At 44.0% G+C, this 72,089-nt stretch overlaps 2 protein-coding genes across 2 annotated transcripts; one reads left to right on the top strand and one right to left on the bottom strand.

Annotated features, from left to right (window-relative positions):
- Positions 1 to 19,474: 19,474 nt before the first annotated feature.
- Positions 19,475 to 54,832, top strand: TMEM27 (transmembrane protein 27). The gene is made up of 6 exons (XM_006892396.1): positions 19,475 to 19,532; positions 19,835 to 19,893; positions 23,904 to 23,989; positions 35,239 to 35,352; positions 39,613 to 39,807; positions 54,676 to 54,832. The coding sequence occupies exons 1-6, from the start codon at positions 19,475 to 19,477 to the stop codon at positions 54,830 to 54,832; spliced, it is 669 nt and encodes a 222-aa protein (XP_006892458.1).
- On the bottom strand, positions 32,924 to 35,185 carry LOC102843295 (POM121-like protein 12-like). The gene is made up of 2 exons (XM_006892408.1): positions 35,150 to 35,185; positions 32,924 to 33,754 (listed from the first exon to the last, which is right to left on the bottom strand). The coding sequence occupies exons 1-2, from the start codon at positions 35,183 to 35,185 to the stop codon at positions 32,924 to 32,926; spliced, it is 867 nt and encodes a 288-aa protein (XP_006892470.1).
- Positions 54,833 to 72,089: the final 17,257 nt, after the last annotated feature.

Raw genomic sequence — 72,089 nt, 5'->3', positions numbered from 1 at the left:
CTTCTCCAATACCACAATTCAAAGGCATTGATTTTTCTTTTGACATTCTTATTCAGCTCTCTGATGCGTAGCAGGTGACTGAGAGCACCAGCCTGAATCACATATGTAAACAAGTACACATAGCAGTCAGATTTGCTGCTATTTTTTTCAGGTGCCAAAAATGAAGATTTTAGGATCACATGTTAGCTTCCTGCTCTTTCCACTGCCTGTTCCATGTCTGCCTGAACACTGTGAACGTCCACTAGACGGAACACTTTTATGAAGCTTATTCTGACCCTGAAACCCACTGACTCTGAAGACCCTGCCTCATTTATATGAAAGGGTTCAACTATCATTTCTTGCTTGAAAAAACAACAAAAACAACCCCAAAACAACTCACTTGAAGAATGCACACCTGTCACTGGACCCTGAACTTTTTCTTTCCGACTACAGAGGGAACATGACCTGACTGGGGAGGCGGCTGCAGAGATTTGACTCTAAGCTTCAGAAAGGCCACAGGAAAAAGGAATAACAATCATTGTAAGATTTTCCAGTTTTTAAAAGCCAAACAACAAGCAGGGCTTTGCTTACTTATTTTTGAGAAGCACAGATTTTTGTTGAATTTTCATCCCAAGAGAAATCCAGATTCCTCATAAAGATGGTGTGAGCTGAATGTCATAAGGAATTATACACACTGCTCCCCTCAAGGTGAGCTCTGGTACCTATTGGTAAGGAGCTGCACTGCTAACCTGAAGGCACAAAGTTCAAATCCACCAGCTGCTGCGTGTGGGGGGGAAATGGGCAATGTCCTCCCATGCTATTTATTGCCTCTAAAATCCTGTTGTGTACATAACAACAATAACAACCCCTCAATTTAAACTGTAGCTGAAACCACAAAGCATAAAACATTAAATCAGCTGCTTGAACCATCAAAACTTTCCTGTTTAACTGAGTACCCAAGCCCTTGATGTACTTAATTGGCTTAATGCAGAGGAATATTCAAACAACATCATGCTTGGAAAGTTGGCAGGTCAGAAAAGGAGAAGACGACTCTCAACAAGAAGGACTGACACAGTGACTGCGGCAGTGGACTCAAGTATGCCAGAGATGATGAGGATGGCACAGGACAGGATAAAGGTCAGATCTGTTGTTTACAGGGTCGCTATGAGTTGTATTCGACAGCATCTAACAACAGACAATTCAAGCGACTATCCCCGGGAGAACAAGCAGCCTTCAATTTGCATTCCATGTATTATTAGCCCTTTGTCAACTTCTATAAAAAGGTGGAAGAAAGCCAGGTGACACAGCCTCTCAGCAGGAGTAAGATGAGAAAGTCTGATTCCATACAGACTTGGGAGCTCCGAGAGGGAGTCCAACTAGGTCCTTAAAAGTCACTGTGGGTCAGAATCAACTCAACTGCGATGAGTTGGGTTTTTAGAAGAAGGTGAAGGAGTCATTTACCCATATATCTTTGTGGTTAGATGCTCTCATGTCTGAAATAGAACCTTTTTTATAGAGGTTAGCAAAAAGAGTTTGCATGTCCAGGGCCATGGATGATCCCCAACTGGTAATCAAAAGGGCCATCTGGTGCCAAACATCCTACTCCACAGCACATGGCTGCCAACAATTTTAGCCTCAAAATAGCCAAGCATTACCAATCAGAACCATGAGAAAGTTCTCAATACAATATTCAAGCAACAGCAGAAATAAACATACTAAGAAATGTTTGTTAAATCTTGCTTTTACTAGAGGAGACTTCTAACATACTGTTATTCATTCTTAAGACGAAGCACATATATAAACTCTCTTGTATATTTCTACCTCAGGAGTTTAATGTTGCCCAAATTCTACTCACTCATTTTGCCTGAATTAATTTTTATTTTCTGTGCAGTAGTGATTAACTTCCTCAGGTGTTAAAAAAAAAGTTACCCTGCGACGAATAAGACAAAGTTCATAATACTTATAATTAACTTACAAAATGTGATGAGCCTTTCAAATCTCTCAGTTGAATAAGGTTTTCTACTCTCACAACAGAGCATAAGGCATCCAGGTAGAGACAAAAGCCCACGGAATAGACCTCAACAATGCCAGGCGATTGACCATCTTCGAATTTCAATTTCTGAAACAAATCAGTCAATTCTATTTTCATCAACAACCAAATATTCACGAACTATAAGAAATGCAAAAATGAGCCAGCCAAAACTCCCTCCCTCCAGAAAGTAAGCAATGCTGGCAACAAATAAAATACTATGGGGGCCCAGGAGAAGGTGAGAATCAAAACTCAGTGGATTCAGCACGTAAATTATAAAATCAAAACAAAAGCAAAAGAAAAGGAAGTCTCCTCAAAGGAGAGAGAGTAGGAGAAATGTCTAAGATGTTTAAAGGAGACAAAAATGAAAGCTCACTATATTCAAAATAAGAAAATTATGCAAAAACACAAAGGACAGAGAACAGACTTATTAAAAACTCCCTAAAAAAGTGATTATGAGAGCTAATGGGCATAATATTAAGGATTTTTAAAAAATCTCATGAGCAACCATTCTTATTTTCCAATAGGCCTTTTGGAATTGTGCAATACATAGAGAATGATGTCAACTCCAATTGTACAATCAACACCTCATCATCAAGCATCATTCCCAATACTTGTTGAGCACTTGGTACATGGACAGACCTGGCACTAGGTCTAAGCACTAAGGCAATGAGGTAAAAGCCCACAGGTCTTGGTGGTGTTAAAGGTATTTTTCAAATATCCCCAGAGTTATCAACTAGAAGAGAGTGATGAGAAGAGGGGTTTGATGGTCTAGCTACCTCCTTAAACAGCGTGGCTGGGAATCTACTTCCTGCTCCCAACAATGAGTGATGGGAAACATAGAGTCTCTTCTTGTATTTTCAATCTTGTTAAGTCAATGCTTACAGCAAACTCATGGTCATTCAGAGATCTGACACATCGGCAGAGGCCATTTCTATATGTACGTGCTGCAATGCATCGATACATGCATGTATTTAGAGCCTTTGCATTGTGGTGTTAGTGAAGATTATTGAATATACTATGGATTGTAAATGAATAAACAAATAGATTTTAGAAGAAATACATCCAGAGAGCTCCTTAGAGCCAAAGATGGTGAGATTTTGTCCACATGTTTTTGGGCATGTCATCAGCAGGGGCCAGTACTTGGAAAAGGACATCATGCTTAGAAAAAGAGAGGATCAGCAAAAGAGAGGGAGACTCTTAATGGGATGGACTGACTCAGTGAGTGCAACAATGAACTGCAAGTGATTACAACAGAGTATCCAGGATTGAAGAAACTATGTGGAACAAAGCTCAAAATCACACCGGTCTGATAGTGTGGTGTCAGAGTTTATTGTTCAAAATGGGTCTCCTATCCACTGATTGACTTCATCCGTTTACATAAATGGGCAAGGACATGAGAATGCAGAATACAGAAGCAGAGAATCCATGCCTTTTGGGACCAGAGATTTTGGTACTATCCAGCTCTGGAGAGCAGCACTAGCTGCAGCAGAGAACCAGAGACCTCGTATGAGATAGAGCCGACCTGGGACTGCTACCCTGCAGAACCATAACCTGAGGCCTTTGTCTAAGCTTGCTGGAAAACTCAGAGAGAGATGCCATAATTGGCAGGACTAAGAAAGCTTTGTAACACTGGCCTAAACCTGTAAGGCTGAAGGCTGAAGGGCTGTGAGCACATTTCAAAAGTTGTCCTGACTGAAAAATTGTTTCCTGTTAACTCGCCTAATAAATCCCACAATTGTGAATATGGTTCTGTGAGCTACTGCAACAGATTTCAGACCCAGTAGAGCAGAAAGATTGGTGTTGGGATAAGTAGAAAGAGGTGTGGGAGGTTGGGGGCCATGTCTGACCTCATGGGAATTGGTTTTGTGTTGGGAATGAAATTGATGGAGGGAGTTTCCCCTTGTGGAGTTAACTGAAGTAAAAAAATGGCCATCCCCATGTTACCTTTGCCCCTTTTACAGATTGAGACTGGTGGATCTGCTGAGACTATAACCCTTAGACACCTTCTGAGTCTGAAACTGATTGCCCCTGTGGTCTGAATTTCATCCAAACAATCTACAAGGTGAGCAATAACACCAGGGAGGTACCCAGTGCTTAGAACAATCAAGTACACAAGATCAAATGGTCAGCAATTGCCTGGAGACAAAGAGCAGGATAAAAGATTAATGGAAACAAGAATCACAAGAAGGAAGTGGGAAGAGTGCTGTCACACTGTGGGGGCTGTAATCAAGATTACAGAACAAATGTGCACGAATGGTTGAATGGAATACCAATCTGCTCTGTAAACTTTCACTCATATCACAAGAAAGTGGTTTTTTTTAAGAGAACATTCTTTGAGGGGAATAAAATCAAAGTATAAAATTCAGGTTTAAAATGGAAACCAGAACTTTTCAAACAAGCTTTAAATAGGGAACTAAAAGAAAATTTTAATTAGATAAGACAGAGAATGTAGATGAGGGAGGGGAAAGTTGGTTATAGTCACAATACCATTAATTGAGATTTAATTGGAAATAAGGTTATAGGTTTGATAATTTTTCTTGCTCATTAGACACAGTCATCTTAAGAAGATGAAAAATGAGCTCATTTTAATAAATTTAGAATTTAGAAGATGATAAATTATGATCTTATAGTATTCTTTTTTTATATCCCCAATCTCTCATGTTCAGGCGACCCGATGGCACATAACAACAACAAATCTCTCATGTTAACCAATAATCCATAGGTTTATTATACTGCAAACTCTAGAGTAACATTAGTTAGGCCTTTAACGGTCCTTTCTTTCTCCTAGGAGTTGCTAACCAAAAGGCAAACAATGAAGCCACCAGCAGCTTCTTGGGAGAAAAGCTGTGGCAAAATGCTTCTGTAAAGATTTACAGCTTTAGAATCTATGGGCCAGTTCCTCTGTCCTACAGAATGACTGTGAGAATGAACTCTATCTCAGCGTGTTTGTTGTTGGATGGTTGCTTCTTCTCCTTCTTGGGCTAACAGAAACAACCCACAAAAGAATAATAGCTATTTGAATGTACCATGGACTGCCAAGAAAACAAACAGATTCATCCTAGAGAGGGTTAAACCAGGCTGCTCCTTGGAGGCAAGGATTCTGGGGCTTCGTCTGACATACTTTGGACATGTTGTAAGGAGGGACAGGTCTTTAGAGAGGTACATCATGCTGGATAGAGTAGAGGGACAGCGCAGGAGGGGAAGACCCTCTATGAGGTGGATTGATTCAGTGACTGGGGTAATCGGGATGGGTGTGTCAGAGGCAATGAGATTGACACAGGATAGAGCAGGGTTTAGGGCTGTTGTACATAGGGTCGCTATGAGTCGCAAACGACTCGATGGCACATAACAACAAAGAAACTATAAGAAATTCGCAAGAGGCTGCACTGCAATCCCATAGGTGTGTGGTTCAAATCCACCAGCTGCTCTGCTGGAGAAGGAGGCACAATCTCTTCCTGTACCAGTCAGATCCTATTTGACGGCACACACACACAAAATAATAATAAAAAAATTTAAAAAGGGAAGAAATTTATATATTGATGAGGTAGGTTGATCCTGCCAATACAGGCTAAAACCTTCACAAGACTAGAACCTTATGAACAGGCAATACCTTGTGCTAAATGGAGAGGAAAGTGATTTTTTACAAAAAAAAGACTCAAGTCATAGTAGAACTACTTGATGTGCGCAGAAAGTGTAAAAGGTCACACACTCTGCATGCTTTTTCCGTGTAAACACTGACATGCCCAACTCATAGCCCTTCCAACTAGTCCGTGCAACTCTAAGACAAAAAGCTGTTGGTTCCTGAGCAGATGTCGACAAAACTCACTACCTGTGTGTCCAGGAGGTTTGCCTCAAAACAAACATAGGAGTCTTTCATTTCTACTTGTGAATATAAAAATGACTCCAACTTACGCAAGCAAAACCCCACTGCCATTGAAATCAGTTCCTACCCACTGGGTTCCTGTAGGAGAGAGCAGAAATGCCTCACAAAGCGTGCCCGCCTTAATCTTTAGGAAGTCCACTGGCCCATCTTTCTCTTGCAGAGCAGCTGGTAGGTTTGAACTGTGCAACACAGTTTCACCACCCTTGCCTCTGAGGAGCACCCTAGCCTTCAAGGTAGACTGGCTTGTTATTTTTGCAGATCATAGGCTAGTCAGTATTCTTCTCCAACACAATCCCAGGCATCGATTTTTCTGTCATTTTTATTCATAGTCCAACTCTCAGATGTCTAGCTAGTAATTGAAAAGACCATGGCTTATTATGTAGACATATAAACTTCATTTCAACATACGCTATCAGGGGCTCAATCTATTTTAAAGTCTGTAACTTCTAGAAGATCAAGTAGAACTATTTAATTAAGATGCTAAGCACAGTGATTTTTGTCATTATGGAACACTTCCACATTCTCCTTCTTTCACGGTGTCATAGCCAGCTACTTTTTCCAAAACAGAATAAAAGTGGAGCAACAGTATATTTTAGATGCTTTAACGTTGTTGGGTGCCATGGAGTGGGTTCTGATTCACAGCAATTATGCTCAACAAGGACACAGTACCCAGTCCCATGCCATTCTTAAAGATCCCAGCTGTGTGTGAGTCCAATGTCACGACCATTGTGTCAGTCCATCACATTGGGGGTCTTCACCTAATTTTCAGACCCTCTACTTCAGCAAGCATGATGTCTTTCTCCAGGGACTAGCCGTTCCTGATAATATGTTCAAAGTAAGTGAGACAAAGTCTCATCATTCTTGCTTCTAATGAGCTTCACATCTTCCAGGACAGATTTGTTTGTTCTTTTGGCAGTCAATGGGATATTCTCCAGTGCCACAATTCAAAAGCATCTGTTCTTCTTTGGTCTTCCTTAGTCATTGTCCAACCTTCACATGAAGATGAAGGCATTGGACATACCATGGCTTTGGTCAGGCACACCATAGTCTTAAAAGTGACACCCTTGCTCTTCAGCACTTTCAGAAGGTCCTTGGCAGCACATGTGCTCGAGGTAATCAAGAAAACGTCACTTGATTTCTTTACTACTTCCTCCATAAGTATTAATTGGGGATCCAAGTAAAACGAAATGCTTGGCAACTTCAATCTTTTCTCCATTGATCATGATTTGTTTATTGGTCTCAACTTCATTTAGGCTATAAGAAGGAAAACTCAAACCCACTGCTCTCTAGTCAGTTCAGACTCATGGCAGCACTCCTTTGCATTTCTGAGACAAACTCCGAGAGGTGGGTTCAACGGCAGGCTTTTCAGTTAGCTGCCTGGTATGTTATGCACTGGTGGCGCCAATGAGATAGAATAATGAGGGTCAAAATATAAACTCCTCCTTGTTTTCGTGCAGGTAAATGGGCCACACTCATCTCCACATGCTTTTATGATGCTGATGCACTTTCAAAGGCGTCCTGCATGAATCAAAAGAACACTTTCCTTTTCCTGTGATCTCATGTTTTGTTTACCATCAAGAGCAGAAGATCAATAGTTATGTGCTGAGAAATTGCTTTTAAATTGGGTTGTGGACTGTAATGAAACACAGAAAAATCAATTGCTTTTTGCATTGTTGGCGTTGTCACAGGAGACTTGACGTCCCTTTTGTAGTGCTCATGGCAACGGTAATCGGGATTTTTATCCATGCTCCCTAAGCTCTGGGCATTTGGAAGTAAACAGTACCACGTTCAGAATGGTTGAAATTGCTTCATGTTTTTAATTGTCACTGGTCTTGAGCTCCTCTCCGTCTCTGACCCACCATCTTTGCAAGCATGACGTCCCTGTCCAAGGAAAAGCCTCACCCAGCTTGTTGTTGTTAAATGCCGTCAAGTCATAGATGACTCACAGCGACCCTATGAACGAAAGACCTGAACACTTGTATAACTTTCATCGTTTCTCTAAGTTCATAGAATTTCTGGAAGCAAGCTATTTCAGAAGTGGATGCCCCTCCTGCTTCCAAGCTTGTTTGAATTGGGAAGCTCCACCAAACACTGTCCACCATGGGTAACCATTTTCGCACTTTGCCCATCACTGTCACAGTGTTTAGCATCACAGCAACCACAAGTTACCTCTGTACAAAAATACACAGACCAGTGGTATACTGCTTAGAAGAATGTTTGACAAAAAACAATTAAAATCAGGCATGCGGGCCGCAGATTAAAATTACTCCCCTTTGGCTTGGTAGCATAATTTTCTGTCCACTAGGCCAGCTACATGTCCAAAATATGAAAGATGAAATTTCACTATCTTTGCCTCTAAGGAACACTCTGGCTATATTTTCTCCAAGACATAGGTGTTTGTTCTTTTGGTAGTCCACGGGACATTCAGTACTGTTCTCTAACACCAGTGCTCAATGGCCTCAATCCTATGTCAATTTATTGACACCATCTCAGTTTTCTCATTTGTTCTCCTGAAACAGCATTCTGTCTCCCTATTCACTCAACAGGACCTAGAAAAGTTGACATTTTGAATCCTTCCATCTTTGGATGCTATTTGTGTTGCTTTGGCCAAGCTAAACAAATCCAAACATACGGACTCATCAACATGTAGTCAGAAATTTACTGTATCCTGCTATATAAACCTCACTAACTTTATACAGACTTTGTAGTCAAACTAATAAAAAAACAACTAAAAAGATAAAAATCTTACTATCTTGAGAAAGGCTCCAATAAATAGTCCATTAATGTTATGTTGTTGTTGAGTTAGAACTGACCCATAGCTGACCCTGAAGCAGGTTTTCAGAGACTGTAAATCCCTTGTTACTATATTTTAGAGGAACATTCTTTTAAGTCACACAGCACTCCGGTCAATTTGCTGTGCTGAGGTAATCAGGGTTTGAGGTGACCCTGAATCTAATACCATTGGGCTCTCAAATGCCATAATGTGCCATAAGTGTGCCAAACACCAAAATCGCTACCCATCATGGCCAGTGTTTGATGGACCTCCCAGATTGATTCAAGTTCGGAAGCAGGAGAGGCAACCACTTCCTAAACCACATGCCTCTGGAAACTATGAACTTGAAGAAACGACGATGGAGAAAGGCTTCAGGCCTTTTTGTTCGTAGGGTCACTATGAGTCATGCTTGACTCGATGGCAATCAACAACAACAACAACAACAAAGCACAGGGCAGGAGACTACCCATCTTTTTTTCACAGAGCAGCTGGTAGATTTGAACTGCATGCTTTTGGGTTGGCTGTGCAACTGCTTACCCATTAGGCCACCAGAGCTCTCCATGAGTTACTGTTGATGTTGCCAGGTACCTTCAAGTCGACTCTGACTCATATCAAACCTAAAAACAAGTCTGAACCTCGCCTTATCCTGCGCCAGCCTCACCATCTCTGATGTGCTCCAACCTGTTGTTCCAATCACTGTGACAATTCATCTCATTGAGAATCAGCTTTTCTCTTACCCTCTACCTTTTCTAGCATGATAGCTTTTTTCAACAATTGGTGCCTTTTGACAATATGCATAACATAAATGAGATGAAGTTTCACCATCCTTGCTTCTAAGCAGCACCCTGGTTGCACTTCTTTCAAGACGAATTTGGTTGTTCTTTTCACTGTTGTTCTTGTAGGCCATTGAATCAGACTAGACTGGTACAGGAGGAGATTATCCCTTCTTCTCCAGCAGAGCATCTGGTGGATTCAAACCACACACCTTCGGGATTGCAGAGCACCTTTTTTGCCACTATGCCACCAGCACTCCCTTTGGTTGTTCTTCACCAAAGTCACTATTCAAAGTCACTGACCCGCTGTATTAGAAGAGCATTTTTCCACGTAACTCCCTGTGATTCTTGTTTCCATTCACCCTTCTAGTTTTTCCTTTCTTGCCTTTGAGGCTTTATTCCTGAGCAAACTGGGTACGTCTCTACTCTTCCTGTTCACCTTTTAGGCCTGCCCATTGTTGGTTGAAAGTTGTGCCATCGGGATGAGTTCAGTGTAGGCTTAAAGTTTCAGGAGACCCACCAGCCTCTATCAGGCCTTTAAGCCTCAGTATTTTTATGGTTTTGGTTTTTATGTTTGTTTGTTTGTTTTTTAATTTCGTTCTGTATTTTCTTCCCAGACTATCCAGGATGCTCTATCGTGATCCCTTTCAGAGCTGTCAGTAGTGTTAGTCGGGCACCATCTAATTCTTCTGGTTTCAAAGTGGTGGGGGGCTGAGGTTTGCGAAGTTTATTAGTAATTTGGCCCAAGTGCTCCCATGCATCTTTGATTTCCTTTGCAGGAAGAAACCAACAGAATTGCACCTTAGATGGCTACTCACAAGCTTTTGTTGTTGACCTTTCTATTTTTTTCTTTTTCTTTTTTAAAATTTTTATTTTATACTGATTTCTTTACAAATTTCGTATACATTGCTTTTCACACTGGATCTTTCCCATTTCCTTCACACCCCCCCCATCAAATTGTGGAACCCTATGATTGACATACAAGTCCCCCCCCAATCTTCACCCTTCTGCTTCCACCCTATCCCTCTTGGATCCTGATACTCATTCTCTAATAATGGTTTTAATATAGTATTTGTCCTTGTTGGACTGAGTTAGTTCACTCAGCATAATGCTCTCCAGTCCCTCCCAAGTTAGGTAATAATTTACAAAATCATTGCTCCTGCATGTTGCATAGTATTCCATTGTGTGAACATACCATAATTTCTCAATCCATTCGTTTGTGGCTGGACACTTAGGCTATTTCCATGTTCTTGCAATGGTGAATGCTGCTGTCATGAACACTGGTGTACAAGTCTCCATTTGGATCTCAATTCTTATTTTCTCAGGGCTCACACGCTTTTAAGACCCCCACTAGCTACTCACCAAAGTAGGGGTAGAACATTGTCTTTATGTTCTATGTTAAGCTAATTGACCATGATGTCCTGTGAAACTGTGATCCTAAGGCCTTAATACACATGACTCATTGTAGTTATATATAAATGAATGAATTTGTAATCTTAGAGAAAAACACTTTGCTTTATAATTACTGGGTCATAGAAAAAATTAAAGTTGTAATTACAAACTATTTGGAAATTAAGACTAATGAAATCAGTGAACACCTATATTTCTTATGTCATGTAGCCAATGCAGTACTCAGGGGAAAACTCGGCCAGAGATAGTCTCATTATTAACCAGGAAAGATTAAAAGCAAAAGTACATGAATATACTAGCCAACTCAAGAGCCTTCTTAAACCAAATAAAACATGTAACCACAGGAGGAGGGACTCAACAAATATGAATAAATAGTGAATTAGAAATTTTTTTTAAAAAAGAACTAAAAATTAAATTGGAGATCTTGTTCCTTGGTGAAAGCATACAAAAAATAGACCAACCTCTGGCATTTGTAATGGAAAATGAGGGGAGGAAATATAATTTTTATTTGAAAACACAGAGAGAACATAGCTAAGATTCAAATGTTTTGTGGAAAATATCATAAAGTTCATGAGAATATTGGAAACTTTAAAAAAAATGATTGTGATTTGAGTGAAAGCCTGCAGAATAAATTACTGTTTTTCCATTCAGTCAATCATAAATATTTTGTTTTATGCCATTTATTACAAGCCCCACATTGTAACAACACTTTCTCCAGTTCAACCCTGAGATTCTCCTTTTCCTTCATCTTTCTATCTTATCCCTTCTTGCCTTCTGAGTGTTCTGTATGGGAAAATGGTGCCCTTGTGAATTTGCATGATAGATTATAATACTGGAAACACTTAATGAAGTGAATGCTTGTCTTGTAAATTGTAAACCATCAAAATGAACTCAGAGAAAACAATGATGTCTTTAATAAACGACAACAAAAGAAATGTGAACATTTCCTCTAAACTATGGATGGGCCAGATTTTTCTACTGTGAGGGTTTGGTGGGCTTTTTTGTTTGTTTTGTTTTGTTTTACTGCATCTACTTCTTCATCTTCTTTTTTTTAAAGGTTTCCAGTCCTTCACTGTTGGACTTTTCTCCCTGCCCACTCCCTCACTCCCCGCATTTCACTCTTCTTAAAAAGTAAAACTCTTTCATTGTTATGCAATCTTTCCGCCCCTCATCTGTTTCAATGCAGTATACATCATTCCTCCCCCTCCTTCTCTGTCTTCCCTCAACCCCGATGTCAGTCCTGTTTTACAACAGTGGCCCTGTGAAATAGTTGTCCTTTTTTGACTGAGATATTTCACTCAGCATACTGTCCCCCAGGCTCACCCATTTTGAATAATATTGAATGAGTTCCTTGTTTTTCAATGCTGCATAGTATTCCATTGTGTGAATATACCACAGCTTCTCTATCCATTCGTTTGTTGATGGGCACTAGGGGTGTTTCCAGCTCTTTGCTATTGCAAACAAAGCTGCAATAAACATGGATATGTATATATCTGCTTGGATGGTGGTTATGGTTTGTTTAGGGTAAATTCCCAGTAGTGGGATTGCTGGGTCATATGGTATTTCTATTTGCAACTTTTTGGTTAAGTACTATACAGCCTTCCATAGTGGTTACACCATTTTGCACTTCCACCAATTGTGGATAAGGGTTCCAGTTTCTCCGCAACCTTGCCAGCATTTGATGTTTGCTGTTCTGTTAAATTTTGCTAGTCTTACAGGGCTGAGATGATATTGCATAGTTGTTTTGATTTGCATCTCTCTTAGAGCTAGGGATTTTGAACATTTCTTCATGTACTTGTTGGCCATCTGAATGTCTTCTTTGGTGAAGTGTCTGTTCATATCCTGTGCCCATTTTTCAATTGGATTATTTACCTTTATCTTGTTGTGGTGCTCAAGTATATTTTTTCTAGATATAAGTCCCTTGTCTGACATGTCATTACCAAATATTTTTTTCCCAATCTGTGGCTTCCCTTTTTACTCTGTTGGAGAAGTTTTTGGATGTGCACAGGGATTTGATTCTTAGAAGGTCCCACATCTATTTTATCCTCTCCTGGCTGTAGATATTCCAGGATGCTTAGAAGACTGTTTATGTTGTGGATCAGGCCTTCTAGAGTTCTTCCAAGCTTTTCTTTAATGAAGTTTAGAGTCATTGGTTTTAGTCCTAGGTCCCTAATCCACTTTGAATTGGTTTTTGTGTATGGAGTGAGGTGTGTATATTGCTTGAGATTTCTGCAGATAGTTTTCGAACTTTGCCAGGGCCATTTGTTAAAAAGGCTGTTGTTTCCCCACTTAACTGATTTTATCTCCTTGTCAAAAATCAGTTGACCATAGGTAGATGCACTGATTTCAACGTTCTTAATTCTATTCCATTGATCTATGTGTCTGTCATTGTACCAGTGCCATTCTGTCTTGACCATCATGGCAGTGTAGTAGGATTTGAAATCAGGGAGTGAGATGTCTCCTACCTACTTTCTCTTTTTAAGGAGTGCTTTGCTTATTCTGGGCCCCTTTCCATTCCAAATGAAATTGGAGATTGCCTTTTCCATCTCCTTGAAGAATGGAATTGGTATTTGTATTGGGATTGCATTGAATGTATAAATTGCCTTTGGTAGTACTGTCATTTTCACAATATTGAGTCTTCCTATCCATGAGCAAGGATGTTCTTCCTCCTCTCCAGGTCTCTTTTTGTTTCTTGTAATAATGTTTTGTAATTTTTAAAAAATAGATCCTTTGTGCTTCTGGTTAGGTTTACTCCCAAGTATTTAATATTGTGATTAGCTATTGTGAAGTGTAGTGTTTTTCTCAGCTTCAGTTCTGTATTCTCTTTGTCACTGTAGTGAAATCCAACTGATTTTTGTATGTTTATCTTGTATCCTGCCACTTTGCTGAATTGGTCAACTATGTCCAGTAGTTTTCTTGCTGAGTCTATAGAGTTTTCTAAGTATAATATCATACATCTGCATAGAGAGATAATTTTACTTCCTCTTTGCCAATTTGTATACCTCTTATTTCCTTCTCTTCTCTTATTGCTATTGCTTCTCTTATTGCTATTTTTATGCATGTCAAGTATTTGTCAGTATAGAAAATATTTGAAATCTTTCTAGTCCATTTTCAAGATTGCTGCTAAAAGAAGGAAATTACCAAGCATCAACACTTGAAAAGGAGTTTAAATACTCTTCCCCTCCCCTCCTAAAAAGAAGTTTTTAAATTGTAGGGGGAAATCCTAGCAAATTAACCCTCACAATAAATCTGTCTAGTTGTTCTTCTTAGGTGCCTTCGAGTCAAGTACAACCCATAGTGACCCTATGAACAACAGATTTGAATCCTCTCCTATCCTGTGCCATCCTTACACTTCCTGACACACTAGAGCCCATTGTTACAGTCACTGTATCAATCCATCTTGTTAAGGATCTTCCTCTCTTTCACTGACCCTTCATCTTTCCAAGCATGATATTCCTTTCCAAAGAATACTGTCTCCTAACAACATGCTCATAAAGCATGTGACACAAAGCTTCACCATCCTTGTCTCAAAGGAACACTCTGGCTGTACTTTTTCCAAGACATAACTCTTTGTTTTTCTAGCAGTCCATGGGATATTGAGTACTCTTCTCCAACACCATAACATAAAGGCATCAATTCTTCTTCTGTCTTCCTTATTCACTGTCCAGCTCTCAAACATATTGCAAGTGACTGAAAAAACTATAGCCTGAATCAGGCACATCTAAGTCTTTAAACTGACATCATTGTTCCTCAGTAATTTGGAGAGGTCCTAACAGAGGACTTGCCCAATGCAATGCATCTCCTGATCTCCTGACTGCTGGTACCATAGACGATGATTGTGAATCTAAGGAAGATTGAATTATTAACAACTTCAGTATTTTCTACATCTACCATGATGTTGTCTATTGGCCCAGTAGCGAGATTTTCCCCCACCCCTTGATGTGGAGATGCAATCCATATTGAAGATCCTTGATCTTCCACAGCAAGCGTTTCAGGTTTTCCTCAATTTTAGCAAACTGCATAATGCAGATTGTTGATGAGTCTTCCTCCTATCTTGATGCAACACTCTTCTTCATAGAGTCCAGCTTCTCAAATAATTTTCTCAGCATACAGACTGAACGGAATGGAGAAAGAACACAACCCCGATGCATACCTTTCCTAATTTTAAACCATGTACTGTTCCTTGCTCCATTTGGACAATAGCTTCGTGGTCTAGGTATAGGTTTCAAACACAGAATTCACAAAGCATGGACACAGGAAAATAAGTCTAGCAGTATGTTTAAAACAGTAAAACTGAGTTTATCTAAGGGTTGAGTCAATGTGAAGAAATGTTTCATTACAATACACTAGCTGGTAAAAACTAGCACTTGATAAAGTTATACCAATAGTTATTGGTAAAAATCTGGAGCACAACTACCTGCCAAACTTACTGGAAGAGATCCATATATATTCTCATTCTAAAAAAAAATGACCCAAACAGTGTGGAAATTATCAAACAATATCACTAATATCACACACAAGCAAAATCCTGAAGATGATAAAAAAACCCAATAACCGAACAACAAAAAAACTGGGAGCAGTACATTGACAGAGAACTACCAGAAATACAATATGGGTTTAGAAGAGGTAGTGGCAATAGAGACATGATTGCCAATGTCAGATGGATCTTGGCAGAAAGCAGAGAGTACCAGAGGAATGTCCATCTGTGTTTCATTGACTATGGAAAGGCATTTGACTGTGTGGATCACAACAAATTGTGGCTAACCTTGGGGAGAATGAGAATCCCAGAATACTTGATTGTGCTTATGCAAAACCTATACTTGGACCAGGAAAATGTCCTCAGACTAGAGCAAAGAAAAAGTGCATAGTTCAAAATCAGGAAGAGAGTGAATCAGGGATGCATACCTTTTCAATCTATATGCAGAAGAAATCATTTGGAAAGCTAGGCTTTATGAGGAGGAATGTGGCATCAGGATTGGAAGAAGACTCATCAACAACCTCCGTTACACAGATGATACAACTTGCTTGTGGAAACAAAGGATGACCTGAAGCACTTGTTGCAGAAGGTCTAGGACTGTAGTCTTCAATATGGATTGAAGCTCAACATCAAGACGACAAAATTCTCACCATTGAGTCAATTGGCAGCACCATGACAGATGGAGAAGAGATTGAGGTTGTTAGCAATTACAGCTTGCTTGGCTTCACAATCAACACTCTTTGTACCAGCAGTCAGGAAATCAACAGACAAATTGCATTGGGAAAATCTGTTGTCAGAGACCTCTCCAGAGTGCTGAAAAACAATAATGTCAGTCTTGAGACAAAACTGCGCTTAATCCAGGCCATGGTCTTTGCAATTACTTGTTATGTATCAGAGAGATAGAGAATGACTAAGGATGACAGAAGAAGAAATGATGTCTTTGGATTGTGGTGCTAGAGAAGAGTCTTGAACATAACATGGATTGATTGCCAAGAAAACAAATTGGTCTGTCCTGGAGATGGTTTCTCCTTGGAGGCTAGGATTTTGAAGCTCCATCTCATATACTTTGGGCACATGGCCAGGAGGGACCAGTTGTTGAAGAAGAACATCATGCTTGGAAGGGTGGAGGGACAGTGCAGGAGAGGAAGACCCCAGATGAGATGGATTGATACAGTGACTGGGGCAATAGGGGTTGGTGTGTTGGAATCACTGAGACTGGCTCAGGACAGGGCAGGCTTCAGAGCTGCTGTACATACACAGGGTTGCTATGAGTCCCAAGTGATTCGACAGCACATAACAACAACAACATGATCTCATGAAGGGAGCTCTGGTGGCTTATTGGTAAGGAGTTGCACTGCAAAGCCAAAGGCATGTGGTTCCAACCCACCAATTGCTCCATGGGAGAATGAAGGGCATCTCTTCCCACACGGTTCACAGCCTTGGAAACCCAGTGAAGGGCTACCATGAGTCAGAATCCACTCCAGGAAGTGGCTTCAGTATGGAGCAGAGCCCATACCATTGGCTTCCCCAAAGAGTTCTGAAGACTAGGACACGGGATGTTGTTGGTATATGCTGTCGAGTGTGCACCAGACCCATAGCTGACCCTCCAGCAGGTTTTCAGAGCCAGTAAGCAGTACATGAATTAGTATCATCTGTCTGAGAGGAAATGAACATGCATCAAAACCTTACATTTCTGAATACATTTTGATCCTAAATTATAATGTTTAAGACTTTATCTGAAAGATAGCATCAGAAATGCACGGGGGCGGGGGATGGAAATGTTAGGTTCAAGAACCTTTATTGGAGGATTCTTTATAAACACCAGGCAGTAAATTGCAAGTTTAAAAGCTTGTGACAGATTTTAGAAATGAATGCAATGTCAGACAGTCATGAAATGGATGCCATTGAGGAAGAGCTAATGACACAGAAGTATATTCATAAGACAATGTTCAAGTTTTGAGGGAACATCTGAAGCTCTGTGATTGCAATTTTATTTTATTTTCATTAGTTTATTTACAAAATTCTAACACAAATTCTTCCAATTTCCATCACCTCCCCACCCATCAAACTATGCAACCTAGTGATTAATCCCTCCCTTCATCCCGTACACCCACATCTCTCTGCTTCCAGCCTCTCTCACCCCTCCTGGATCCTTATACTCCTTCTACAATAACAGTCTTATACAATATTTATCCTTGTGGGACTGAGTTTGCACAGCATACTGCTCTCCAGTCCCTCCCAAGTTAGGTAATAATTTACAGAGTTATTGCTCCAGCATGCTGCATAGTACTCCATTATGTGAATGTACCATAATTTCTCAATCCATTCATTTGTGGTTGGACATTTGGGCTGTTTCCGTGTTCTTGTGATGGTGAATAATGCTGACTGCAACTTTATTTTTAAGAAGTCCATATCTGTATTCACAGGAACATGCTCATAAGAACATCTGAGACTAAGAAAGTAATTTTCCAGATATCATGAATTATTACCAGTTGTTTGTTTAGCCATGCTGGTGGAATTATGAATAATCCCAGCTTTTCCCTTTTTCTGCTTATCTGCATTATCCACTAAGACTTAAAGAATTTCTACAGAGAAATTTTGTTGGGTTTCCTCTCCCCTCTATTTGATATTTTCTTTTCAATGAGTCAACAAACATTTAGAAATCAGAATTCCAAAGAAACGGGCCCTTCTTGGAATGGTGGCTGACACTGATTGTCCCCACACTGGACTGTCTTTAACTAGACCCATAGATGACTAAGCAAAAGCAAAAAAAGAAACATTTGTCACGTTTACAGAGTGTTTAACCGAACCGGATTTCTATGTCTGGCTTTAAGATCATGACTTTGCCCGTTGAAGTAAATATCCTGTCCTGTGACAGTCTCGGGCTCCACCGGTATTGACTTTTTCCCATGATGGCTTATCTGGTCTATAATTTCACAAGATGATTTCATCAAGGCTGACATTTCGCAGAGATTAGTTGAGTGAGCTCTTCCTTGCTGGAAGTTTCCATATCCTCAAGTGGTGAAATGGCTGGACCCACCAGGCTAGTTTTGGATGCTGCCCTCCTTTTGGGGGAAAGCTCGGCATGGGACAGAGTCTTCTCATCGCTTATCTTAATCCTCAGAGCATCTCTGAGGGCTTCATCCTCTGCCGTCTTGAGGCTCAGCATGGCTGTGTGCTAGAGATAAGCTTCCCGTGGAAGTCAGCATGGCCTGGAGTGACTCAGACACGCCAGCCACAGGGGCTTCACTTTCCTCACGTGGAGGAGGATCCCTGCAATGGCGCCCTTTCTTTCACTGTGCTGAAAATAAGTCCACCAAAGCATCTTCCCATTCCCCAGTTTCTGTCTGTGAAATGGAGTGCCACTGGCTCCATTCTTTGTACCGACAGCCGTTTTCAGGTGTTGGCCTGAGGGTTGGCATAATCTGGTTTGGAATAGGTGTTACTACAACTGCACATGCCAGTGTAGACACCAGCCTCACTTGGGCAGCTTGGATTCAACCGTAGGCAAAGCCCAGGCTCTTGGCACAGCCACACGGCCAGCACTCAGCTGTCACCAGGCCGAGGGCCACCCTCCTGGACAGCACGGCCGTACATTCCCTTTGGGCAGCATTGCTGTGTATCATTAACTGAAGTTTAGGCAGCTACAGACCCAGGTCTTCAGGGCGAAGCTCCTGGGATGTTTACCTGCAGAGGTGAGGGGGGGGCCCTCCTAGAAGGGCATCCTTTGTTCCCCAGGACAGGAGGGGGTGAGGTTTGCTTCCCAGATTGCAATAGCCAATCTCTGAGGTGCTACTTTAAGCCTCAAAAGACTGAAAGCTTTTCACCTCAAGGGACTGCTCCTGGTGGGCAGTAGGCAGTGTGGGCAGTGAGAGGAGGAGAAGGACGCGGAGCCCTTCCTGGGAGGCAGGCTGAGGGGAGAGGACCAGGAATCCTCTGAGGGGCCCACAGACTTTCAGCCTCTGACAGAGGCCGGGCTGTCCTGGCAGAGCCAGGACCCAAATGATGGCGGTTAATGAGTAACCTGCGAGGTGCCTGCTGGCCGGCTTCTCGGGTTATTCTAATCCGGCCGCACAACAGCTAAGACCGTTCTGCGTGAAGGGTGGATTTCTGTTCTCCGGTTGGCCCTGCTTTCCATCCTGGAAGAATGCTTTGGCCTCTCTTTGTCCTGGTGGCTGGTGCCCATGCTCAGCTTTGTAAACCAGGTATGTTACCTTGCAGGAAAACAAATGCATCACTTTTTCAGTGAGTTATAGGCCTTGTGACTTCCAGAACTCTTTGTGTCCCTAAAGCTGCAGGCTTGAGATTTAGTCTGGGATTGGTCTAAGGGATTCGTGGGGGGAAAAGGTTTAACCATCCAAGACAATGGGGATGAATTGGGCAGGTGGATCTGGGCTCTTAAATCACCCTTCGATGTGGGTTTGATTTCAGTAACATCAAGTATTACGATGTAGCAGGTCTCCCCTGCAGATTTTGTGACTGCCTTGCCTTTTCGTCTTTCTGGCAGATGCAGAGAACGCTTTTAAAGTGAGACTTAGTATTAAAACCGCCCTGGGAGAAAAATCAGTAAGTAGAACTCTGGGGGGTCATTTTCAATTGTATTGTCGGCTCACACTGCATAGTGGCTGGAAACTTGGACATGTTAAACCTAGAGACCTTACATCTGACGTTCCCTTTCCGGGGAAATGTTGTTATGTACCATCTAGTCGTTCTGCCCTGTAGTGACCCTGTGGGACCTAGCACGGTGCCGTCTCCCGGGGTCTCTGAGGCTGTAATCTTCGCAGGAGCAAACAGCCTCCTCTTATTCCCACAGAAGAGCTGGTGGACAGCAGCCAGAACTTCCTGGGGACTCGGGTTACTTGCTAGGTGGGATCTTTCCAAGCCTGCTGCCCCCTGTCAGTTCCTGGAGACAAATGAGGAAAAGGGAGGTACAAAGAAATTAAGCGACTTGTTCAGGGTCCCAAGTCAGCAAGTGGCGAAAGGAGTACTTGAACCTGGGCAGTCTGGTTGCAGAAACCACTCTCTCTAGCAGCGGGGAAGGTTTCTCTGCCCAGGATGCTCTCATGGCAGGGACTACCCTACACACTCCAAATGCAGAGACAGACAAGATTGGGCTTGTCCCCACCCTTATGGAGCTCATAGGCCAGTGAGGGGAGGTGGCTGTCAATGATATAGTCAGAAAACCAAATGCAAAGGTGTAGGCCTGGGGAGGGGGGCTTAGGACACACTACTTGCTATGGAGTGAGGGGATACCAGAAGGACGGTTTGGGGGTATAATGTGAGAAAGGGTGTATTACAGAGGGAACATGTGGGGAGGGAGCACCAGAGAGAAGACAGAAGTATCTGGAACTGGGGTTTGAGGAGGCGGATAGCTTAGAGAGGAAGGATTATGCGGGTTAGATTAGGGGGTTTTGATGGTATCTGTGAAGTAACTGGTAATTTTTATAGAAGGAAAAGGTCACTGTAGATTTAGCGTTTGACAGACTCTTTCACCACAGTGTGAGAGAGACAGAGTGCAGGGACTCGGGAGCAGGAATCAATGAGGAGGCCGTGGGAAGAGTGGAGGGAGAGCTGATGGGCCTTTGCGACAGTGGTGTTGGTGGAGAGAGAGAAGTGAGAGAGAGGAAGGGATTCTCGGGTCACAGGGACAATGTGACAAGGAAGGAGAGGGAGGTGGTATCAAGGGGGGGAAGCCCTTTTTCTACAGATACAGCTGAGCTGATGGCCCATACATGAGCCAGGGAACAGGATGCAGACAAGAAAATCATGGCTGTGCTTTGGGGTATAAGGAGTTTGAGGTATCACTGGACACACAGGCAGAGAACAGAGTTGGCCTGAGACATACATCTGTGATTCATTCTCATGAATCTGATTAACAATCCATGGACAAGTGACAGTGCCAAGCAAGAAAGTACACAATGACCACAGGCTCTCTGAAACGTGAAGTCCAGTCCCTGAAGGTGAAACAGTAAGGAGCACGGAAGAGCAGGCATGTCGTACCACAAAAGGGAAGAGTTTCCAGATGGAGGGACAAAACTCACCTCCCCATTCCTGTGACTCAACTCTCAGGCAAATGATAGGTAGGACAATAAGGTGACTAGTTGCAGCAGGGAGGCTTACTCCTTGGAATAACCAGCCATATAAGGTCAAAGGGCAATATCTGTCCAGTGATAATGCACAGAAAACAAGAAGAGGTAGGATAGAAGGTTTCATGGAAATGAGAACTCCAGAGAGGGAGTGGGACGGGATGGTGACATTGTGGGGATTGGAGTTAATGTTATAAAACAAACTGCACATGAGTGGTTGAATGAAAAGCCAGTCTGCTACACAAACTTTCCCTCAAGTCACAAAACAAAAATGATGGCGACTTCAAGGTCATCAAATGCTGCCGAGAGGCCAAACAAGATGAAGGCTGAGAAGTGTGCATCGTGTTAAGCATACACAGGTGACTTTAGAATGAGCCGTTTCTGAAGAGCAGTGGGGCTGGAAGCTGATGAAGGATTGGGTTGAGATTAAGTGAGCAATAAATGGCTTGATTGCCTCTAAGTGCCCTAACAGACATTCTCTCCCAGTCTGGAAGCTTCTTTGGAAGCTAAGCCCTCCCGTGCTGCTTTTTCTGGTGATGCCAAGCATTCCTTGACTTACAGACAAAGTACTCCAATTCCCACTTCCATCCTCACTTCACGGCCTGCCTTCTGGCTCTGCATCTGTGTCTTTTCTCTTTTTATAAGGACACGAGTAATACTGGGTTAAGCGCCCATTCTCCAGTGCAACCTAACACTGCCTGAACTAATGACATCCAAAGAAAAGATGTTTCCCAAGGAGGTCACACTCACAGGTCCTCGGGGATAAGACTTTAATCCTTTTGGGGGCCACAACTGAGCCCCTATCTGTAAACATGTGAAAACAGGGAAGCTCTTCTGGGAATTTAGGCTGAGAAGAGCAGACGAGAACCAACATGTATGGTAGAAAGGGGGATTGAGTTAAGTAGGTCCTTCGTGTTTTGTTGAGGTGTTTTTGTTTTTGTTTTTGTTTTTAAAACAAGGCCAGCTTGCGTGTGTTTGGAAGTACATGGACAAGCCCTAGTTTTGTGGTGTTGGGTGCCATCGAGTCAGCACTGAGACGTAACCATGCCTGGTCCTGTCCCGTCTTGGCAGTCTCTGCTGCCCTTAAGTCCACTGTTGGGTCAGTTTGTCTCCATGGAGGGGGTGGTTTTCCTCTCCTTCACTGACCCTCTGCATCTCCTAGCATGTCTCCTCCTGGCCCCTCCTGACAGCATGCCCGAAGTATGTGAGGTAGTCTCCCCATCCTGGCTTCTAAAGAGCACTCTGGCTTCATTTCTCTCAAGATAGATTTGTGTTTGTTTTTCTGGCAAGTCCAGGGAATATTCAATATCCTTCACCTCCACCACAGTGCAAAGGCAACTCTTAGTGGGGAGTTGACTAGGTAGGTCCTAAGATGGGCAGTGAAGAAACACTTGAGGTAGAGCAATAAGCAGGGTGAGAAAATGTCCTGTTTAACACTTCAAGGGAGGAGGTGGATAGACGGCGTGTCTGTGGAAGAACTGTTCTATCTCGGCATCTGGAGGATGGGAGACTTTCAACTGTTGTCTTTAAATGATTTCTCCATAAAACATACAGGAAGAGTCTCTAGTAACAGTGAGGTGTGATTTAAAGTTCTGGACTTTGGGGGCTCTGAGAAAGCATGGCCTAGTAAGAAGTTATGCTGCCAATCCAAAGGCAAGTGGTTCAAATCCACCAACTGCTCTAAGGGAGAAAGAGGGGTCTTCTGCCCTCCTTCAATTTATAGCCTTTGAAAATCAGCTGGAGGGTCAGTTATGGGTCCATTAAGGACTCCACAGCAATAAGGTTTGAGTAAGTTTTACATAGTCACGAGAAAGAAAGAGAGAGAGAGAGAGAGAGAGAGAGAGAGAGAGAGAGAGAGAGAATATGAATGAGAGAGATGCTTGCTCACTACCTGATGGTTAAGCCAAGAATGAGCTGATAGTTAAACCCAGAGCCCCGTCTTATAACTTTCTCGAGTTACACTTGATTACTCATCTAAAACGTGGAGTCAGTCCTGGTTTAAATGTTCTAGGATGTTTGGACAAAAGAGGAGGAGAACCAGGACATTTAAATCCTTAACACACATAATACTGAAGTGACAAGCCAAGGAATCATCTGACGTGATGGATAAATAAGCTAATTAATTGGTGCCATTTGTTCTCCAAAGTCCTGTCCGGGCAGTGAATATCTGTGAAATTCAAGTCCACACACTTACCTGATGTCAGAATTGACTTAGTGTTTGGGGGTTTTGTGTGTCTGTTGTTGGTTTTCATTGAGCATATGTCAAAGGAATAGTGCGTGACTAACTCAAAGGTCAGCGGGTCCACAGGAGAAAGACGGGCAGGTCCCCCCACCCCCGGAAACACCCCGCAGAGTCACCCAGAGCTGGAATTGACTCAGTGGTGGCAGGTGTATATATGTCAGGTACACACACAGAAGGTAGCTAACCTCCATTCTCATTCCATTTCCTCTGCCTCTTCCCTTTCGTCATCTGGTTTTCTTCTCTTCCAGTATACCTGGGACACAAGTGAAGAATATCTCTTCAAGGCGATGGTGGCTTTCTCCATGAAGAAAATGCCCAACAGAGAATCCACAGAGTAAGCAAACAGCGAACAAATCTCACTGTCACGTGTCATTCCGCATCACACACTAGTCCAAAATTTGGTCTGGAAACTCATTCTTCAGTCTAAAATATTGAAGAGGCACTTTTTTTTTTAAGTGAACATGAGAAAAACTTCAAGTAATCTAGCTCTTCTTACCCTTTAAAGAACACTAGCTGTGTTCTTTGAAAAATGGGCATTTTGAAGAGAAATAATCCAAAGCATTGCAGCTCTGTCACCTGAGCATTCTGCACTTCGAGCTTGCTACAAGCCTAGGTTCCAGAGAACTAACTCCATTGTCATTCTGGAAAGAATGTGAGTGCATATAGATTCTTCCCACTGTTTGCATCACATTGTAGCACCTGCTTCATTAAGTCCACGCACTTAGCACAATTCTTAATAGTTTGACAGTGATGTCTGTTCTTCAAAAGGAGAGTTCCTTCTCAGTTGATGCCGTTTGCTTTCCTAAAACAGATCATCCATTAAAGGTAAGTCTCGGGATCACTCTCTGTGATTTCCGACTTGCTCCTCTCTTAAGAGGTTATCAGGTTTGGGAGTTCACAGGAGCTGATGAGTGTGCATCCATTCCTCTCTGGGAGCCAGCCAGCCCTCAGACAGCGGCCTCGCTCCCTGCTAATCCTTGGTGCCCGAGTGGTAGAAGCTGTGCTGCAATACAGAAGGCACGTGGTTCAAATCCCCCAGCTGCTCCGCGGGAGAAGGATGGGCAATCTCCTCCTGTGCGATTAAACTACCTCTGAAAACCTGCCAGAGAGTCAGTTATGGGTCGGTTCTGACTCAACGGTCAGAATCAGGCTCTGCAGGGGTGCACACAGCATATCAACTGGGATATAAAATAGCAACCTGGTTCATTACAGATCTTTTTCTTTCCATTTCAGTGTCCTTGACTTGGAACCGATACATAGCTGACCTTTCACTGGGTTTCCAAGGGTGTAAATAGCACAGAAGGAGATTGTCTAGCTTTCCTCTCTTGGAGCCTCTGGTGAATTTGAAATGTCAATGAGGCTCTGTCTTTGTTTATCAGGGTGCCCTTTTTGGGTTCATTTCAGGACGGGAAAGGGAGATGGAGGAGAGGATGAGACTGAGAAGAAGGGAGTAAGGAGAGTGAATGATCACCGTTCCTAGGCCTGCTCAAGCCACAGTCTGTGGGAGCAGAGAGCTGGGCCTGCAAGACATGGCCCATGCTTTGGCCAGAATCCTGATTAAACTGGGCCAGACACTGTAATAGCTGGAAGTGACTGGAAAGCTCCAAGGACTTCCCTAGATACCACCAAGGGGTGGGTAGGGTGGCCAAAGGAATGATGGGAGAAGCACAAGCCTCCATTCCTGATCTTTGTCTACCTGGGCCAGCCCACTCATTGGACAGCACCTCTGTTGTGGTTCCATGGGACTCAGGAACCTTCTCTGAAAGTCTACAGTGTACCCAACACTGATGAAGAGTGACAGATAAGCTCAGGCTCCACGTGCCACAGACCCTTCAGCCAGAAAGCTGGCAGGGATAGAGATTTTAGCAAGACAGTCTAAAAGTGACTGACACAGTACAACTCTTCTGAAAACATTTTTTAGAAAACTTGGTATCGAGTGGGTCGATGATTGTGCTAATTTGTGGAGTTTTCTTAGAAACAAAAGGGTAGATGGATTACTGCATGCTACTGGAGTCCTTAGAACTCCCAGCGTGGTTCAGTTAACTTGGAAAGGTTGGAAGTTCGAGTCTATCCAGAGGTACCTCAGAAGAAAGGCCTGGTGATCTACTTCTAAATAAGAACAACGTTGGAAAGGCCTGTGGGGTATAGTTCTACTGTGACACAGATGACTATTCCCATGAGTCGGAGTTGGCTTAACTCCAGCTGATGGTGACTGAATACTTGGGACTCAAGTCACATTCTTAACAGCTTTAGGACTTAGATTAAAGATGGCAAACAGGTATTTTCAACTATTTCCTATATGATTTTGGTCAGATATACGAAATAAACGCCACGGGTATTTTAAAATATAAACAGTTGTTTCCAAGAAACTGTAATCTGATAGACTGGGAGATTTATCTGCCTAGTTGCCACAAATAACAACCTTTAGGATATTTTTTTTAAATTATTTTTAACAAGGTAGCTGGAAGTCTAATTTAGGCATACAATTGTCTCAGCGTGGTAAGTGATTCAGGACAGGCTATGGATTTCTTCCTTTGCCTATTTTTTCAAGGATAAATCTCGTGATCTAGAATGGAACAACATGCTGTTGTTATGAACGCTAAGGGGATTAAAGGTCTTGTGCTTGTAAAACAGCGGCCCAGCTCCTAGTGGGACCTTTGGATTTCCCAAAACAAGAGCCTGATTCTTAGTACTCTGCAGTGATCGGCTCATGTCTGGCCCCACTGATGAGAAATGGCCTTGGAGTCAGTCCCGAAGGGATTACATCAGACCAGGGCTCTCCACACTCTATGAAAGGGAGTGGGTATGATGGCCTCTTTAGTGACTGGCTTAGAGAAGTCAGTGGTGTGTGTGTTCATATCACGACTTGGTCAAAGGCAATGGTTTCAAATTATTATTGCAGTGAATAAAACAAAAGGGAAACACAAAAACTCCACCAGAACCATTTATCCTGAGAATGTAGTAGGCTTTCCATTAGTTTTACAAATGACATTTCAGCTTACTTAGAACACCAAAGCACATATTGCTCCAAGACATCTTTTTTTGCTTCATAAGGCATCTCTTGGCTGATTAGTTTTTAATTTTGTGTGAATCTTTGAGAATCTGCTGAGGGTTTTTTTTTAAGCTGGTGGCATATAGACTGAAATTGGAAGAAACATATTTTTTGGTTGTTATTTAAATTACTTGCCCGATGACCACTGTTCTTTCTTCTACCTCCTGTTTAGTCCCAAGTTTATCTTCTTGCATTTATATTTTCCTCTTGGTCTCTGACCTACACAATACTCAGGAGTTGGAAAAATGGCTTCCTCTAACTTATGAGGGGGAGAGAAAATCATCATGCCTCCAACTTCCAAGCCTTCTACTAATTCAGACACCAACTTCTCTGTTGGGTTTGATAATCTGCTGTAATGGCCACACAGAGCTCACAGACCATACTCATGACATTTATTAGAGGAGTAATCTATGAACTTTGATAAATGTCTATAGTTGCAGAGGGGCTTCAGGCCTTTTGTTCATAGGGTCACTATGAGTCCTGCTCAACTTGAAGGCAATCATCAACAACAACAACAATAGGTTGTAGTTCAGGTACAATTCAGGCTCATGATAAAGCTCTCAGGTCAGTACAACTTCTCAGCTGTGCTTGCAGGCACACCTCTCTCTTGGCCCAGGTTTCATGGCCTAAGCTCTGCCCTACTAAATATTGCAAAGCTCTTCACCTTAGCTAGTAAGTACTGAGAGGCGCCTCACTCCACCACCAAGCATCCTTCCGGAAGGTGCTCAGCTCTCTGGCTCTATGGGCCAGGAGCCCACCACTCCATCTCCTGGTTCTGTTGCCTCCACCATGGCCATGCTTCTGTCACTGCTTCTTGAAATCACTGTTGTTACAGTGTGCACTCTCTTTCCCTTTCTCTCCTTGTTCTCAGTGTAGAAGAGTCTCTGCACAGGAATCAAAAGTCCAAAGGATACACTCAACTTCCTCCTGACTTTTCTTTTTCTGTGGTCACATAGTTCTCCTTTCTGCCTTTGGGCAGGCTGTTTTTTAAGAATGGAACAAGTAAAAAAATTTTTTTTATTATTTTTTGTGCATGTACCGTCAAATCAGATATGAAAGGTACAGGAGGAAATTGTTTCTCCTTCTCAGGCAGAGCATCTGGTGGATTTGAACCGTGTACCTCTGGGATTGCAGTACAGCTTCTTGCCACTAGGCCACCAGAACTCCCCTTAAAAATATTTTTTTTTAAAAATTTTAAAAAAAATTAAAGAATGGCAAAATTGACCAGTCCCATTGCTAGGGGATTTTCTGTATTTGCATGCCTCCCCCCAAGGGTTCCATGCATCTTAATTACATTATTAGCAAATAATTCGATCCCTTTGATGGGCCACAAGTACCTCATTTGCATAGTCGTTGGCAGTCATTCTATAGGAACTAACAAGTTATATTAAACAATTCACTGAACCACAGGGATCTTCTTTTAATACAGGGTTTTATATTTTATTGTTGTGTCCCTTTGTAGCTGACCATCCAGGGGGTTTTCAGAGGCAGTAAATAGTGTGTGAGGAGAGTGCCCATCCTTCTCCCACAGAGCAACTGGTAGATTTGAACCATGTGCCTTTAGGTTGGCAGCACAAGTCCTTACGACTAAGCTACCAGAGCTCACATATTATTAGTGTCTGTGAATGTTTGTATCTGGTTAAGGAAGCTTAGAAGGCATAGTCTCTTTCCTGTCTTCTTCTCTTGTCTCTTACCACTTTCTCAGAGAATCTCTGGGAAAAGTTTCTGAGACAGTGTGATATCTAGCTCCATCCATCCATCTGTTCAGGTGTCCATCTAACCATCTCACAATCCTCTGTGATTACTCACTGAACCACAATTCAGGAATCCGGGGGTCACAGGACAGAACAGATTTGGCCTTTGCCCTCATGTTTCCAAGACCCAGAGAAACCTCTTGTGTTTCAGAGGGGCAAAATATTTCAGTCTTCCAGGTGGCCCCTGCACTTGATAAAATATTTTACAAAGTTGTCCTTTTTTTAACATAACAATATTTTTATTTGATCCATTAATTTCTTCTATATACAAATCCATAGAATCAAGATTCATCTTCCCACTAAAACTTTTTTTGTTTTGGGGTTTTCTTTTTTTAGCTTTACATTTTTTTTTAAAAATTTTTTAATTAAGTTTACTGAAAGTTTATAGAGACTTAGGGTTTCCAGTCATTCATTGTTGCACTTTTCTTCCTAACTACCCCCTCCCCCAATTCACTCTTCTCCTTGAAAACAAAGGAAAACTTTCATTGTTATGCAATCCCTCCCAAGTCCACTCCACTATGCAGCCTTCACTCCGGACTTCTGTAATGGCAAGATGGCAAACAAACACATGAAGAATGTTCAAAATCCCTAGCTCTAAAAGAAATGCAAATCAAAACAACTATGAGATATCATCTCACCCCAGTCAGAACAGCAAAATTTAGCAGAACAGCAAACATCAAATGCTGGTGAGGTTGTAGAGAAACTGGAACCCTCATTCACTGTTTGTGGGAGTGTAAAATGGTACAACCACTATACAAGGCTGTATGGCGCTTTCTTAATAAGTTGCAAATAGAGATACCATTTGACCCAGCAATTCCACTGCTGGGAATTCACCCTAAAGAAACCATAACCACCATCTAAGCAGATAAATGCACACCCATGTTTATCGCAGCTTTGTTCACAATACCAAAGAGTTGGAAACAACCCAAGTGTTCATCAACAAGCGAGTGGATAGAGAAGTTGTGGTATATTAACACAATAGAATACTATACTGCATTGAAAAACAAGGAACTCATGCAGTATTATTCAAAATGGGTGACTCTGGAGGACATTATGCTGAGTGAAGTATCTCAGTCACAAAAGGACAAATACTGCATGGTGCCACTGTTGTAGAATGGGACTGACATCGGGGTTGGGGTAAGACTGAGAAAGACTGGATAGATTATGTATACTGCATTGAAACAGATGAGGGAGAGAACTGTTTAAAAGGTGTCTTTTCTTTTTAAGAACATGAAGTTAAAATCTGGGCAGGATCAGAAACACCTTTGACAAAGATTGGAGACAATCTGTAATCTCCACCCTTCTGGACATAGTCACAGACTAGACACAAAGTCTTCCTAGGAGCAAATTTTGACATGTCAAAGATGCTAGAATATAAGAAATCCCTTTTGTGTCTTGTTTTGGTGGGCTTAAGTCGCTGTGACTTTGGTCTTGCAAGAGCCTTAATATAACTAAACTTCTACATTTATGGAATCACGTACTTTAAATAGCCTTGCAGTAGGAACTCTAGTCCTAAGAATTCCCAATCAGGTTGCCTAATTAAATTTAGTTCTTCATACATATTTGTGAATGAATGAAGCATGTCTAATACCCTGGCTCTTAACCTAGAGTCTGTCTATTGGAATACAGTAGACACAAGATAATAATGACCCAGTACTCTCTCTTCCTTCTCTTATGCTATAGTAGGCTATTCTCTTGGTAGATATGGTATGGAATGGCCATGGGAGAAGCAGCTTCTCATTGCCTGGGGCTTATCTCTTGTTGGGCCTCTGTCTCCTGCTTCTGGAGGAGCCAAGAAACTGCTAATTTATAATAACATAAGCTTATTTATTATTAGTTCAACTCTCTGTAGTGGCACCAAGTAGAAATCTCTACGCTTATCTTTCTATGGTTGACATGTGTTGAATACGAGTTAACTTTTTTTCCCTTAAAGTCTTAGCCTTGGACAGAACTATCAAGTAGGACAGATTCTTCTGTTGACGAGGACCCTTAGCAGCTGAGATTATTCCTTTTTTTAAAAAGAGAAATTAGGCTACTTAAAACACCAGTATGGTGAGTGGCATAATAATATACACCAGATGCATTGAATACATAAAAAAACCTTTTTAAAAAATTTCCAATCATTATTAAGACCACCCTTAAAGTGATTAGGGCCATTGTCTTGCATTTACAATCTACTATTATATTAAAAATATATTCATAGTTCTCTCTTTATCCATATAATCAATAAGGAGTGTTTATTAATCCATTGCTTAGGTGTGCTTAGGTGTTGTGTTTTTCTTGTAGTTTCTTTTTCTGTGCCCAGGAAATGCTTTAAGTAACTGTTTCATTGCTGTATATTGTGTCTGTGCATATAATTTAAGTGATAATTTTAAATTTACAGTAGAGGCATATCCTTTGCCATCTGTTTCACAGTAGCTGTTGGCCTCACCGAGAACGACAGGCATAGGCAGCTGGGACACACACTGCTCCCCGGAGCCAGAGAGGGCAGAGCGGGGCCCTAATGTGATGGTGCAAAGTTCTGGTGCAAAATTCCAGATTTCCCTGGGTCTTCCGGTAGGAGCAGGGATCAACTGTGCTGACAATACAGGAGCCCAAAATCTATAGATCATCTCTGTGAGGGGGATCAAGGGACGACTTACCAGACTTCCTGCTGCTGGTAAGGGTGACGTGGCGATGGCCACTGTCAAGAAAGGGAAACCAGAGCTCAGAAAGAAGGTACATCCAGACAACGAAAGTTATAGTGGAGAAAAGATGGGGTGTTTCTTTATTTTTAAGATAATGCAGGAGTCATACTAAACCATAAAGGCAAGATGAAAGGTTCTGCCATCATTGGGCCAGCTGCAAAGGAGTGTGCAGATTTGTGGCCCAGGATTGCACCCAATGCTGGCAGCATCGCATGATTCTCCAATGTACTTATAAAAAAATAATTTTAAACTTTTCACCCAATTAAAAAATATTTGCTACAAAAAAAAAAGATAGACCATTTTCACCAATATTTCACCACGATTTTTGTCCCCTTCTTCCTCCCAAGAATATGTGAAAATGTCTGGAGGCATTTTTTTGTTTTTTGTGGCTGTGCCCGGCACCTAATGGGTAGAAGCCAAGGATGCAAAGAAGCCAAGTTAATATACAAAGCACAGGGCTGCCCACTACCAACAAGCACCCTGCCCCAATGTTGACAGGGGTGAGGTAGAGAAACTGAGGCCAGGTACATGTCAAGTACCTGGTGAACAGCATTCCTTGAAGGCATACACCACCTTTACTTTCTCCAGGCACTCAGTGATGGACATTGAGATTGTCTCAATTCTCTCCATGAGAAATGATGTTGTGTCCAACATCCTCACTAAGTTCTCACTGTATGTAAGGGAGGTTTCTCAAAGACCTGCTCTCACTTTTAGGAGATGTTCCCAAATGACTTTTCTGATGACTGAGTTGTTGGACACCTCTCCCACAGCCCTGTGTGAACTTTCAATTCCCAGCATCATTTCTAGTGCCAGGTACTGCTTAGCTTGTCAGCGTGTGCCAATCAGAAGAGTTCAAGGAGTGTTCCATTTTTTCATGCATTGTGAGATGGTGGGGCGAACTGAGTCATCCACACCTCCAACTATTCGGTCTTGTCTTTGGCTTGTATTCTAAAATGGCACGAGTTTGATTCTGACTGCGAGTGGGGGTAGCTGTGTCTTAGTGTCCCTCCACTGCCTCCCTTCCTAACCTCTCCACCCTGACCCATGTTCTGCCAACTCTACTCCCACCTCCGTACCTCACTCCCTCCCACACCTACCCCCAAGGTAATTGGCAAATCCTGGAGACATTCTGGTTTGACACAACTGTGGGTGTGCTACCGGTCCCTGCTGGGTAGAAGTCAGGATTATTGCTGAAAACCCTACAGAGGACAGAATACTACCCCCCCACCCCTCCACCTTCATCTCCTCCCACAAAAAGTGATCCAGTCCTTCTGGTGGGTATGACTCCATCAAGAAAGTCCACTGTGGAGGAAATATTAATGTCTGCAATGAGAAAGAGTTTGAGCAACCCTGTCATAATGAAAAAAGAGCCCTGGTAGCACCGAGCTGCTAACCCCAGGTCGGCATTTGGAATCTGGTATCCACTCTGCAAGAGAAAGATGGGCAGTTTCCTCTAGTCAAGACTTACAGCCTCAGGGTACCAACCTGGCGGCAGAGACACCAATCTTTATTACTTGTTGATACTGTTTTTATTAAGAACAAATATTGCTTTGTTCAAACAAGGAAAATGGGGCAGGAGGAAGGAAAGTTTTCCTGGTGGATTTGTGTCCAGTGTGGAGAAGGAAGGAAGGAGGGACTGGGGTGGGCATGGGGAAGACAGAGGCTTGAAGCAATGGGCATTTCCTCCGTGGAGGCGCTGCGATGGAGGGTAGAGGCCACCTCAGCATAGAACAGGGGTCAGCAGGGGGAAAGATCTGGGCACCTGGCTCTTAGGCTTAGTAACAAATACTGGTTGGGGCAGCCTGAGGGGTAGCCTGAGGGGTAGCCTGAGGGGCATCCCGAGGGGCATCCAGGCATGCCTGGGGGGCAGGCGGGGAGACAGACACATTTTCGCAGATGCGGCAGCTCCACTTGCTGGGACAGGAGTTCAACGGTCCCGGTTTGGGCACGAAGGGTCGGACCATGCCATTCACCACCACCGGCTTGAAGGCAGTCCCCACGTTCTTCTGGCGGTACCTCTCTTTCTTGTCCTGGGGGTCTTCAAACCACAGGGGCTTGTCGAACTTGCGCTTGCCCTTGTTGCAGCGCTGCAGGGCCTGCAGCACCACCTCCCTAGAGCAGGGGTCTGGCTGCGGTGCTGGCAGGGTGCTCATGGTATAGAGCGAGCCCTGGGCCTGGGAGGCCTGGATGGCCTGGGCAGCTTGAGGGTGCTGTCGGCGCTCCGGGGGCCTGATCTTCACAGTCACCGGGCTCGACAGGCGTCTGGGGTTGTGGATGGAAAACAGCCAGTGCTTCAGGTAGTCCTCCCGGACAGGAGCGTAGGGGTTCCGCTTGTAGCGAGAGCACCTCCAGGCTTCAAGCACCAGCATGTCCTGCAAGGGGTACTGCTCCAATCTCCCCGGCAGCTGGTGGAAGGAGCGACAGCGCCTCCACCGGCCGGGGCAGACATGAGCAGTGTAGCAGAGGAAAGGCTTGGGCTCCCACTGCGGCCCTACCTCGTGGCGTGGCGGCTGCGCGGTCTCAGGCCTGAGCCAGGGCACGTAGCTGCTCAGAGAGCTGCCCATGGAGGTGGCGCGGTGGGCTCGGTGACTCGAGCGGCAGCCAGCCTAGGTGGAAGATAGCCGTGCAGCACGGGTCCCAGCAGCACGCTCCACCAGTTGTTGATTCCTGTGGTTGCCATAACAGCGCACGCGCTCCTTCCGGTCATGTGGCTGTGACGTGTCACACTAGCCTCGTCCAAACGATGCCCCGACGTGGGGGACACCGGGGAGTGTGGTCCACCCTGCCCACCGCGGGGGTGGGGGGCCCAGGTGGTGGGCTCCAGGCACAGGGGGCCCCCGAACCATTGTGTCCATTTTTTGTACAAAATTCAAAGGCAGAGATGACAAGAATCTTGACCAGAAAATTCTAGATAGACGAGAAAGCTTTTAGAAAAATAGGGTGTTCTCTGTAATTGGGTGACAGTAAACATAATGCAGGTGAATGATTTCTCTTTTTTTTTTAATTTGTGTGTGTGTGTGCGTGTACTGTCAAATCAGATCTGACTGGTACAGGAGGAGATTGTTCCTCCTTCTCCAGCAGAGCATCTGGTGGATTTGAACCGTGCACCTCTGGGATTGCCGTACACCTTCGTGCCACTAGGCCACCAGAGCTCACCAAATGATCTTTTAAAAGACCTTAATTACTACTGTCATTACCTCAGGAAAACAAACAGATTCATCTTGGAGAGGATTAAACCAAGCTACTCCTTGGAGGCAAGGATTCTGGGGCTTCGTCTGACATACTTTGGACATGTTGCCAGGAGGGACGGGTCCTTGGAGAGGGACATCATGCTTGGGAGGGTGGAGGGACGGCGCAGGAGGGGAAGACCCTCTATGAGCTGGATTGACTCGGTGACTGGGGTAATCGGGATGGGTGTGTCAGAGGCAGTGCGGTTGGTGCAGGATAGAGCAGGGTTTAGGGCTGTTGTATATAGGGTCGCTATGAGTCGCAAACGACTCGAAGGCACATAACAACAACAACAACAACAATATTACCTCAGTAAATGTGATGTGTGTAATGCACGTTTCATTCTTCTAGAAAGACTGTTAGTGCTGGGTTTTGTCTTGTTCAGGCTAGCTCTCGGGGAAATACTGGAAGCCATGGATGATTTCTAATTTTTACACAGGCAGTGATGCTGACTTTACTGGAATCTTCGAGAATGTTCCACCTTCCTCCATTCAGAAGGAGGTGGTCTTCTCTTTGAACACTAGTGCAATGTCTCTATTTGTCCTGGTCAACATTCAGTGCTGTCATCCAAAAGGATGACACTCTACACTCACTAATTCCATGCTTCATTCATTCATTCATTCACTTATGGCATATTCCTTATTTAAAGAATGACACACATACGTGTATGACTTTGAAATCAAAGGGAATTTTGTCTGATACCATTTTCTTCTTAATAAGTTTCTTCATAATGATAGAAGTGACTCTCCATTTGTACCCAAGACTAAAGATACCAACAGCATCAGGGTGGCTGGCTGGTCAAACACCATGCAGTATGATTTTCTGATTTTGGTTTTCTCCTCTGTCTTTCCAATGTCTGCAGCATTTCCAATGTCCTACTTTGCAATGTAACCCAGCGAGTGTCTTTCTGGTTTGTGGTTACAGACCTGACGAAAAACCATACCCTGCCTGCTGTTGAGGTACAGTCAGCCATAAGGTAATCACTGCCCTGGCAGCTTTCTCCTGGGGTGGATTCATTCAGCTCTTCTCATCCCTTTTGAAGATGGCTTTTTCACAGGGGCCTCATTGTCCAGAGGTCAAGGGTCAAGGATTTCATTTCATGAACTGATAACAGAGAGTAGTATAGGATAGGAATCCACATGCAAGGGCTGTTTGCCTCTGAGGAGAATTTGGAGCCCAGAGAGGGCTTGGCCTTTACAGCCACGTGCACTGAGGAAGCAGAGGCCAAAGATGCTATTAAACATTCTGCTATGCACAGGACTGTTCCCAATACCAAAGAATGATTCCACACCAAAGTCAGAAGTGCTGTGGTTCAGGAACTCTGACTTAAATATTAGCTAAGAATGGTTAATCTTAGTTGCATCTGGCAAGAACACCTCATAATGGCAGCATCACGTGATGGTTTGTCACGTGGACCAGAGCAGATTGCCAATGCTTTTCCTGCTGGCTTTGCCTCTTCCTGATGACATGAATGTGGATAGGTTACTTTATCTCATTGTGCTTTCCTCTCATCATCTGTAAAATGGGGTTAATTATACCACTGCCCACAGAAGAGTAAATGAGCTCTCAGGTATAAGATGTTTTGAGGGACAAGTCACACCTTCCCATGTCTCAGGTCTCTAAGCACTTGCCTTTTGTAATCAATGTCTATAAGTCCTTCCATCTTGACAGACTCATTTCCTTTAAAAGGTAACATCACGATGCTTATTAAACTGAAAATGAATATGTGTGAAGAGTAGAAGCATCCTCTCTAGAGTTTTCAAGATCGATTTCACTCATTATTGAGATAACAAAACCTCTTGTTCTTGTTTGTTTCAATTCCGCCTGGGATCACCATGACTTGGAATCAACTTGGCAGCCACTAACAACAACAGTGTAAAACATTTCAATAATAATAACTTGCAAATATTGATTACATGTTGAAGAGATGCTCTCTTGGATCTCCTGAGCTAAAGAAAAGATATCATCAGGGTTTACGTCACTGAATTATTTCTACTTTTTCTAAAAGCAGCATTTGGAGCTCTTAAATCATCATGTAGCTCATGTTCTGCTTCTACTACTTGAAAAGTAGATCAGTTTCACTTGTAAAGTGTGAATTCAGTCAAGGTATTCAGCAAATTCCAGTTAGAAATCCATACGCTTTGTTTCAGTCAAGTAAGTCTTGGCTGCCAACCTCCTCCTGAACTTGCTCCCCGTCTCCCCACCACCATAGCCAAAGTTACAGGGTTTCCTCCATTAAGTAGCTAGGACATTATCCAAACCACCATTCTCTTTATTCATATAGAATTGTTTGTAATCTACTGAGTAAATCATTCTATATCATGTCTCCTTTCTTATGTTGTCACTTTTGCTCCTCAAGTAGCCCCACTTCCTGCCCACTTTTGTTTAAAGAACTCCTACTTGTCCTGCAAAACACAGCTCAAGAGTTTACCTTCTCAAGAAAGCGGCCCTGACTGCCCAAGAAGACCTGCCCCTCTCTGTCTCTCCCTTGTAATTATGGATGTACTCATCCTTACAATCCCCCTCTAGACTGTAAGCTCCTTGACATGTTAACTATCTCTCTCCTGTACCCTGCATGGTATATGTTGTTGCTATTGTTGTTGTTATGTAGCGACCCTCTAAACAACAGCACTGAACCTAGCTCTTTCCTGGGCCAACTTCATCATTTTTCCTGGGCCAACTTCATCATTTCTGAGACACTTGACCCCATTAGTCCACTCACTGTGTCAGCCATCTCATCAAGGATCTTCCTTTCTTGTGCTGTCCACCTTTGCAAGCATGATGTCCTTCTCCAAAGACTGGCCTTTCCTGAAAATATGCCCAAAGTATATGAGATAGAGTTTCACCATCCTTTCCTAGGACAGACCTGTTTGTTCTCTTGGCTGTCGATGGCATGCTCAATACTCTTCTCACTACAACACAAACTCATTGATTTTTCTTATGTCATCCTTAGTTCAGTTTTTGGATGCATAGCAAGCAGTTGAAAGGAACATACCTTTCATAGCATTGTTCCTTTCGATAATTCAAAGCAGACACATCTTCGTCTTTAGACTGATATCATTGCTCTTTAGCTTTCCAGAGAAGTCTTTGACAGCAGATTTTCCCAATGAACCATCTTTTGATTTCCTGATTGCTGGTGCTAAAGGATCCTAGTAAGATTGTGGATCCAAGTAAGATGAAATCGCTAACAGCTTCAGTCCTTTCTCTGTCTATCATGATGGAGATGGTTATTAGCCTATTGGCCTGGTAGTGAAGACTTTTGTTTTCTTGACGTTGAGATGCAGCCCATATTGAAGGCTATAGCCCTTGATCCTCTGTAGCAAGTACTTCAAGTACTCTTCACTTAAGGTGAGCAGGGTTGTCATCTACTTAACACAGGTTGTTGATGAGTCTTCCTCCAATCCTGATGCCACACTCTTCTTCATGAAGTCAGCATGCATGGTGAATAGGTATGGAGAAAGAAAGGATACAACCCTGGTGCACTCCATTCTTGGTTTTGAATCATGCAGGGCTCCCTTGCTCTGTCTGGACAACAACTTCTTGGCCTAGATATAGGTTTTCCATGAACACATCTGTTCTTCTCAACGTTAGCCACAGTTTGCTGTGATCTACACAAATGCTTTTTTGCATAGTCAATAAAATACAAGTAGACATCCTTCTGGTACTCTCTGCTTTCAGTCAAGATTCATTGGACACAAGCAATTATATCCCTAGTGCAATGACCTGGTATTATGGTATATGAGACTTACTAAATTGTCAGCAAATGTTTGTTGTACTCATGATAAAGAAAGCAAATTATCAAATTATTGAAGATCACACTCTTGGCTTCCTGTCTCCTTCAAGCTCAAATTTCTTATGTTTATCTGTAATTTTTAATATACAGTTTTCTGTTTTAGGAAATGTGGTATCTTTTTAAAGGTTTTCAAACAGTTGTTGAGAATGCACTCAGCAAAAACATACATCATCCCACGGGTCTTTCCATTCACAATTCAGTGACACTGATTATATCCTTTGAGTTGTGTCATCATTCTCACCCTCCTTTCCCCTTCATTAACATAAATTCATTGCCCCCCTTAAGGTTCCTATCTAATCTGTCTATTAGGTCAGATATGGATAGGTCTTTTTTTTAAAAAAATATTTTTTGATAGCTCTTTAATGATCAGAATGCTCAAAGTATATGTTTTTTGCTAGTTAAGCTAAACTACTGTTTGGCTTTAAGAAGACTTAAGGAGATTTTTTTTCTTAAGTTGTAAAGATTTCCTTGGGGCAGTAATTTCTTTTATTTAGGGGTGGGCAGTAATTTCAAGGGGTCCATTCTGCCTTTATGGCTCCTGAAAGTCTGGATTCCTGAGAATTTGAATTCTATTTTACATTCCCCCCCTTTTGATCAGATTTCCTCTATAGGACCTTTGATAAAAATATTCAGTAATGGTAGCTGGGAACTAGTTCTTCAGGTTTCATGGTACTTGAAAAAAATGTTCAGAAGGCAATTTAACCACGCATTTTCTTGCCCTCACCCATTCCTGACTCTCCTTCTTTCTCTGTTACAGAGACTAACTGTCTTGCCTTGGATAGCTGCTTGTGTACTTTTATAACCTTAGACACTACACAAAAAATCCAGGAGTTTGTAAAACAGAAGCACTAAACATATATCAGGCCAATTAATGAGTATGTCCCATGAAACCATGACTCTAAACCTCCAAACCAAGAAACCAAGTCCCATAAGGTTCTGACTTCACCAAAGCAGCTTCAGAAACCATTCTTTTTTCATCGTTGCTGTAACTATTTCTATCGTGCAACTTTTGCAAAATCAGTTTTTATACAACTTACTGACAGAATTATCTGTCCAACCCTGTAGAATTATCTGTTCAACCCTGTAGGTCTGTTGGTATATGAACTATCTTAAAAGATTCTAATGAAGAAAGTACCTCTCAGGAAACAAAGACTGGTGGCAGAGCTCAAAACTGAGGACTTCCAGTTACCTCTAGGGCAGTCCCAACAGCGGAGGGCAGCAGTGCATTGATTAGCAGTCTTAGACTGACAGCTTTGCAATCAAAGAAAAGAAAACCACAGTATGACAGAGTGCCTTCTTGGAACTTTCTAGCCAACCCAGAGGCTCACGCTAGGGGGATGTTTTGTTTGTAGAGACATTAATCATCACAGTCTACACTTTCGCTGCTAATGCTTTTATTCCTCCTTCTTGTTTTGTTTGCTTTCAATTATCAATGCACTTCAGAAAGAACAGGAACCGGATCAACAGTGCCTTCTTTCTGAATGACCAGACTCTGGAGTTTTTAAAGATCCCGTCCACTCTTCCATCATCCTCCGATCCGATGGTGCCCGTCTGGATCATTGTGTTTGGTGTGATCTTTTGCATCGTCATCGTTGCCATCACATTGCTGGTTTTGTCTGGGATCAGGCAGCGCAGAAGGTGAGAGATTGAAATGGAACCATTTCAACAACATTTCCCCTATGACTTATAAAAACAAGATTTGTCCCATGGCTGAAGAGATAAACATTAAATTTGAACCTTTTAAAAAAAAAAGTAATGCTTTCAAACTAGCATGTATACTCCTGGTTTTGGGGTCTCAAGTCCCTTACATACTCATAGCTACTCTTTGATGGGGATGGGGCAGTTGAGCGTCTCTGGGTGTGGGCATGGGGCTGGTGAGCTGCACCAGCTGATGGCCTCGTAGTGGCAGGATGGGCCTCGCTGATCTTGTTCTTCCAGTGGCCTCACTGCACAGAGATGATGGCAACCTTGGCGCAGCAAATAGCGACGGCCATCATCTCCTTAGGACACTTGTGACCAGAATAGCATGGTTGTTACAGACCTTGATCGTGACAAATGTCTCAAACCTGCGCCACTTGCCAGCACACATCTGCTTTTATACAGGCATGATTTTCAAAACCTCATCTTTGAAGGATGACCCCAGGAAAAGGTTCATGATCTCAGGCTCCTTGAGGGGCAGGGAGAAGAGACAGGTCCCCTCCAGGGACTTGATCTTCATGTCATTGACCAGTTTATTGACAGGGACTCATTTCTTATCCTTGATCTTGCCTCCTCAAGTTCCATGGCCTTAGCCCCTGCCCCTAACCACAGCCAGTCCCTGGTCCAACTTAACCCCTGTGCCCAGGGGCTCCTCTGAGAATCTCTATATAAGTTGTTAAATTGTTGCTAAAGCCTCTTCACGCCATTCTGGGGTTCCAGGACCTCCTGCCACACTGAATCTTCTGCCATTTGCTGGGTTCTTGGAAAAGAAGCCAGACTAGAATTTAGTAATCATTTATCACGTATCATCATTTTGTAAAGTAGGTACACAGAGCCACCTTAATCAGACTCGTTGAGTAGAAACCATTTCTCTTTTGTCGTCCTCTGCGGTTCTTTCCTTCTCACCACCCTGGTCTGCATCTTCTTGGCAAACTGCCTGCCAATCACCATGTGGTTCCAGATACTCTCACACCGCTTTACACATTTACCCCTGCGATGGACACTCATCTCTCTTGGGCCTATGACATTATATAGAGCCATGTTCCACAAAGCAGCCTGGAAGACTTATGTAAAGTCTAAGTTCCTTGGCCCTACTTAGACCTACTAAATGAGTATCTCTGCAGAAGGGGCATTTCAGTGAGTCTCCTGGTTATTCCAGTTCCCTTAAAGCTTGAGTGCTTCTAATAAGCTCGAGAGATGAAGCTGTTGCAGGATAGGGCAAACTTCAGACCTGTTGTTCATCAGGCCATATTAGTCCCAGCCGACTCCACCACCACAACTACCAACAATTTAATACTTATGTTTACCCTGCTGTTGCATTTGATCCCAACTAGTAGAGACCATCAGGTTTCTTTTTCTCTTTTAAGCCAAATTCAGCAGTGGGTGGTTGTATACCACCATCAAGTTTCTGAAGCCGTAAACCTGTACAGGCAACTGCCCATCTTTTGCCTGCAGAGCGAGTGGGTGATGAATTTGAAAGGGGGACACTCTGCCACCAGATCCCCTTACTATTTCCCAGGGGAGTCCTGGAGGCACAGGGCTTAGGCACTTGGCATCTAACATAAAGGCCAGCGGTTGGAAACCACCAGCTGCTCCAAGGTAGAAAGATGTGGCAGTCGGCTTCTCCTCATAGAGTCACTATGAGTCAGAATCAACTCAGCGACAATAGGTTTAAAGAGATTTCTACTCTGACTTCATCTGCTTGCATTCTAAAACCATTTGCAAACTTTGATGTCTGAATTACTGATGGCATTCCAAGAGAGAGTTAAGTGGCATATGGAAGAAGGGAGGTGGCATTTCTTGGCATGCTGAGAGAAGGTGCTTGTGCTTACAAGAACTTCTAATCCCAAGAGGGGCTGGAGAGTGTCTGTAACTCTTTATGGAACCTGGATGCTTTTCATCGGGACAAAAAGGCATTCTAACAAGTGGGAGTCACAGAGGTGTGCCTCGGTTTGCAAAAGGGATCATGTCCACAGCAGGCAGGTGGAATGCATGTGTTTAACTAGCTGCTGCCTCCGGGGTTCAGTATTTTTTCCATGTTTTTCGCCCATGACTAGAAAAGAGTTCTGTCATTTCCTCCCCATGGCGGATAAGGGAAACACTATAGAACGAATGTGGTTTATGTCTACACTTGGAATGACATCCAAAGATCAAAGTCAAATGATGCATATTCCCTTTGCACAGTCAACGTGACATAATGCGCCATGCAAAGAGGCCTGGAGCAAGGTGTTTGATGGGGGCATACTACAGAGCAGTGCAAGATTTGAATGCCTCTGTTGAGTACTTTAAGATTGGGTCTTAACCCTGAGCTGCTCTGATTCGACAGGACCTGATGATCCTTTGCTGTCCTTGTGTGCCATTGAGCTGGCTTCCACTCATAGTGGCCCACAGGACAGGGCAGAACTGCCCCATGGCTTTGTCAGGCTCAAGCCTAAAAATAATTGTGACCATGGCACAGGGTCAGGCAGCATTTTGTCCTGTTGTACATACAATCTCTGAGCTGGAAACAGCCCAGCAACACCGAACAACAGCAGTAACAATCTTTATGGGAACAGATCACCAGACCTTTTCTCTAGAGTGGGTTCAAACTGCCAGAGTAGCCGTGAGCAGCCGCATGCTTTACCCATTGCTCCATCCAGGCTCCTTCTTAGTGAGTGTAACTTTCATCGAGTCACTTGCTTCTCAGTGTCCTTACTGGCACAATACAGAGCAGGAGCTAGAAGGATGGATTCCAGAAACAGGCTGCTTGGAGTAAAAGGATTTCTTTTGCAGATTCCACCCTTGTCTGCAATCCAGCAATTCTCTCAGTATCAGGAAACGCAGGCAATGAATCCACAAATCTGAGTCTGAGCAATATGGCTTGTGGGCCCATACTCAAGCTGGTGAATTGTTTACTTTCTGTGTTCTGTGTGCAGCGATAACTAAGGTGTAGAGAGAATCAATTCCTAGCTCGGTGGGATACGAAGGGTTAAGACAGTAGACTGATGAGGGTGAGCCTGACATGCAGTTAGCACCCAATAAGTGGCGAGTGTTACCATTATTTTATTATGCCCCCATTTGCTGGTCTCTCAGCTAGTTTGTGCTGGGATCAATGGTCTCCTTCCGCCTGTGCAGTGTGGAACCACAGTGCAAGTGTGCGCATAGCATCCTCATGTGTTGCCCGGGAGAAGTCACAGCCTGGCTTTCCCAAATTCATTTCATGCTCAAACTAGGAAACCAGAAGGACAGATCTCCCCTGTAGACATGGCCAGCATCACTAATTAGCAAATACAGTGAGTACAGGTATGGCCAGCTTCTGAAGAGAAAATGACCACTGGCTTGTTGTGTTTTGAGTCTGACACAATTTGTGGTTGGCTTCCGTCAGGCAAATTTATGCTACAGAGCTGAAGAGGGAGTACAGTTAGAAATGGGGAGAACTTCCCGAATTGTGATTAAAGCTCTTGCAACAACAGAAACGATAAGCATTACCTTCAAAATCTTTAGTCATGAGGAAGACAGTCAAGGAAAAGTCCAGCAGCCCAGTGCATATATTCTGTAATAATGTCTGCTGAGGGACAAATATCTTAAAATCAGAAGACCAGCAGGAACCGAAGGTATTACTCTGACTCTATGTTGAAGAGTGTCTATGCCATTTAAGACATGGGGCTTTAAACTTGTTACTGAGGGAGCTTCTCAAGTAAAACCTTAAAATTGCTGCCTTTGTCCATGATGCATCACATTGCTTATTTAGGGCCACCAAATGGAGTGGCAAGTGTGCAGTCACTGGGGCCCAAATGAGGTACACTCAAATGGCAACTGTGCCCTTTAAGGCGTCAGCTAAATCACCCTACTTCCCCGTCTCAGCTTCCCCATCTGCAAAATAGAGGTAATATCTCCCAGGGCCTTCAGAACACAAAACAAACCAAAAACCTCTCAAAGACTCATTGTCATCGTGTGGCTGACTCTCGGATGGGTTTCCCAGGCTGTAAACTGCACCCGAGGAAATTGCTTATCTTTGTCCTTTGGAGCTACTGGGAGATTTGAACCATCAGAGAGGCGCCACCTTGGGGCTAACAGTGTCATTCCCTATGGACCAGACCACCAGAGGAGAACGAAACCAAATAAAAATGGAGCTTCCAGACTAGAAAGAACTTCTTCTAGGGGGGGAATAATGGCCAGTGAAAACCTCACGCATAGCAGCAGATCCCAGCTTAAAATAAATGCCAATAAGATGTTGTTACATAGCACTGAATTGAAACTAACTCATAGCTGACCCTCCAGTAGGTTTTCAGAGGCTATAAATCACATGGGAGGAGATTTCCCATTTTTCTCCAACAGAGCAGCTGGTAGATTTGAACTAAGTGCCTTGGGATTGACAAATTAGCTCCTTACCCTTAGGCCACCAGAGCTCCTTAAATAATAATGCATGATTACATAATACTACACGATGTACTAGTGGAGTGCTCTTTAACACGTTGCCGCAAATGATGGCAGATGTGTTTCTAAGCATGGTCGTCAATTTTAAAAGTGTGCGGCAATGTGTTAAAGGAAAGGATGGGCATGTTGTTAGGATGAGGACAGTCTTTGGGAAAAGAGCTCATGCTGGGAAAGGTGGAGGGTCAGAGAAGGAGGGGAAGACCCTCAACGAGATGGACTGACACAGTGACTGAAGCGATGGGCTCAGGTATATCAGAGGCGATGAGGATGGAGCAGGATTGGACAGAACAACAAAAACAACAACAGAAAACAAATAGAGAACTCTAGTGGCAGAGTTGGTCCATAGGACATTGTGCTGCTAAGCCAAAGGCTATATGTATGCTTCTCTGGTGGTTCGAATCCACTCATCACTCTGTAGACAAAAATGGGCAGTTTCCTCCAGTGCCTCAGAAAACCCGCTGGAGGGTCAACGAGAAGTTGGTTCAAACACGAAGGCAACAAGTTGAGTTGAATAAGAAAATAGCCATTGCTATAATTCACCACGATCAGCTTATGGCCACTGGACTATGACAAATTTTACGTGAGTCACTAAAGCACTACTTGTGATTTCAACATATAAACCCTTCAATGGGGCCTGCTGATCACTTTAATAGTTAGGTTGTTGACTGCTGTCGAGTTGAGCATGACTCCTAGCGACCCTATGAACAAAAGACCTGAAGCCCCTCTACAACTATCAAAGTTCATAGAGTTTCCCGGTGGATTACAATATTTCAACATCTTATTGGCACATATTGTAATGTTGTCTAGGAAGTGGATGCCACTCCTGCTTCCAAATACTGGTTAAACAACTTTTCTAAAAAACAAATGAACAAAAAAGTCTGCTAATAGTCTCTGCCAATTTCCACGGCGTAAATACTTCTAGCATGGCTGAAAACCTTGGCTATTTATTAGTCAGCTCTCGCAAGCCTGTACCAGGCAGCTGAAATTCATAATTACAACTGCCACGCCCCTGTGGAATGATCCAAGCAGGCTTCCCTAGTGCTTCTCGTCAAGTCGAAAACACCAGTTTGTGGAAATGAGAGATTTGTTAAAGGAAACCAAGTCTTGGAGAAATGGTGTTTCACTTTCGGGAAGCAATTAGGGTGCTGGGCTTGTGGGAGGGCAACCAAGATGAGCTTACCTATTTCATAATAAGGTGTGTCAGCTCTAGGTCTGCATCGAGCTCCAGTTCAGAGGCAGATGTTAGAGTTACCTGGTTAGCATTTACAGTGATGACGATGACAGGACAGTGATGGGCAAAGCAGTGATGATGATGGTGTCAATGACCAGGACAGTGATGATGGTTATGAGCTGGGTGTCTCTGTGTGTGTGTGTGTGTGTGTGTGTGTGTGTGTGTGTGTGTGTAAGTAGAAAAAACATCAGACCAAAAGTCTTGTCTTGATTTCCAGCCCCAGCCTCAGGTCTTGGCATTTATTAGCAGATCTTATGTGGAAAATGATTAGACTATTTTCCTCAAATAAATTTCATGATGCTAAGACTCACTCAGAAATTATATACAGGTGCTTTATACATGGAAAAAATGCTATATGAAGAAATCAAATTACAAAAGAAATGAATCAAAGTTCCTGGTATTATCATCACTTTGAAAAATTATTTATCAAGCATTAATTCAATATAGCCTGCCACTTTGTGCTGTACTAGGAGAATCACAAGTACAGCACACTTTCAAATGTGCACAGACTCACAGAAGCAATTCAACAACAGACTTTTAGAATAGGCAAGCCTTAGGAAGGGATCTTAATGGTTCTCTAAATCCATCCCTTCAGAAACCAAAGCTTAGAGAAGTAACAATATTTTCATTATCAACTGTCCATTCTGTAATAGAAACAGTAGTAAGTACCACAGAAGAAGAGAGGAGTACAAAGAGCACATGGATGCATCTTGTGAACTAAGAGACTGTGAACTTGTAGTTGGCAACAAGGCCAGGTCAAGGGCACAGGACACAGAACCTCAGCTAATGAGCCCAGCTAAGTGGAGGCACTATACTCTGCTGGTTTCTGATTCCACTTCCACTCCCTCAGGTCAGAAGTAAACAGAGGTGACCCTGAACCCCCACAACTCTTGCTTTTCACACAAAGGATGGGGCTCTGCCAATACTTTTATTTGTTGAAATGTCACATTGTCATGAAGTCTTTGTTAAATGAATAAACTGTCAAGTCTTAGCTAAATGAATAGTCTTGAAAGTAGAAATGTACATAATATCAGGTTTAATGTCTGACTGAATACTTTCATTTTGCTGTTCTTAAATATATTTCACCTGATTGGAATTTTTAAAAAAATGAGTTCTGAGTGGGTCCTGGAGAGATTAAGTAGAATTCGAAGGCAAATCCTTTCATCAATTTTGTTCTACTCTGAGAGACAGTAATAAGTACCATTTATCAAATTTTTATTACTTGCAAAAGGGGCCCTAGTAGCACAGTGGGTTAAATGTTGGGCTGCCAACTTGAAAGGTGGCAGTTTGGGTCCACCAGCTGCTCCATGGGAGAAAGACAAGGCAATCTGCTTCCACAGAGACGACAGCTTCAGAAACCCACAGCCTTCAGGATTGCTGTAAGTTTTAATGACAGCACTGTGGTATCTGTTGGTCTGTTGGTTTTTATCATGTAGCAGAAACTAGGTTGAGTTGCTTTGTTTACATCTCATGTAATTCTCACTGCAGTATCATACCGATTGTGTTATTATCTCTCTTTCAAATGAAAGCATTTCACTTCAAAGATAAAAAACAAAACAATGGAAAACCAGCTACTCCACAGCCAGGTCTGAAGAAAACACCAGCTGTTGATGTTCGTTGCCACTGAGTCTCTTCTGACACACAGCGACATCATGCGTAACAGAGTAGAAGTGCTCCACAGTATTTTCTAGGCGGTAATCTTTCTGTGGAACAGATCATTTCAGAGGCTGAACTCTATGAGGAGGAATTGTGGCATCAGGATTGGAGGAAGACTCATCAACAATCTGTGTTAGGCAGATGACACAACCGTCCTTGCTGAAACTGAGGAAGACCTGAAGCACTTGCTACAGAAGGTCAAGGAATGCAGCCTTCAATGTGGGTTGAAGCTCAACATCAAGAAAACAAGAATTCTCATCACTGGGCCAATTGGCAGCACCATGATGGCTGGAGAAGTGATTGAGGTTGTTAACAATTTTGGCTTGCTCAGTTCCACAAACAGTACCAGCAGTCGGGACATCAAAAGACGAATTGCATTAGGAAAATCTGCTGACAGGAACCTCTCCTGATTCCGGCCATAGTCTTCACAATTACTTGCTATGCATCAGAGAGCTGTACAATGACTAAGGATGATAAAAGAAAGATTGATGCCTTCGAGTTGTGGTGCTAGAGAAGAATATTGAACATATCATGGACTACCAAGAGAATAAAGAGGTCTGTCCTGGAGAGGGTGAAATCATGCTGCTCCTTGGAGGCAACTCTGGGCATGTTGCCAGGAGAGACTTGTCCTTTGAGAAGGACATTATGCTTGGAAGGGTGGAAGGACAGTGCAGGAGAGGCAGACACCGGATGAGATGGACGAACACAGTGACTGGGGTAATGGGGGGCAGGTGTGCCAAAGGCACTGAGATTGGCTCAAGATACGGCAGGGTTCTGAGCTATTGCACATAGGATCGCTATGAGTTGTAGTCAACTTGACAACACATAACAACAATCTTTATAGGAAAGAGCCTGATGGTGTAGTTTATTGTGTCAGGCTACTAACTGAAGGCAAGATGTTCAAAACTACCAAGTGTTCTGTGGGAGGAGGGAGGGGACAGAGGGAAAGGGTCGTTTCCTCCCTTATAGGCTTATAGCTTCTCAAACCCAAGGGAGGGTCGCCATGAGTTGGAATTAACTTGACAGCAGTAAATTGTGTCTTTGTTTTTAGATCTTTATAGAAGCAGATTGCTAGGTCTTTCTCATGCAGAGACTCTGGGTGGTTTCAAATCGCTATCCGTTAGGTTAGCAGCCAAGTACTTAAATGTTGGTCCAGATTCTGCTGGCCCCCAAAATCTCCCGGTTTCAATGCACTGCAGTGTCCCATCTGACTGCTGTCCTCACACTAGCTTCCCCCATGAATCATCGAGGCTAATTAAGAGGATGGTCCCAATTTCCCCATACTTGATTCCATCCTGGTAGAAAAAAATCTTGTTCCTAACCCTTGTTGTTTTTCTGGCTATTCCTGGCCTTGGTTTCTCAGCTCGACCTTGTCTGATGGAAAGATTCCCTTTCTGCCCTGACCACCACAACTTTACCTAGGGTTTTCTCTTCCTAAACACCCGCGAACCCCAAGAACCACCTTATGCTCAATTGCAGGTCCTCTGTTGGTCTCCTTCCTTCTGGATTAATGAAGGAGATGAACTCTCTGGGCTCCTAGGAGCCAGCTCCAGAGATGTTAGTCATGGCTCGTCCGCACTCTTCCTGAGCACCTGACACAGGGACAGCAGTGGCGGAAGACATTAACACTCGCCCTTCTTTCAGGAAAGGGAAATCATATTTCTAGCAGATCATCAAATCAGAACAATCCAGAAATGATAGTTAAGTTTTATTATTCTCCATAAGAGCAATGCACGGGCAGTGAATCAGTTTATTACTGCACACACCATGAAATGTGACAGAGTGCTGCGTTACTGGTCCCTAACCTTTGAGCTGCTTATCATGTCCACCAGTCAGCGAGTTCCCGACGCTGCAGTTTGTGAAGCCCAGCGATGGGACGGACACTCAAGTTGGTCTAAGGTCGCAAGAGAACACACTGGACCAGGGTTGCCACCGACAAGACAGAGTGTGAGAAATTTTCCGTAGGATCTCTCTGGTTGAGAAAGTGTCCTTCTACAGAATAGAATACTCGTCCCATCCATTTGCATTTTCCTGCTTAGTGCTTTCCTAGTCCTTTGTGGTGCTGAATGGATTGTTTGCCTTTGTGCCTGGGCAGGAAAGGTGAAATAGTTCCTTGTAAAGATCAGCATGTGTCTCGGCTCCAACATAAGTGGGGGACAATTTACATTGTTGTTGTTGTGATGTGCTGTCATAACAACCCTATGTACAACAGCCCTAAACTCTGCTGTATCTGGCACCAATCTTATTGTCCCTGACACACCTACCCCCATTACCCCAGTCACTGACTCAATCCATCTCATCATGGGTCTTCCTCTCTTACACTGTCCCTCTACCCTCCCAAGCATGACATCCCTCTCCAAGGACTGGTCCCTCCTTGCAACATGTCCAAAGTATGTCAGACAAAGCTTCAGAATACTTGCCTCCAAGGAGCAGCTCGATTTCAATCTCTCTAGGATATACCTATTTGTTCTCCTAGCAGTCCAAGGTATATTCAATACTCTTCTCCAGCACCATAGCTCAAAGGCATCAATTCTTCCTCTATCATCTTTTGTCATTGTCCAGCTCTCTGATGCATAACAAATAATTGCCAAGACCACGGCCTGGATCAGGTACACCTTAGTCTCTAGACTGACATCATTACTCTTCAGTACCTTGGAGAGGTCTCTGATAGCAGATTTTCCCAATGCAATTTGTCTTTTAATTTCTGGGCTGCTGATATGAATACTGTTGATTGTGGAGCCAAGCAAACTGAAGCTGCTAACAACTCAATCTTGTCACCATCTATCATGATGCTTCCAATCGGCCCAGTGGTGAGAATCTGCTTTCTTGATGTTGAGCTTCAATCCATATTGAAGGCTGCAGTCCTTGACCTTCTGCAGCAAGTTCTTCAGGTCCTCCTCAGTTTCAGGAAGCAGGGTTGTGTCATCTGCATAACGCAGATTGTTGGTGAGTCTTTCTCCAATCTTGATGCCACATTTCTCCTCCCAGCCCAGCCTCCCAGATAATTTGTTCTGCATATAGAATGAAAAGATATGGAGACAGGACACATCCCTGATGTACACCCTTCCCAATTTTGAACCATACAGCATTTCCTTGCTCTGTTCTGACGACTGCCTCCTGGTTCAAGTATGGGTTTTGAATAAGCACGATCAAGTGTTCTGGGATTCCCATTCTCCTCAGAGTCAGCCACAGTTTGTTACTTTAGCTGGACGTTTTCCTTTTGGCTGATAGTTTAGAAATATTGAAGCATCACTCCTCTTTCTTACTGTCCATGACAAATAGAGAGAGACGGGGCGGGGGGGAGTCAAATTTGGAGTCTTCATAGAGCGCTTTTCTTTCATTTTAGGAAAGGGGTTGTACTTCTTTCAGCATAGGTGCTGAATGTATGCTGGGTACTAGGAACTGAAGTGATGTGGTCGGGTGTTACAGAACGTCAGCCATCATTTCAAACAAGGGCATGGAACGAGGACGGTCGTCCTGGCCCTCCCTGGGGCTGATTTAGTCTAGCTGAGAAGGCCCTCTCATCACATTGAACTTGCCATTGTGCTGCTTTGTCAGTCATTAAAGAGTTATTAGATAGCTAGAGTACCCTTTGGGACAGTGACAGACATTTGGGCTTTTCCCCTTTATGTGTACAATCCTTATCTGCAACTCTCTCCTGTCTAGTTCGAGTAGTGTACATTCCCTTCTGGAAGGTGCTAGGGCCCCATGCACTGTCTGCATCTTTTTCCCCCCACCAGTTCCCACTGAGGCACTCAAGATGCATGAACGTCTGTGTGACTTTGTGTATATCCGGTCCTCTCCTGTAGCCTAAGTCCTATCCCTCTCAAAACAGGCACATGCTTCGCTTTCACTTTGGATGCTAATGATGGTATTTCAATCGAGTCACTGGCTAGTAACTGATCATCTAAGTTTGGGGCTTACACTTTTGAGTATGGAGTTTCATAAAGATCAAACTCTGACTCTTCAACCTCCTCCCTCGGTGTATTTCCTAGTTAATCGAAATACCTGATTTGCTGGCAGAGGAATGGCTTCTTTTTCACCTTTGTTTTGTTGTTGGGGGGTGGGGTTAAGAGGTACAGGAAATGGCACCAGCCTGCGTTGATTTTCTGCCTCTCTTCCTGCGCCATCCCGCTCTTCCTTGGCTTAGTTTTAAATAACCTTTGAATTGCACATGGAGCAAGGACCACTGTATTTTCAGTGTTTAGTGCTTTAAAAGAGTCTCCCTGCAACTTAGTTGGAATAACAGCCAAACTTCAGATTCATAAATAGCAAGACGAGAACAATGCACGCACACCAAACACTGACCATTCCGTCACAGTTATACTGTGTGTCGCCCTCTAAACCATTAGCTTATCAAAGATATCATGCCAACTTCTCCTAAGAACAACATGATAGAATCTCCTAAGAACAAGGAGCTCCTGTGTACCCACAAAACAGCAACTCAGTGAGGGGTCCCCTTCCAGACCGACCTGACGCTACTGTTGGAATAACTCTGCCTACATCCTTAGTTCACCCCATTGATCTGTTCATCCATTTCTTTGTTCAGTTACACATCCATCCTCTATCCATCCAGCTGACCATCTGCCTCTTAATTTATCATTTAAGCAGCTCACCATTGATTGACAGTCATCATCCTATTCTTTTTTCATCCATCTGTCCATCTGCCATGTCTATCCACCCCAGAACACATTAGTGGAGTGCATATTCTGTGGTGTGTCCAGGTCAGATGTGATAGAAAGAACCGGCGCATGCATGCGAACACACACACACACACACACACATACACACACACACACACACACACATTTTCCTCACAGTATATACTGCATATATGTGGATGTATTTGTGTATAATTCTATTCTCTGTGTGTGTGTCCAATCCAGTGCGTCATATCTAAGGCACTTGTCAGTTTTTCTCATTACTGGGGTTCACCAGATTTTTCCTTTGGTAAAAGGTTCATACAATGATAGCTGGAGTGATACTTCTGAGACCATGATACTTCAGAGACCGTGCTAACACCCTGTTCTTCCGGCATCTCTAACTAAGTGCTTTAGTTCCTTTTATGAATCAACTATTGTTGTAGTGGTCACTTCCTATTTCTGTTAGTCCTGTTATATTGGTTAGAATTCTTTTGTAAAGCAGAGCCCTCTGTTTTCTCCCCCACCGCCACCATTATTTCGGAAAGTAAATGGAAATTGGCTTTTACACAGGACTAATGGGAAACCTCATCCTAGTCATCATAGGGCTAGCTTCCCACCTTCCCACCTACCAGAAACCCAGAAAGGTGCCCAGGGCATCCACCATGCTGCACATGCACCCTGGTTACTGCTGCAACGTCCATTTTCCCAGTCAGGAGAAGAGGCTGCCTCTGGAACTCTCATAGATTACTGGGATAAGAGGATGTTGCCAAGTGTGAAAGCCTCATGACTAACCCTGTCCTTCAATAGCGCCAGTTTTTATTAAAGTTCTCCGATTGTTGTTGTTGAGTACCATCAAGTCAGAACTGATTCCTAGCTGACCTTCCCGCAGGTTTTCAGAGGCTGTAAGCACATGGGAGGGGATCGCCCATCCTCCTGCACAGAATCTGGTGGATTCCAACCATATGCATTGGGATTGTACCACCGTTTCTTACTACCAGAGTGGTCAAGGCCGCCAGAGCTCCCAAAGTTCTCCTGGAGCTCCGTTTTCTAACTTACTGATTTACCATACATTTTCTTAACACTTCTTCCTGAATTTTATGTGTGAGAATGTCCATGTGCATATGTATGTCTACAGACATATACATTCATATACATATCTATTAGTTCTACAAGCCCAAAATGAATTGCCCTCAAGTCGGAACAGACTCATGGCTGTCCCTTCACTGGATTTCCATAACAGCACAACTCCCTACAGACTATGCCAGCAGAACTCCATAAACGAATTTGAGTGTCCTCAGTAAGAATCAGCACAATAGCTGCACTGGTGGGCACTGGGCAGGGTTTCTTGCTGCTGTCCCCGGGGCTGCAATGGCTCAGGACCCATCCAAGAGCAAAGTCACAATAACATCACTTATTTGAATCAATACGTATATTATCATCCATGAAGCTTCTTCTTGTTGTTGGGTACTGCTGAGTTGGAGCCACGGGATGTAACTGCCCATCTTTCTCCAATGGAGCAGCTGATGGACTCAAACCGCATACGTTTGAGTTGGCAGCACAGTTCCTTACCACTTAGGCCATCAAAGTCTGTGCGTGTGCATTTGTGTGCGCGCCTGTGCGCACCATCATATCGGGTATGACTGGCACGGGAGGAGATTGCCCTCCTGTGGATTGCCTCCAGAGGAGCATCTGGTGGATTTGAACTGTGAGCCTTCAGGATTGCAGTGCAGCTTCTTGCCACTAGGCCACCAGAGCTTCCTGAACAGAGTCTTTTAAAGGAGCCCTAGTTTTACAACAGTGGCACTGTGCAGTATTTGTCCTTTTGTGACTGAGATATTTCACTTGGCATAATGTCCTCCAGGGCCACCCATTTTGAATAATATTGCATGAGTTCCTTGTTTTTCAATGCAGCATAGTATTCCATTATGTGAATATACCACAGCTTCTCTATCCATTCATTTGTTGATGGGCACTTAGGTTGTTTCCAACTCCTTGCTATTGTGAACAAAGCCACGATAAACATGGATGTGTATATATCTGCTTGGATGTCAGTTATGGTCTCTTTGGGGTATATTCCTAGTAGTGGAATTGCTGGGTCAAATGGTATCTCTATTTGCAACTTTTTGAGAAAGCGCCATACCGCCTTCCACAGTGGTTGCACCATTTTACACTCCCGCCAACAGTGAATCAGGGTTCCAGTTTCTCCACAACCTCACCAGCATGTGTTGCGTGCTGTTCTGTTAAATTTTGCTAGTCTTACTGGGGTGAAACGATATCTCATAGTTGTTTTGATTTGCATCTCTCTTAGAGCTAGGGATCTTGAACATTTCTTCATGTGCTTGTTAGCCATCTGAATGTCTTCTTCGGTGAAGTGTCCATATCCTGTGCCCATTTTTCTATTGGATTATTTACCTTATACTGCACTGAAACAGATGAGGGAGAAAACTGTTTAAGAGGGATAGGTTATTAGGTATTTTTGTCATGACAGGAGTCCAGAGCAAAGGCTGTATAGTGGAGTGGACCTGGGGGGAGGAATTGTAAAACAATGAAAGAATTTTTCTTTTACTTTTCCAAGAAGGCAGTGTACTAGAGGAGCCCTAGTGGCATAGTGAATCCAAAGAGTTGGCAGTTTGAATCCACCAGCTAGCTTCACCAAGAAAGGAAGATAGGGAACCTCCTCCCCTAAAGATTTACAGCCTCAGAAACACAGTGGAGGATCACCAGAAGTGGAGGGTCACTTAGGCCTGGCCTGCCCTTTGCAATCTTTGACATTTACAGGTCTTCAGGCCATCCTCCTGTAGGAAGTCCCACCCCAGGGATGTTCCCTCCTTAACCCGAGGCCCTGTCTCTGTGTGCTTTTAGGAAGAGCAAGGAGCCCTGCGAAGCAGAAGATGCCGAAGACAAATGCAACACAGTGATGGCAGTTGAAAACGGCATCCCCTGCGAGTCCCTGGACACGAAGGAGGGGTGTGTCAACGAAGCCTTCGTGACGGAGAGCGAGCGCCTCACCCCACTCTGAGCTGCCGTCCCGCTCCTTCCGAGCCACTGCCCAGCACCCCAGAACATCAAGGACAAACGATGCCTGCTGGCTCCCCATTCTTTTGTAAGAAATCTTCAATACACATGAAAGTAAAAAGCAATCAGAATAATAAACTGTAGCCTCCTCAACATGTCCTAACAGTGTGTTACCAACACGGCACGCGAGCGCAGTCGTGCTGTGCTTAGTTAAGGGTTTTGGAAAGGCCTTCGTAGTTAAACCTTTTCAGAAATAAGCTCAAGCCAATCACGCACACACGCACACGTCCTTAGCGAGTCCTTCTTCCCACAGAATGTCTCTAACAGGGTGTCCAAGCCATCAGAGGTGGAGCCCTTCGGATCACCATTTAATCACTGCTGGTGACTTAGTGAGCATGAGCCAGAAGTCACTTTGGCAGCATGGTGACACAGGGCAGAACTGGAGTCCATTGCCATCACATGTGTGCACAAAAAACTTCGGAGTATGAATCTCTGGTAAGACAGGTCCATGTGCCATTAAATAAAGCATAATGCTCTGCTGTCGATGGCAAGGCTTGCTGGGCTCTGAGGTCCATTCGAAAGGAACTGTGCCCCTGGCATTCTCACACTCAGGCATCCTGGAAGCCACAGATTTTATTCTCACTCAAATCTCACTGCCGTTGTTGGAAGTGACTCCTAGCTGACCCTCTAGAAGGTTTGCGGGAGGCTGTAAATCACACGGTTGGAGACTTGCCCAGCTTTTCCCCACTAAGCCATTGGTGGATTCGAACTGCCAGAGGGGCGCTGCCTTTGGGTCATCAGCTCAACTCCCGGTGGACTATGACAATCTACTCTGTACCCCTGGAGATGAACGGGTTTTATGCCACGCACCTGTCTGAGGACATTGTGCAGTTTTCAGACTTTTCAGGAAGGCTACTTAACCTCTCGCCCTCCCTCCTTCACACTGTCCTCTCCCTCATTCCCTCCCTCCATCCCTCCCTCCCACTGTCCTCTCGGCCCCCCCCACTATCCTCTCCCTCCCACTGTCCTCGCCGCCCTCCCTCCATCCCTCCCTCCCTCCCACCGTCCTCTCCCTTCTTCCATCCCTCCCTCCTGCTACCCGCTCCCTCCCACTGTCCTCGCTGCCCTCCCTCCATCCCTCCCTCCCTCCCACCGTCCTCTCCCTTCTTCCATCCCTCCCTCCTGCTACCCGTTCCCTCCCACTGTCTTCTCCCTCTGCTTTTTCTTCCCTCCTCCCTCCCATCCTTCCTGTCTCTCTCCCTCTCTCCATCCTTCCCATCCTCCTCTCTTTCTCTCCCTCTCATCCTCCCTGCCTTCCTCTCTCCCTCTATTCCTCCATTCCATCCTACTTTCCTTTATTCTACTAAGCAAACCCCCCGCATGGAGCTGAGAGCTCACGTAGAGCTCAATGAATGTGTGTTAAGCAAGACAACTGTCTCTCCTGAGCTGCTCCACTGTGGACCACCCAGAGTTGGGGTGATCCAAAAACAAGGAGGAAGGAGAAGCTGTGCAGTGAGGAGACTGCGAGGCGACCCTAACATCTCTCCTCCTCCTTTCTCGGCCTCTGACAGAATGGATGGGGGTAGCATCACTCTCGTCTGCTGTGTGGTAGAACGGGGTGCTCACGGCCTGGGTGGCTGTTGGTCTCCTGGGATTCCTCTGAGAGATGAACACTCTAAGCAGCACATGAAAGCAGTGTTGTGGCACTGACTCTAGCTTATGGGGACCCTGTATGTGTGGGAGTAAAACAACTGCCCGAGTTTTCACTGGCTGTGAGCTTTCAGAAACAGATTGCCAGGCCTTTCTTCTGAGGGCCCTCTGGGTGGATCCAAGCTTCCAACGCAGTGGTGCACATCCGGGGGAAATACTCATCTAGCCCAGGGCTTTTCAAACTTGCATGCCCATGTGAACCACCTGGGGAGCCTGTTAAAATGCAGACACTGGCTCAGTAAGCCCAGAGTGTACGGTCTGGAATGCTGGGTAAGAAGCTACAATGCAATCCCAAAGGGATGCAGTTCGAATCCACCAGCTGCTCTGCAGGAGAAAGATGGGCACTCTCATCCCATGCGATTAACTGTCTCCGAAAACCCACTGGAGGGTCAGCTATAGGTCAGTTCTGACTTGGCGGTACAAAACAGCAGAGAGCTCCCAGGCATGGCTCTCCCCAGTGGTCCCTTGAGGGCACTTTGATGGGGGTGGGTGGAGTTACTAAAACCAAATCTCCTCCTGACCCAGAACTAACCTCTCCACAAACATAGATGGGGAGAGACACGTTTTCTGATTGACTAAGCATTAAACCAGAATGGGCTGTGTCCGCCCAGCCATCCGCTGAAGAGACGGGCATGGCTTGTATCTACTTAGCACGCCCTGCTCTGGGAAGGAGCTCTGTCTGCGGATCCATAATGTTCCTAAATGCTCTCAACCTCCAGTTACCAGGCGAAAGAGATATTTACGTACGAGATTTAACTTCTGGAAAAGCCACCTCAAAAAGCAACCAATGCCACTCACATCACAAGTGATGCCAAGTGGCTTTCTGCACTGCCAGGACTGTGTAAGTTAAAACAAGGCGTGTGTTCGCGGCTCGCTCCCACATTTGCAGTGACTTTCTTTTCCAAGCTCTAACCACCCTGCCAGCTGTGTTCTTCAGACCCTGATAAAAGTGCAAAGGAATTTCCAGATTGAAAGGGGGGAAAAATCCACTTAACTCTGCAGTTCTTCCAAACCTAAACTTGGAAGGGATTCATTTGCACTGTAACGGCATGCTAAGAGACAAGTATCGAGTGCACAAAATCTAACACCAAGCATCGAGTATGCTCATTTGAAACCATGTGCTCCAGGCCTGGCATTAGTATCTGGCACGCCCCTTAGCTTGGCTGTACACAGGAGCCAAACCCACAGCACCTAACAACAATCGGAGCCATGTTGAAAGGCGAGCAGTTTGAACCTGCCAGTCGCCCTGCAGGAGAAAGATGTGCCAGTTTGCTACCATCAATATTAAAACCCAAATCCAAAGCAAGCCAAACCCACTGCCTTCAAGTAGATTCTGACTCCCAGTGACTCTCCATCAGGTTTCCAAGGCTGGAATCTTAAGGAGAAGAGACTGCTCATCGCTCTCTCTTCGAGTAGCTGGTAGAGTCAAACCACAGGCCTTTCAATTAGCACGTAATAAACTACAACACCAAGGCTCCTTTCTGTAAAGATTCCAGCCCTGGAGACTCCACAGGACAGTTCTCCTCTGCCCTGCAGAGTCATTAAGCTTCAGGATCAACTTGACAACTGAGGGCTTTTAACATTTGTGTCCCCCCAAAAAAATAACATTTTCTTTCCATCTGGGTTAAGAGACACGTTGAAAGATGAAATACATCACATCACATTACAAATCAGGAGTGACCAAGGAACATTTGTATTTGATTTTGATGATGGCAAAACACTAACTGTAGGCCCTACTTAAGCAAATATTGCTTCCTTTGCCCCAATAATGAATTCTGTGTCATTAAAAGCAGTTGCCCTCCAATGACATATCTGATAAGGGACTCATAACTAAAATTCATAGAATAGTCCAGTTCTGCAACAAGAAATAGGCAAACAGCCCAATCTTAAAATAACCAAAGGTGGCCAGATGGCCAGCAAACATGTGAAAAACTGCTCAAAATCCCTAGCTCTCAGAGAGATGCAAAGCAAAACAACTGTGAAATATCATCTCATCTCAGCAACAATAGCAATGGCAAAGTTCAACAGGCCAGCAAGCAACAAATGTTGGTGAGGGTGTGGAGAGATTGGAACCTTAATCACTGCTGGTGGAAATACAAAATGGTACAATCACTATGGTAGGTGGTCTGGCCCTTCCTCAAAAAGTTGGAAACGGACCCAGCCCCTACTATCTGGAAGATACCCCAAAGAAATCAGAACTGTGACACAAACAGCTATGTGTACACTGTGTTTATAACATTATTCACAATAGCAAAGAGATGGAAGCAGCCCAAGTGCCTATCAACAAATGAATGGATAGAGAAAGGATGGAACATTCACACAATGGAGTATTACACAGCACTGAAAAACAATGCACACGTAAAACACAACACAACCTGGATGAGGCTGGAAGACGTTGTTGCTGTTACTGTTGTTACGTGCCATTGAGTTGCCTACAACTTATATTGACCCTATATACAATGGCTCTGAAACCTGCCCTGTCCTGAGCCAGTCTCACTTGACTCTGACACACCTACCCCCACTGCCCCAGTTAATGTATCAATCCATCTCATTTGGGATCTCCCTCTCCTGCACTGTTCCTGGGCCCTTCCAAGCGTGATGTCCTTCTCCAAGGACCAGTACCTCCTGGCCATGTGCCCAATGTGTGTGAGATGGAGCTTCAAAATCCTAGCTTCCAAGGAGAAACTTGATTTTACCCTCTCCAAGACAGACCTCTTTGTTTTCTTGGCAGTCCATGGTATGTTCAAGACTCTTTTCCAGAACCACAACTCAAAGGCATCCATTCTTCTGTCATTCTTAGTCACTGTCCAGCTCTTTGATGCACAGCACGTAATTGAGAAGACTATGGCCTGGATTAGGTACACCTTTGTATCTAGACTGACATCATTGCTCTTGAGCACTCTGGAAAGGTCCCTGACAGCAGATTTTCCCAATGCAATTTGTCTTTTGACTTCCTGACTGCTGGTGCCAACAGTGTTGATTGTGGAGCTAAGCAATGTAACTGTTAACAACCTCAATATCTTCTCCATCTCTTCATGAAGCTGCCAGTTGGCCCACTGGGAGAATCTTTGTCTTCTTGATGTTGAGTTTCAAGCCAGACTTAAGACTACAGTCCTCCTCGGTTTCCACAAGCAAGGTTGTGTCATCTGCATAACACGGGTGGTTGATGAGTCTTCCCCCAATCCTGATGCCACATTCCTCCTCATAAAGCCAGCCTCCCATATGAGCTGTTTTGCACACAGATTGAAATGGTATGGAGACAGGACGCATCCCCAATGCACTCCTTTTTTTATTTTGAACCATGAACCATGTAATATTTCCCTGCTCTGTTCTGAGGACTCCTTCCTGATCAAAGTATAGATTTCACATAAGCACAATCAAGTGTTCTGGGATTTTTATTCTTCTCAAGGTTAACTACAGTTTGTTGTGATCCACACAAATGTCTTTGTATAGTCAATGAAACACAGATAGATATTCTTCTGGTACTCTTTGCTCTCCGCCAACATCCACTTGATACTGGCGATAATGTCTCTATTGCCACAACCCCTTCTAAGCCTAGCTTGTATTTCTGGTTTGATAATTTCCCCATTCTGTCAGGTCACCTTTTTTGGAAGGGGAATAAATATGGATCTCTTCCAGTCAATTGACCAGGTAGTTGTCCTCCAGATTTCTTGGTACAACCTTGTGAGCACATCCAAGGCAGCATCTGTTTATTGAATTATGTCAGTTAGTATTCCATCATTTCCTGGAGCTTTATTCTTTCCCAAGTCCTTCAGAGCAGCTCGAACCTCCTCCTTCATCACCATTGCCTCTTAATCTATGTTGTTGCGTGAGATTTTTCTGTGTCAGTCTATTCTTTTTGGTACAGTGACTCTGTCTACTCTTTCCATCTTCTTTTTTTAAATTTTTTCAAAATATTAACCCTGATTTATTTACAAAGTTTGAATACATTGCTTTTCCATGAAAGATCCTTCTCATTTCCTTCACCCCACCCACCCACCAAATTGCACAACCCTATGATTAATACCCTACATCCTCAACCCTCTATTTCCAACCCCCTGCCCCACAAAAATGGTTTTATACAGTATTTGTCCTTGTGGGACTAGGTTATTTCACTGAGCATAATACTCTCCAGTCCCTCCCAAGATAGGTAGTAATTTAGAAAATCATTGCTTTTGCATGATGCATAGTATTCCATTGTATGAATGTACCACAGCTTCTCAATCCATTCATTTGTTATTGGACATCTGGGCTATTTCCATGTTCTTGTGAAGGTGAATAATACTGCTGTGAACATTGGTGTACAGGTTTCCATTTGAGCCTCAGTTCTCATTTTCTTGGGGTATATTCCAAGCAATTAAAAAGCTGGGTCATATGGATTTTTTTATGTTCAGTTTTTTTAAGGAAGTGTCAAACTGCCTTCCAGAGTGGTTGTACCATTCCATCTTCTTTTAATGCTTCCTGGATCATTCAATATTCTGCCTATAGCATCTTTAGGTATTGCAACTCTAGGCTTGAATTTGTTCTTTTTTAAAAAAATTTTATTATTTGTGCGTGTGTGTACCATCAAATCAGATCTGACTGGTACAGGAGGAGATTGCCTGAATCTGTTCTTTAGTTCCCTCAACTTAAGAAATGCTGAGTGAATGGAGCTCTGGTGGCCTAGTGGCAAGAAGCTGCACTGCAATCCCAGAGGTACACAGTTTGTATCCACCAGATGCTCTACTGGAGAAGGAGAGGCAATCTCCTCCTATATCAGTCAGATCCAATTTGACGGTACACACACAGAGATACACACACACACACACACACAGAGTAAAAGAATTTAAAAAAAAAAGCCAAGTGAAGACATTATGCTGGGTGAAAGATCTCAGTCACAAAAGGACAAATATTGCAATATTGCATAAGACTACTGTTGTAATAATAGAATCAATATTGGGGTGAGGGAAGGAGTGGGGAAAGTATGGTTAGATGATGAACACTGTACTGCAATGGGTGAAAGGAAGGAAATTCTGAAAAGAATGGAATATTAGAAATTTTTCTTTTTTTCTTTCTTTTTTTCCCCTTATTGTTTACCGTCAAATCAGATCCGACTGGCACAGGAGGAGATTACCCCTCCTTCTCCAGCAGAGTATCTGGTGGATTCGAACTGCGCACCTTTGGGATTGCAGCCTAACTTCTTGCCCCTAGACCACAAAGCTCCCTGATAATTAGAAATTTTTAGTATGACAATTAATAGCCTGAAATAGGACAAGCATTACAAAGGGAACGGAGGGAAGGAGGATGAGGAAAATGTGCGTGAATGAATGAAAACCAATCTCTCTGTAAATCTTCATTAAAATTTCAAAACCAAAACCAAAAAACCAGTTGCTCTCAAGTAGACTCCACGTCATGGTGAACCCCTCTGTGTCAGAGTAGAACTATACTCTATAGCATTTTCATTGGATGGGTTGGCAGAAGTAGATAAGATAATCAGGACTTTCTTCTGAGGTGCTTCTGGGTAGGAGTCTCAAATCTCTGGAGGTGCCTCAAATGTTTGAGTTAGTTGGTGGATATGCGACCTGCTTGCTCTGGAACGACTTGTCATTGTTGTTAGGTGCCATCAAGCCAGTTTTGCTTCATTCTGATCCTATTTACAACAGAAAGAAGCATTGCCCAGTCCTGCTCTATCTTCAAAACCATTGTTGCAGTCACTGTGTCAATCCACCTCTTTGAAGTCGTCTTCTTTCTCACTTTACCATGCATGATGTCTTTCTCCAGAGACTGGAACCTCCTGGTAATGTGTTACAGGCTGGGAATATTGCCATCAGGGAACTGGTATCAGATGGTAAGATAAAATGAAAGAAGTACTTTGAAGAGACTATGCGATTTTTGGGAGAAAAACTGAAACATCAAATTTGGCCTAATATAGTCTACTAGGACACTTGTCTATATTCAACTTTAGGAGTAGTGCCTTGGGTCTTAAAATCTTGTAAGCAGCCATGTGAGGTGCAATCATCAGTCCCTTCCCATGTGGAACAAAGAAAAAAGAAAATGAAAGACTAAGTCCAGAGAACCAAAGGACCATGTGAACTTCAGCCTCTTGATCTTGAGACCAAAAGAACTACATGGTGCTCTGCTTTCACTACTGAGCGCTCCGCTGGGAGCACAACAGAAGATCCCTGAGAGAGTGGGAGTAAAACAAGGAACAAGCTAGTAAGAATGGAAAATACCAGGCTTACCAGCTTGAAAGAGACAGGTAGAATTCCCGAGTATAACCCTCAGTCACCCCTGAAGGGTGAATCGTGGAATGGAAATAATTCCTGGGGCTCAATTTTCAGCCAAACAATAGACAGGCCTATGAGGTGATCAGTAACACCACAGAACACACTCCTTAAAACAGTTAATAGCACAAGATCAAAAGGGCAGCATTTGTCCAGGGATAAAGCACAGAAGGCAGGAAGGAACAGGCAAGAATGGAAATGGGAAACAGGGAGAAAGCAGGAGGAATACTCTGACAGTGTGGGGACTGCAGCCAATGTAAAAAAAACAAAACACAAACCACACCAACATAATGCACATGAGCTGTTGGCTAGAAATCCAATTTGGTCTATAAATATTTACTAGGGGTGGTATACAATAGTGTCGTGTCAGGGGCATAGTGCACAGAGCAAGCAGACCTGGGAACAGACCCCACCCTGCCTGCTCTGCGTCCTTGGAAGAGGATAACAGTGAATAGGGCAGTGACAGCACCCTAGTGACAGCACCCTACGTATGCTATCAGGTTGTATGAAACTCTTTGACTGGGCCATCATTTTGACTTGGAAACCACAAGTCCTTTAGACTTACTAAAAAATGGCTTTCTAGTTTATTCCAGTTCATGTGGGCCCCGTGTGTATCAGATTGTAACTTTGCCCCAGAGGGTTCTCAGTGACTGGGTTTCTGCCAGTAGAACACCAGGCCTTTCTTCCGCAATGTTACTAGGGCTTACTTTGAGAAGAATGGAAATATGATTCGATCTCTTGACTGGTGAGATGTGCCTTACGCTAATGAACCATTTGCTGTCTTATAACCCCCTTGAGTCAGATACTCCAGGACAGGTTAGCTTTGCACACTGTTCTTGTTAGTTGTGGTCTGGTCAGTCCTCACTCAGGGCGTGTGGACAGAGTAGAGCCGCCACCAGGCACCTCTGGATGAGTTCAAATTACCAACTACTTTTGTGGCTAGTAATTCAACATTTAACTGTTTTCACCACCCAGGGACCTTAGCTTTGCATAATGGGTGAAATATCTGAATCTAATCACTGTGGGCTAGTATTCTAAGACATGCCTTCTCAGTGGGGTGAAAATGGATTTCAGGGGCAAGGTGGTGATCGCTGTTCTGTACTGCTGAGTCAGAACTGACTCACAGCTGACCCTTCAGCAAGCTTTCAGGGGCTGTAAATTGCACGGGTGGAGAATGATCATATTTGTCCAACAGAGCAGCTGAAGGATTCAAACTGCCTGCCTTTGGGTTGGCATCACAGCTACCTTACCCACTAGACCACCAAGCCACGAAGGTATTCATGTAATAAAGTGATATGTAGTGCCTTCCAAAGGGCAAGACACTTGTCACTGTGGAGTCAGAGCTAACATCATGGACCCCCCAATCAGGTTTTCAGAAGCAGTTAATCACACGAGAGGAGACTTCCCATCTTTCTCTCTCGTAGCAGCTGGTAGATTCCAACTGCCTGCCTCTGGGTTGGCAGCACAACTCCTTGCCCACCAGGCCACCAGAGAAAGACTTTCAAGACCCAGTGATTACCGCAGTGGGCTGGAGCATGACAGAGGTTGTCAGGCTGGTGCTGGACAGGGTTAGATTCACAGGGTTGCTATGGGTGGTGGTCAACGCTGTGACACCTAACCACGCCCCCTCCAAGGTAACAGTGCAGGAACGGATGCACAGCACATTGAAGGTGTCAAAAAGAGCTCTGGTGGGGTAGAGTGTAGGGAGTGGGTGTTGTGCTGCTAACCCAAAGGCCACGCCTCTCTATCAGTTTGAATCCCACAGTGGCTCTGAGGGAGCAATCTCCTCCCACGACACTTACAGCCTCAGAAGCCCACTGGGGGTGGGGAATGGGTCAACTACGAGTCTGTTCAACTTGCTGGCAATGAGAATGAGAGGGAACAGTACCCACATTTTATTGGGGGAGGGAGGGGAAGGAGACCAGGAAAGAAATGTTCCAAAGCTTCTATAATGGGATCAAATGTTGAGAAACACTGGACTTAGATATACTTCTTCCTTTGAAAGTGTGGAAGGAATCTAGTTTGATCACAAGAACATTTCACTCACTGTCTGCTTATCCCACACGTGAGAGGATTTCACCCACCGTGAAAGGTGTGCTCCATTAAACATCCGTGTTGAGGACGTTTCTAGTCTAGCAGAGATGTGCTATAATCGTGATCGTCAATATAACAGCGAAATGGGGTTTATGTCTCCTACCTACTGCCTTCGACAAACACTCTAGGTACTTAGAGATCAGTCAGTCATCAGCCACACCTCACATTTTTAATTTAATGATCCCGTAATGTGCCACCAGGGAACCCATTGTGAGGTGATATGTACTGGAAATAACATGTTGTGGAAACAGAGCTGTCACTCCAGTCGCCCAGCCCTGAGTACAAACTCCTTTGTGATACTCGAGTGGCAGAAGCATTTGAAAAGCAAGTCAGGACCCACGTTGCCCCGCAGGTTTGCTTCATGGAGGAAATGTAAATGCAGGGGGCTTTGAGGGAAGTCATTCCTCATTTGCATTTTCCACGAGACCTCACCACTGCACACCATCTCTGCAGAAAAGAACATGGTGTGCTCTTTTCAGAATGAGATGACCAGATTCCAGAGAGGAATCGTACTGCCAAAGCAACGGATGTTGTTATGTGCCCTCGAGTCACTTGCAATTAATAGCGACCCTATATACAAGAGCCCTAAACGCCGCTCTATCCTGTGCCAACCTCGCTGTCTCAAATGCACTCATTCCCACCACTCCACTCACAGAATTGATCCATCTCATCGAAGGCCTTCCTCTCCTGCACCATCCCTCCACTCTCCCAAATATGATGTTCCTCTCCAAAGAACAGTCCCTCCTTGCAACATGCCCAAACTATGTCAGACAAAGCTTCAGAATCCTTGACTCCAAGGAGCATTCTGGCTTCACCTTCTCCAGGACAAACCTGTTTGTTCTCTAACCAGTCCATGGTATATTCAACACTCTTCTGCAGCACCACAGCTCAAAGGCATCAATTCTCTTACTATCATCCCTAGTCACTGTCCAACTCTCTGATGTATAGCACATAATTGTGAAGACTATAGCCCGGATCAGGTGCACCTTAGTCTCCAGCCCGACATTGTTGCTCTTCAGCAACAGTGCGTGGTTCAAATCTACCAGTTGTTCCATGGGAGGTAGATGGGCAATCTCCTCCCGTGTGATTTACTGCCTCTGAAAACTGGCTGGAAGGTCAGATAGGGGTCAGTTCCAGCTCGACAGTATACAACAACAACTATGACAAGGCAAATATGCACATTTACCATCATCCCTGACCAAGGAACCCAAGAGCAGGAGGGCATACAGGTCAAGAAACAAAGAATCAAAACAAACCTGGAACTCTAGCTCCCAGACTTAATTTCAAATCAAAGGAGCCCTTAACATAATGTTTGTTACCTTTTCTTCTGTGCATCTTGTTTGCTTTCATGGGGGGGAAAATATGGCATGGGTGTTTTTATTGAGTACTGTGCAGCTGGAAACAACTCAGAGTTGACCTCCCAGCAGGTTTTCAGAGGCTGTAAAATGCACAAGAGGAGACTGGACATTGTTCTCTTGGGGAGAAGCTGGTGGATTCGAACTGCCTACCTTTGAGCAACTCCTTACTACCAAGCCACCAGAAGTCCCTCAATTATACAAGCAAATGTACTAACCTTCCTGTTTTCCTCTTTTTCTTTCCTCTCTCCCTCCAGCAACAATGCACTGAATGTCCACTCTATTGCACAGGAAATAGAAACAGAGATAGAATGCCCGAGAAGAACTCCATCAATTATTTAAGATGAGATTAAGTTTACTGCTAAGAATATCTCTTCTTTAAAGAAAGTTTTGGCTTAAATAAAGGAGTGAAATTTGCCTAATTCTTTCTTGAACCAGGGCAGCATTGATTGAAAAATAACTCTCCCCTTTAGGGCACAGAGCCAGAGCTGATGTTTAATGCACACTCCTCACCTCCAGAGTGAGTGCAATAGTGGAGTGTGGGGGGTGCATGCAAGACGATGATAGTAGTGGGTAGCGGGGGAGAGTCTGGCAGGTAAAGAATGACATCTGGGCTTCTAGATGCCATTCGTCAGGAGGCTCAAACAGCTGAAAGGCACAGTCGTGGTGTAAGCTGTGAGAAGGCAGCACCACAGCACTGTCACAGCACCAGCAATTCGGGAAACCCACATACAAGTGCATAAGGACCAACTTTGATTGTATTCTACTGTCAGTGCTCGGGGGTGGGGGTTTGGGAGGAAACCAGATTTTGTTAGAAGGATAAGCAAGTAACCGAACTAGTAGAGGGAACTTACAGGCACTCTGAGGACCTTTAAAGGACTTGAAAAACCAAGAAGCAAACCTCTTGCTTCAGTGGAGTTGATACTTAGTAAACCTACAGGACGGATTAGAAACACCTCAAGTACTTGTGGGGGGAAGGAAGCTCAAGCAAGGGTGCTCCATAGAGACAAGGATGCTGAGCTTCATCTCACACACTATGGGCGTGTTGTTAGGAAGGCCCAGTCTTCGGAAAAAATGCATCATGCTTGGCAAGGTCGGCAAAAGAGACGAGGAGCCTGAAAGAGACGGACTGACAATAACTGCAGTGATGGACCCCAGTGTATCAAGGATGAGGGCGGCAGAGAACACAGCAAGGCTCAGACCCATTGTTCACAGGGTCCCTGTGGGTTGTCATCAACTTGGCGGCGCCTAACAAAAACAATCAGTTAACAGGAGCACCAGTGACCCAATGGCTAAAGCACTGGACTGCTACCTAGAAGTCTGGCTGTTCAAATCCACCCAACAGCTCCACGAGAGCAAGCTATGACAGCTCCCCCAAAGCTATACGGTCTCACAATGCCCTTCTCGTTGTGTACCACACAGCTGGAACCAACCCGTAGCGGAGCCTCCAGCAGGTTTTCAGAGGCAGTAAATCACATGGGAGGAGATTGCCCAACTTTCTCCCATGGAGTCACTTTGAACCATGTTCTTTTGCATTGGTCACACAATTCCTTACCACTGAGCTAGCAGTTCCCCACTCCATCCTAAAGTACAGCTATGAAGCAGAATTGACTTAATGGCAAGGTGTCTGTTTTGCATTCACATAATGATGCTCATGTTTTTAAATGATTAGGGGTTTGGGGGGGGCATACTCTATGACAATCATTGAACCAAATGATTCTTTTTTTAAAAAAAAATATCAACTACTCTCTCAATCAATTGAGCTTGAAAATGTGACCTGATTGGTGGACAAGCTATTTTGCTGACCTAATCAGAATGGCAGAACTTTGTGCAGGTCAAATGCCAATGATACTTCAGCTCTTCCTTTGGGGACTGGTGCCTGTGACTTGTCCTCCAGGTATGTGGGATGGGTCACCAACCCCATCTGGTCATTGCTTAGGGCTCCTGCAAGCAAGGACTCAAAGGTCCCTGGTAGGATGATTCATTCCTATTTTTAGCCAGTGGCCTTCATTTGGGACAATTCCAATGAACTCTATGAAGAGCTAAAGATTTCAACCAAGGAATACAAAAACCAAATCTTTCCTCCAAGATGTTAATACCTTGGCTGTCATTCTGAGGGTGATTTCGGCTCATATTAAATTCCTCTCACAAATTCTATAACAATTGTTTGTAAAGTTATCATAAGCTTCCTAGCTGCACAAGGGAATACAAAGGTTCACTTTAGTACCACTGTGTGTACAACGAGCCCCAGGTACCCTTTAAAATGGATCCTTTGACATAGCACATGCCAGCAGAGCAGGAAATAAAAGGCCATTTATGAAAACTCCCCAGAAAATTATCCAGGCATCCTGTGGGGCTAGAAAGCCATAGACTTGGCAGTTTTTCTCCGTCATTTCTTTGTATTAGAAATTCAAATAGTTAACACACACCTCCACCTATATTCTCTATCATAAGTCATGAATATCTGCCTATTACATGTAGTGGTGTTGTTGTTATTAAGTGTCATCGAGTCGTAGGCAACTCATAGTGACCCTATGAATGAAAGTTCTCAACACTTGGGTGACTTTTATCCTTTCTCCAGGTTCATAGAGTTTCCGGAGGCAAACTATTTCGAAGTGGATGCCCCTTCTGCTTTGAAGCTTGTTTTACTCGGGGAGTGTCACCAAACACTGTCCACAATGGGTAATCATTAATGCATTTGACACATCAGTGTCACAGTGGTCGGCTTCACAGCAACCACAAGTTACCTCTGTATGGCAAGTGGGCAGACCAGGGCTATACCACCCAGAAGAATGTTTGATCCAAAACAATGAAAAACAGGCCTGAGGGCCACGGATTAAAAGTCACCCACCTTTGGCTTGGTGGCATCAAGTATTATGTATGTATGTATTATGATGATGATGATTTAAATTTTCAACACAAAGAAAGAAATAAATGTGTGTAAAGACAAAACGAATGATCCAGTGGGATCTGAAAAGTTGGGGTAATGGTGGGAATAGATCTGTGGTGATTAATCTTATTAGACACAGGTATGGGAATGATCGTGTGAAACACAATGTGAATGGGGGAAAATTTTTTAGAAACCCAAACCTAAAAGCTCATTGCCATCAAGTTGAAATCAAATTATAGCTGCCCCTCCAGTGGGTTTTCTGAGGCTATCAATCACATGGGAGGAAACTACCCATCTTTCTCCGAGGGAGCTGCTGGTGGATTTGAACCACCAGAGGAAGGTGGTCTGTGAATTGGCGCCACAACTCCCTATGGATGACTCCACCAGAGCTCCCTAAATATGTGAACCTGTGTGTGCGTACACACGTTAACTCTCTGACACATGTGTGCGCGCATTTCTCTTCCACCGCCTCCCAGCCATACTGGTATCTTTCCACGTGAGTAGGTTATGTTACTTCTAAGTCTCAGTCATAGAAGATGCTAATGTGTACAGGACAAGATTTTCTATAAATAAACTCCTTTCTTTGAGGCCTCATGTTAAGAAGTGCCAGCATTACTTTTTTAAAAAAGTTACTTAAAAATATTTATCCACAGGGTTTGTTTATCATTCCCCAAATCACAAAGTGCTTTGAAACTTTCATTATTTTGGTTAGAGAGTTCAAGAGACTTTTCATGTTCAACATTTACTATTATTGTCCTACTTTGAGCGGCCAAGCACAAACCCAAACACACTGCATTAACAGCCCTTCTAGGCCAACTCATAGCACCCGCCCTCCCACCAAGTCTTCATGGGGGACACGATCTATCTTTCTCCCTTGGAAATATTTGGTGTATTGAACCTTTCAGTTAGCAGCTTGATAGGTTACAACATGACACCATGTTGTTGTTTATGTTTTGTTCCATCAGGTCAAAACTGACCCATAGCTGATCCTCCAGTGGGTTTTCAGAGGCATTATAAACTGCACAAGGAGAGAATGCCCATTTTTCTCCCAGGGAGCAAGCAGCTGGTGGATTCGAACCTCATACCTTTGTGTTGGCAGCGCACTTCCTTCTCACTAAGTCACCAGAGCACACAGCACCATGAGGGCACTTTTTCGCTTATTACCATGTAAGTATGCTTGCATCAACTCCTCTTTCTGGAACAACTTAGACATGCTACCTTCGATATAGGTGCCTGAGGAGGGACACAAATTGAAAATGGGGTGCCTGGGACCCCAGGGGTGAGAAATGTGATAGATGGTCACCCAGATGATTTCTGGTCCAAATAGAATACTGAGCCTGGACAGCGGCACAGAGGGGGCTTAGCCTGGCTGCATTTCACATCTAGATGCTTTTGAAGACCAGGGTTGGGGTTTTGCTTCTGCATCTAACCAGCTATTTCTTGTCCTCTTATTTGTTTTAGGGTATCAGGTACTTGGGATTTTCTTAAGGGGTGATTCCCACGTGTATCAGGCTTCCAGTGAAACACAGCCAGCATACACCCTTCAACCTCCTGGATACAGTCAAGTTTAACAGTCAGACAACCTCTCAGATGGAGTCAAGGATAGAAGTCAAATGTCTCAAAGGTAACGAGGCCCTGCCTGGTGTGCCCTAGACCTCCTGTCATTTTCATTCTAAAAACTACCTTATAGGGTGAGAGGAACAGCACCATAACCCACCACCTAAACACCAGTGGGGCTCTGTCTTGGCAAAAAACATATGGCAGCAGAATGCCAGGCTTTTCGTCTGCAGTACTGCCAAGAGGCTTTGAACTTTTAACCTTTGGCTTAGCAGTCAAGCACAAACCATTTGTACCACCCATGGACCATCACCTGGTTTTAACCACACAAGATTGAAGTCATCCAGGGCTAGGGGAGACGGGGTCCTGGGAGTGAAGGAGTAATGGGGGGACACAACTCGGCTGCCTTGGGTCCCTCGGAGCAAGTGGAGGTGGGAGGCTGGGGAGGGCAGTAGAGGTCACAGCTGGGCTTTGGTCTGGTTCCTTCCCAAGGACCATTCCTTGGACAGGGCCACACTTAAACCCGGCTCAGTCAAGAATCCATCCCTTAAAACCCTCCAGAGATGTGGATTGCACAACACCCCTCCGCCATCTGCGTCAGAATCCAAGCTGTCCGGCAGCTCGCCTTTGTCCGTGTCCTTTCAGCCTGGTTCCTCCTGTTCTTTTTTGGGGAGAGACAGGGCAGTCTGGATAAGATCTCCCAACAGACTGACGTCAACAGACTCAAGGCAACAGCAGCCCTGTTTTCCTCCTTCCCAAGATCATGATTACTTGCTTCTTCACTAATCTTACCAGTCCTTCTCAAGCTTTACCACAACCAGCAGAGAGAGGCAGGGCGGGATCTGAAGAACATGCAGACAGATTCAAACCAGTCCTCTCACTGGGCGACCTAGAGCACAGGATGAGCCTCGTTCCTTGCTTGGAAAAGGACAATTTGGGCACAGTCTCAGCCAGACAATGTACGCAGACCCTCCAGTAGCTGCCAGATCTCTCCTCCATGATGCTCCTTGAGGTTGCTGGTGACAGAGCCCAAGTGCTCCACGGTAGGGTTTCCGAGACTGAAATCGTTGTGAGCGGGCTGCCAGACTTTTCTCACGTGTATCCTCTGGTGGGTTCGAATTGCCCACCTTTTGTGATGTCCTATTGTTGTCAGGTTCCAGTGAGCGGACTCTGAGTCATCGCCACACTATGCACACCAGAACCAGCCCTGCCTGGCCCTGTGCTGCCTTCATGATCGTCACTGTGTTTTAGGCCTCAGGATGCTCTAACGACCCAACCCAAATCCTCATAGTGACCCTCCTTCACTTTTTTTTTTTTTTTACATTTTTTGCCCCATCACTTTTCTGAGGCTATAAACCATGGCAGAAAGAGATTGTCTATCTTTCTCCTTCA

The sequence above is a fragment of the Elephantulus edwardii genome, unplaced genomic scaffold (assembly GCF_000299155.1).
Source record: "Elephantulus edwardii isolate Elephantulus edwardi_28Jun2011 unplaced genomic scaffold, EleEdw1.0 scaffold00115, whole genome shotgun sequence".
In the NCBI taxonomy this organism is placed as follows: domain Eukaryota; kingdom Metazoa; phylum Chordata; class Mammalia; order Macroscelidea; family Macroscelididae; genus Elephantulus; species Elephantulus edwardii.
The sequence above is the reverse complement of the archived record's forward strand: the minus strand, read 5'-3'. Positions and strand labels throughout refer to the sequence as shown.

What these genes read in the sequence shown, in the direction of transcription:
- TMEM27 (XM_006892396.1), top strand. Translation starts at nt 19,475, where the DNA reads ATGCTTTGGCCTCTCTTTGTCCTGGTGGCTGGTGCCCATGCTCAGCTT. An exon ending in TGCTCAGCTTTGTAAACCAG is followed by an intron (nt 19,533 to 19,834) that starts GTATGTTACCTT and finishes TCTTTCTGGCAG; the next exon opens with ATGCAGAGAACGCTTTTAAA. An exon ending in GGGATCAGGCAGCGCAGAAG is followed by an intron (nt 39,808 to 54,675) that starts GTGAGAGATTGA and finishes GTGTGCTTTTAG; the next exon opens with GAAGAGCAAGGAGCCCTGCG.
- LOC102843295 (XM_006892408.1), bottom strand. Translation starts at nt 35,185, where the DNA reads ATGGTGTTTGACCAGCCAGCCACCCTGATGCTGTTG. An exon ending in CAGCCACCCTGATGCTGTTG is followed by an intron (nt 33,755 to 35,149) that starts GTATCTTTAGTC and finishes TCTTCCACCTAG; the next exon opens with GCTGGCTGCCGCTCGAGTCA.